This window comes from Pseudoliparis swirei, chromosome 17 (genome assembly GCF_029220125.1).
Source record: "Pseudoliparis swirei isolate HS2019 ecotype Mariana Trench chromosome 17, NWPU_hadal_v1, whole genome shotgun sequence".
NCBI lineage: Eukaryota > Metazoa > Chordata > Actinopteri > Perciformes > Liparidae > Pseudoliparis > Pseudoliparis swirei.
Window position 1 is genome coordinate 19862634 of NC_079404.1, and position 72089 is coordinate 19934722.

Here is a 72089-nt window from a genome sequence, read left to right on the forward strand (position 1 = left end):
GAGCTAATTCTATTAACATTCTCATGTTGTACAGTATGTCCACCCTCAGGCTCCCAGCAATGTCATCTTTCATTAGATTGCCACTGCTTCAAGTTTCAAAGGGATTTGTGCAATCAAGCATGTGCTCTACAGCTACGATGTGTTGATTAGAGAAAATCTAAGCAGTTCCTCTTCTCTCTAACCCGAAAGGATCTCTTTGCCTTCATCAGAGACACCGTGGGTATATATTAAAGCTCCCTTCAGGCCTGTTATGTTGGGGTTTCCACAATAGCATCGTTGGATTAATCATTCATAACGGGTTTGGTTCAAGGCCAAAGCTTGAAAGAGTAGCAATAATGCAGCACTGGATCGTATACGCACAAAAGAAAGTATAGCTCCATGAAATCAGAGCTCATCAGCTTCAAATCCCTGGAATGTGGCCTAAATGTCTTTACATTTTTATATTCTCGGTGGAAGACAACATATTCAACTGATACAATTTGAACCAGAATGCTGTGAGAATTAAATCTGCAATAAGTTTGTTTGTTAGTATTACACAGTATTTGCTGTAAATCCCACAAACTTATTTGTGGAAATTCAATATCTGCAGTACATTTTAAAGTAATACCGGCGCCTCCAACTATAATAAAATAAAGAAACATTCTATTCACAGAAATACCATAATTTTTCTATCAAGAACAGGAAGAGAGAAAACTTTTTAATTTGCCTTTTCTGTGTCGAAACCAAATAAATAACTCTACCAAAGTTTGCCATCACAGTAAATTGTAAAAAAAGAAGAAGCATTTTCTGCTTTTCATTTGTGGTTCAGTGGATTTTATTTTACTTTACTCGAATTGTAGCACACATGTTTCACTTTCATAGACAGTATGAAATAAAAAATGGGTGAAATTTGGCATTTTCATACGACACACCAGGCTTGATTTTATGAAAACTGTTCTTTATCAGAAGCAGTGGGTGGACAACAGTAACCTTTTGGCTGGAACTCACCAGTCGGAGGGCACCACTCTAACTGGTTTCCAGTCGAAGGTGTCATGTCTGTCCTGTTGTCTCATGAAAATAATGGTAAAGTATTGTTGGCTTTTCTTTGAGGTTTATCATCATTGTGACGTCTGCTACTTTTGATTAAAATGCCAAAAAGTCAAGTTCAGGTCTGTTGGTATCAAAATAAAGTAGCAGTGTTGGGTGTGTACGGAAAAAGTTCTCCTCCAGTAAATTTAAAAGCATTTCCTTCACGGAGGCCTGGAGGGTGAGCAGAGGCCGATTAAGCCAATTATTATATCACTTCTATACTCCATGAAAGGTTAATAGAAAAACTGTTTAGTTATATATAGATTTGATATTTGAATATGACAACTGAGGAGTGTCAAAATCAACGTTTTTGAATTTCCAAGTTCGTCCATTAAACCAGAGGACCGGATTCGTGACACAATGTGGGAGAGTATTACATGTTTATCTGATGAGACATCTGTGCCATAATTTTGATGAACACAAAATAACAGGATCTTTCCTGTAAGATGTCTCCAGTCATCTCGATGACACGTCTGTGTTGGTCTTCTGATGACATTTGAAGAGGAGGCAGCTGGATTTTGATGAACTTGGTTTCACAATACTTTGCCTGATTTCGCAAGTAAGCTGGGATAAAACAAGACGCTGCAGAGAAAACAGCATGAATGTGTGTCACCTAGAGGACCTGGATCGAGGCGATGTTGCCAGCACCTGCGAAAATGAAGCATCTACAACTTTAGTTCAACCGCAGTAAAAATTCTGTCTCGTAAATGAAAAATGTTATTGGATATCTTATGGATGTCAGTAAATTGCTGAAGTGTTGCCACATCTCATCTAAAAAAGTGCACATTTTTAATTGACCTTTTTGGCTAGAGCTATTACATTAGTTTGATTATTTAATCTTTACCATTACTTTACTATATATATCATTTGTTCTCTCTGTAGAAACTATGGACTAGCCCTAAGCACCAGCATGTGTTGGGTGAAGGGCAGGATTAAGGACAAAGGTAGGTGTGTCTGTAGTCGTGGTTACGCTTCAATGACGCTTCCTATGACGCTTCCTATGTCACTTTTGTCATCGTGGACACATTTGATTATCGCAACGGCACGCAGAACAAGACAACACGAGAAAACATCAAGGTCCAGCTGGAAAACAAGGAGGACTTGCATCTCATGGATCATCTCCAAAAAAAGAACGGAGATATGAAGGCGATTTGTAGCCTTAAAGCCCAGCTGCAGGAAAGCTAAAGGAGGCCAATCTCCATCCCAGTTTAATAAACTGCAGAGTGACCGAGAGCAGAAGACGTCCATCATCAATGAACAGCAATCTCTTAAGATTTAGTTCACCACATACCTTATTTCAGGCATCCATACATCTAATAACTAAAAACTTCGAAAACAAGAGAGTGCAAAAAATGCAAACTCATTCCTGGGTTTCAGGACTGATTCCTGCAGCACTCTATGCCCACACTTCACATTCGACCGTTGCATTTGTATGCAGTAATTCTATTTTCTCATTAACTGGTGCTCCAGTAATTGCTTTAACACAGCCCATTATACACGGTACACCTCCTCATCCTTGACGTGAGGTTGAGCAGCTGTTGTTAACACAGATAAGATGCGTGACACTGAGTGGCTGACAGGATTGTCTGTCATGCCAGCTCAAATCACAGGGCATATTTATGTATATATGTACACTACTGTTCAAAAGTTTGGGGACATCCAGACAATTTCGTGTCTTCCATGAAAACTCACTTTTATTTATCAAATGAATTGAAAATTGAATAGAAAATATGGTCAAGACATTGACAAGGTTAGAAATAATGATTAATATTTGAAGTATTAATTTTGTTCTTCAAACTTCAAGCTCAAAGGAAGGCCAGTTGTATAGCTTATATCACCAGCATAACTGTTTTCAGCTGTGCTAACATAATTGCACAAGGGTTTTCTAATCAGACATTAGTCTTCTAAGGCGATTAGCAAACACAATGTACCATTAGAACACTGGAGTGATAGTTGATGGAAATGGGCCTCTATACACCTATGGAGATATTTCATTAGAAACCAGACACTTCCACCTAGAATAGTCATTTACCACATTAACAATGTATAGTGTGTATTTTTGATTAATGTTATCTTTATTGAAAAAACAGTGCTTTTCTTTGAAAAATAAAGACATTTCTAAGTGACCCCAAACTTTTGAACGGTAGTGTATATGTAATCGTATCGTATAATCTTTATTTCTCAAGCAGATTGCCATCTAATCTGACATGAAACATGTATATTACACAATTATATCAAGTAGTGAAACAGACGGCGTCACCATTCACAGAACTTGAGTGAATGTTTCAGAACGCAGCCGTGTTTCGAGGGGCGGCTTCGACCTCAGGTGAAAGTTTATTTGCGGGTTCCATCGCGAGCGGCCATGACTGTTTCTCGCTAAGTTCCGGTGCTGCAGGAATGACGTTGTTCTTTTCACGTCGTGATTTCGGTCTCAGGTATAGCCGGCAGCAGGCGGGTTACACGGCACGTCAGCTGAGATCAGCTTTAGGAACACGCTGCTGCCCTTCTGACATCTCACTTAAAGCCACGTTACTTTGTTCACTTGTGACTGCAGTCTGGTTCCTGGTATCTATGGCGATGGCTTATATAATATGGACTTTTCTGCATTTTCTCTGTAACGACTTGTGAAACATCAGACAAATTAAAGCTTCACGATTTACGATTCACGATTCTAAACTCTAAACTCTAAAATCTAAATTCCAAATCCTAAAATCTAAAATCTGAATTCTGAATTCTATATTCTAAACTCCAAATTCCAAATTCTAAAATTTTAAATCTAAAATTCTAAGTTATAAATTCTAAATTCTAGATGTTTATTGTGAAAGGCATGGATGCTCTGTTAAAGGAAGACATATATACATATAGTCGAAAGACAAAGACTATTTGTTATATACAATAAATAAAATAACATCTAAGAGAATACAAAACAAAAACATACTGCCAGTCATTACCCGTACTGTCCCAATTCAAAGTCCACATTTTATATAAAATTGTATCTAAAAAAAATAGGCTCTAAAACATTAAACATTAACATTAACAACACAGTGAATACACTTTTATTTCCACTCCATTCCATGTGCTTTCAGTCAGATGGGCAGATTAATAAAAATGTCTTTCCAGCAACTTACTTGCATGTGAAATTTGTATGTTTTGGATTTCAAACCCATTGTGCAAATTCAAACTACACCCCCCACAAACCTGTGTGCTCCATGCAGCTCGGAGGCTACTCCACAGGTCGGGCTGGCTCGGTGCGGCCAGGTGTCTAGTCCATTCTTCTTCATCTTTAATCTTTTGATTTGACGGAGGTCAGTGTAGAAATCAGGAGAAAGAAAGAAAAAAAAGGGGTGTGGCCTGCAACAAAGAAATAGACCAGCGGTGTTTCCCGGGATGTCGGGGTTATCTTCACAGTGGGCCGTTTATAGAAACTGTCTTTCATCTCAAAAATGTGGAAGTGTACCAGGACATTAAGAGCATTACTGTTTCTCTTTTGGTCTGCATGCCTGGTGGAGCTTCATCGCAGCCTCAAATGAGCAGAGGGTCAAAGTTCATTCTTGTCCTTGACGGTAGCAGTTGAGAAACCGATCTCTCTCGCTCGATATCACGCCCCACTGCGTGATTCCGATGACATGTGCAATTTCACGACCGCTCGGAAAATACCCGTCGGCTGTCGGACGTCATGTGGAGCGCTGCTAAGTGGGCCTTGTGGTGCGCCGGTTCTCTCAAGTCGCTCGGTATTCGTATATTTAAAGCCCAAGAAGAAGAAATGCAGTGTCCTTGTTTGCTTCTCCGACAGTTGTGTCACGAGGATTCCTTGTATTCCTGGATTTACTGGAAAAATCCTCAGTGTCATCTTTTCTTTTCCATAGCCCGTTGTTATCTTCTTGTAGAATGTATCATATGCATCAAAAACATCAACTATAATAGTAATTGCTTGTGTCATACATCTCCCTAATATTCACTCAACCAAACGGGTACATGTGAAATATATGAAATGATTGATGTGCAATAATGCTTTGGTGAGTGATATTCTTATATTACGTTCAGGAGTCAGTGCCAAGCCACAGTTCTTCCAAAACTATCTGAATACTAGAAAGCTGTAAGAAGGCTGCACAAACTCTAACTTTGGTGTTATATAAATTGTGTAGAAATTGCAATACAAGTCTAGAAAATCGACAAATAGATTAGATTAGATTAGATTAAACTTTATTGTCATTACACATGTACAAGTACAGAGCAACTAAATGCAGTTTGGCATTTAACCGGAAGTGCAACAGAAAGTATCGTAATAAATATAGGATATACAGATTATATTAAATAAATAAAGCGCGATACAAGAGGGCGGCTTAAGGCCTGACCTGGTACTATTAGTAATAAATTTAATACAAAACAGTAGACAGATGAAATTAACATTTAAATAATGCAGAGATACAAACATAAACTATCTGGGGTAGCTAAACGAGTGCAAATATTCAGTGCATATTAAATTGAGAGTGCAACAAATAATAATCTAAAGAATACAAACATTTATAACTAGAATGGGCGCTCGGTAGAGCGCATACCTTCACATATCACAAGATTGGGCATTGAATTATGAACATTTTGGCATTAGTTGCATGCCAATTGGATAGAAATTGACCGTGCTATATGGTAAAAAGAAGATGTTGACCTTTTCATGACCTTGACCTTGACCTTTGACCCGATCGATCCCAAAATCTAATCAAATGGTCCCCGGATAATAACCAATCATCCCACTAAATTCCATGCGATTCGGTTTAATACTTTTTGTGTTATGCGAGTAACACGCATACAAACAAATAAATAAATACACGGCGATCAAAACATAACCTTCCGCATTTTCAATGCGAAGGTAATAATACGAGTGAGTTTTTTCACGCGTAAAACTCACTCGTATTCCGTTGAAATCTGTTGCAACGTTCCAGAGATACTCTGCTAACGAGGGAAATGACAAACAAACGGGGTGGCAAACATAACCTCAGTGGCAGAGGTAATTACACTGATGGCATGAGGGAGGCAGGAGAGCGCCCAATCAGTGTGTCAGCCTTAATAAGACCTTGCTCCCACTGAGAGGAAGTAATCTACTGGAAACCAATTTGACTGATGAACCTCCAAACACACCGCCGAGCCCGCGAATCCATCACAGCATACAAAACATTATCCTTGTGTTATGACGGTGATCACCGAGGTTAGAGCACAGAATCTGTCTGTCATACACTCTTTAGTCGGTGACGATTTAACAATGACAATATTTATGATACATGGCACCAGGGGGTGAAATTAAATATAGGCTACAATAAGCGCTGTAACAGTTCCTACTTTTTTTAGACCGAAATACAAAATATACACTTCATCTTATGTTAAAAGCTTGTTATTATATAATGTAGATCACTGCGATTACACAGCTCTTTAACATCCTTCCTGCGAAGGTCAGTCAAGTGACAATGATGATATCATTTTTCATCCAAATTTTAACGTCATTCCCAATTTCTGTCTGAATTACGTTCGCACAAGACAGACTGCAGATGATTGAGCCCCGGATTAAAGCGGAGGGACAGATGACATTGTGATCAGAGTAGCGCCAGAGTAACCGCCTTCTCATTCTCCCCTTAATTACCGTCGTCGTAAAATAACACTTTGTATATATCGTGGCTATGATGAGAATCAGATGATCGTGATTCGGCCTCGGGAGGTTTTCACAAATTGAAAGACGGCTCAATGTGCAGAATGGCATGATAAACATGGAGTAAAGGGACCGGCTACCCATATGGTTGGCAATTACATTACGGTTCCAGCTGTTAATGGTGATGGAGTGAGGGAACAACTGTGGGAGCTTCTATCTCCATGGGAGACACATCTGGCGCTATAGGCTAATTTGTGCAGTGTAAAACGCCATAGGCATTCAGAGCATCGGAGCTGCTGTGTGACACATCTTATTTGTGTCGATTACAGCACACTTGTGTATCGCGCTGCAAAAGGATCTATGTTTCATTTTTGTAATATAATGCTTTTTTAAATGTTGCTTTTTATATGACGGATCTGTCTGACTGAAAACACTTTCTAGACAAAAAGGTAGTTCATATCTATCTGACTGCTAGTATTCGTGGATGAAAAAGTAGTCATGTGCATGGAAAATTGAGGATGTGACGCACTGAAATCACAGACAATCGTTGACAAGCGAGTCATAATCGTATCATCGAGATGATAATCACCACTCACCCGCTTCCAATGGGTGGACATGTATTTTTGTGTCTTTATGCTTAATTTTTTGATTTCATTTAACTGCTAATCATCTTTTTTTGGAGGACGTAAACTGGAATTGTTTACAAAATATTCGATCACACGTGCACAGATTTTCCCTTTCTATTGGTGTCACAAGTCGTTAGTGATGATTAATGTACTTCTTCGGCAACCTTGCAAGCCGTATGTTGAAAAGACTCCCGTCTCTGGTCCAGTGCGTCTCGGGGAAGCTCCATGTCAACGTCGTCAGAACAGGCTTCCGGGGACCGGTGCTGATCCCAGACAGCAGGCTTCCATCATCCAACAGCTCTGGGCTGTTGTTTCCTCAAAATACAAACAGGATCAGCTCGCCTATTAAATCATCCCGCCAGGTGAGTAAGGTTGACAGAGATCATGCGTGGGCTGCAGCAATTATGGGTTAAAGAACAAAGAATAATTAAAAAAAAGAATACACAATTTTGTCCCCCGTCTTTAATCTCAATTATTCTATTCCCTTTTCTTGTATTTTGAATGAGGAACGCGACAAAAAAGGGGACAGTTCACCGAAAAACATAAGAGTGCGATCTGTCCATCCAAGTACTTTTCAATTGTTTTGTTTTTTACAATAATGCTTTTTTCAATAATGCGTGCGCTAAAAACAAAGGCGGCCATGTTTTATGGTGGGGCCCTTCTGGCCGTTCCAAAGTCGAGGCTTAAATCAAAGGGTGACCGTGCTTTAGCCGTTAGAGCCCCTCGACTTTGGAACGACCTACCGGAGGGGATAAGGCTTGCAGAATCAGTAACTTCTTTTAAATCACTTCTTAAAACCCATTTTTATAGAACAGCTTTTAAGTGATCTAGTCTTTTTATGCAGAACTTTGGTTCCCCTAATTTAATTTGTCTGTTTTTAATTTATTTTAAATTTAAAATTTAAATTTTATTTTAATTTTTATATATATTTTCGAGTATAATATTGGTTTCTTGCTATTCTATTTGTTTTGCTTTGACTCTCTGTAGAGCACTTCGTAAACATTGTTTTTAAAGGTGCTATATAAATAAAGTTATTATTATTATTATTATTATTATTATTATTATTATTATTATTATTATTATTATTATGTCAACAAAGAACAAAGAAACTAAGATTACGACACACACAGCGACTCCATTATCTGCTCAGGTAGACATTAAGCCACTATGTCTTTATATGGAAAATAGTTGCTGTATTAATGCTCTAAATATCAAATGTAGCTATTTAAGATGAGACGAAAGATGACCTTGAACTATTTAAGATGAGACGAAAGATGACCTTGAACTATTTAAGATGAGACGAAAGATGACCTTGAATGTGTTTTACGTGAGCATATTTTCTTTTGAGGTGTTTCCCTCTAATATCTCTTTGTATGGAAACGTTTGCTGTGCTTATCTGTTGACGCTGCACCAGATGTGGACATCTTTGAAAGTATTATTTTTCTCTTTGATTAAGGCATGCTAGTTGTTCCTGGTAGCATTTAAGTTTATTAAATCTCAAAATAATTTACTTGGATTTGTTTGAGTATGAAAAGCTATAAATATGAATGTTTGGGGAATTTAAAGGTGCAATGTGTAATCATCCACCTGCTCCAGAGTACAACAAGGTGGAGATCCTACTTGTGGCACGCCTGTGAGACAAGTGTCAGGGCATCCTTAGCAACCACGTTGTAGTTTTCAGTCTCATTCATTTGATTTATTAATAATTTCGCAAGTAGATACCCTCTTTACAAATAATTACATTTACAATCATTGACAACAATCGACTATAATAATTAAGAAAAGAAAAATATTACAATTAAACTGAAAGAAAATGTGTGTATTTAAAACATTTTTTTGTGGCATCTCAGCATCAGCAGAGATAGCAGTTATGCTGAAATGTTAAAATATTAAATCCCAAACTCCACAAGTCGGCAGGTGCCAGGAGTTGTCACAGAGACATTCGTAAACCGCTTATCCTCGCCGCCCTGGCACGGCTGACAGCTGACATCTGACGGGCAGCACAGTGGCACTCTTCTGACTCGTGGCGCTCCTTTGACATCATCCTAAAAACCGATTCACGGGCAGCTCATCTGTCGGAAAACAACAAACGGTCTTGACGCCTGACTGCCGCTTTCCGCAGGATTGCCACTGTCAGTCATCAGGGGCAGCATTTAAATCAGCCATCGGTTATTACTATTTAAAAAAAAAGCTAACAGCAGAAAACAAAGAATCAAAATGTAACCAGACTGATGAAACTCTGAAAGCCGGTCGTAGTAACACCGCTATGTTATAATCTTCACAAGTGACATCGGTGTCTATAATTTACGTAATAAATGTGTGTTTACTGGGCCACCAACCTCGGGCTGTGTGATCCGTGTAAGCTTTGAAAGCCTGTTTATTAGATTTTACGCGTTGCTCCCTTAACCCTCCTGTTACCTTCACATTTACTAACATATTTTACCCTCGGGGTCAATTTGACCCCAGCAATTAAAACCTCCAGAAAATGATTAGAATTAATATTGTTTCCCAAGTTTAAGTGTGAGGTACTTTATGTTTGTTTGTTGACTACCTAAATAGCCCTTTAAATATATAAAAAAGTTGATATTTCTTATATGTTTGACACAGTGAAAAACAGCCTGGGGTCAAATTGACCCCAAAGAACACCGACGTTAAACATTGAATGGGGTCAAATTGACCCTAAAGGTAACAGGAGGGTAAAGGATGCAAACGTGATGCACTAAAGAGGATGAATCTGTGGTGTCTTAATCATCTTTAGGTTGCTCCATTTCAATATACATAAGTCCATAGCTGCATAATGCATTCTATGATGTAGAAAAACACACAGGTATCGACTTACCCTACAGCTAACATTCACATAAATCACTTTAACATACAACATAAAACCTTACGAGTAGGGATGAGAATTGATAAGATTTTAACGATTCCGATGCCTTATCGATTCCTGCTTATCGATTTGATTCCTTATCGATTCTCTTATCGATTCTTATTGGGCAAGGGGTGAAAAAAAAGAGCACAAACGGGTTTATTTATATTAATTTTCTTTTAAATAATTTTCTATAATGCTGCACACACCATATACAGTTTAAATAACCAAAAACATTTATACATATTCCTCTTGAACTTAAAATAAAACTTACATAACTTAAATAAAATGTATTCTGTTTAATTTAAACATGTTCCTTGAAATTACAGTGCTCCTTCCTTTTTTTTAAAGGGTATATGAACTGAGCTGCCAAAAATGAAACTAGCAGTGGCAAATACCAAGTGTGCAACCATCAATTGTATGGATCATCAACAATTCTTGTGCAGAAAAATAAGCATGTCTGCTTTCTCCGGGAGGATACGCGATCTCTCAGGACTTATTGTGTCTCCAGCCGTGGAGAACACTCTCTCAGATGGGCTGGAGGATGAACACAAAGATATGAGGAGGTGGACAAGACGTGCTGTAGCCTGCGACCCAGACAGACGACCAGCCTCTGAACCCGTGTGACTCTGAACCTCATCAGCTACATTGGATCGCAATGGAGATGATTTATATAGTGAAAGCTGGTTTACACAATGAACGCCTCCACATTTGGACCGGCCCCCTGAACAATATCAGAGACGCGTTCCGATTTATTATTTTTTTCACCCTGCCCGCTGCCGTTGAGATTGCAGTGAGACGCGGAGAAAATGTGAAGTGGTGCTCTTCGCAATAAAACATCTTTGATGGGACGTGTCGAGTCTCGGCCAATCAGCGTTCAGATGTCCACAGCGTTTGGGAAGTTAGGTTAGCTTGAATGTTAGTCTGCTACATCTGCTGCTGTCACGCTGCACGGTGTAGCGATACTAACAAAGTACCCGTACGTTAAAAACGATGTGATTTAGCATAGTTTTAGTATCGATACTTCATTAAAAGAGCGATCCAAGCGCACGCAATGCCCCGTTAAATGCTGTCTGCACGCGCAGCGCTCAGCCGTGATGCGCGCACACAGGTGAGCACACTCACCTCACACTAGCACTTTTTGTCGTGTGAAATAGAGCCAAACTTTAGAACGCCTCTGCCTAGTTGCCATGTTTGCTGCAGTCTGAAGAAGAAACTAAAAAAGTTTGCGCATGCGCAACGCCACAGAGGACCGTTAGCAGAACCGTTAAAGAATTTGGCTGACGATCCCAAACAATCGGTTCACTGGGAACCGGTTCTAAAACAGAACCGGTTCTCGATGCCCATCCCTACTTACGAGCGTGAGTGTTCTGGGGTCTCGGCCTATCGCACACAGAAGATGACACATCTTACGTTTCAGAAACTTAGTGGTGACAATCAGGACAAGAATTCGTACATTTTGGTTAAAAACGAACCGTCGTTTTACAGCGAGGCACAAATATATTTATGCGACATGAGTATGGAAAAATAAATCCACGGCCACTGTTAATGACCCGATCAAGAGGAGCGTAGAAACAAACATACTTAACCTTGTTAGCAGCACTTGCCTCACTGCCCCCACACCGTGTAATGTAAAGCTTTGGAACCTTTTAGAAATGTGTGGTCCTCAAGATACGGGAGTGGAATATGAGCCTTCATTCCTCGTGCAGCGGTCACCCTTGTGTCTTTATGGAAGAGTCTACCATTTTAATGGATCATTTTATGGTGTGTATGGGATTACTTGCAGATCATATCACTGACCTTTTGACCTCAAATGAGCCTGAGATCCAAAGTGGGTCCTTGTGGGTTCTGAGGTTTATGCTAAAAACCAGAGAGCAGACTTTTTCAACCAAGACTCCATAGCCCTTGAATAATATAATACAACCCAGCTCTTTATCTTTAACAAAAATATATTTTTTAATTTTGAATTTACTTTTGTTTAAATTATGTAATACGATATGACATTATATAATATACCCAATTATATGCTGCATCTTTTAATACTTTTATTGCATTTCAACTTTCACATTTCAGTGTGTACACTTTTCTAAATGTGTGCCGCTTCCAAAATGTCATACATAATTTATATTTCGGAAGGTAAAGTTACAGATGTGCACCAATAACTTTCCGTATTCTGTCGATCTGGCTGTCTTAGCTGTACTTTGGCTCGAGTCTTATATTTTAAGTTTTACACTTAAGATATTAGAACACAACAGTAAAGTGTACAACAAGTGAAATACATAACAGCACGCACCAAAACACACAAACTTATACATACGCTTTTGAACATATTGATAAATGAGGCCCAACGAGAGATGCAGTAACCAAGACAACTGTGAACCTTGACCCCCCTTGAGTTTATCAGGGGCGCTCTAAGTGTGTCTCCAACCATCAATTATTAACTTAAAGCAAATGTCAGTCTTCATTTTTGATCAGTGTCATAATTCTGGACTGTTCCTTTTCAAATATTGAAACTGCACCACCTTTACTTTAACTGCTTGACCATGGCAAGTCATTTTAACGACCAGGAAAAAGAGGAAAACACCTTTAGAGAGAGCATCTCCGGATGGACAGAAGTGTGATGGATGTAATGTGGACGGAATGAACATCAAAACAGCAACACATTCAATGCATATGACAATTATGATTCATATACTGGGAGTAGTAGGCATGATGACACATCTACTGATGATAGCTGCAGCAGTGGACGTATAGAATGCTAATGACAATGGCCCCCTGAACAATACCAGAGACGCATTATGATTTTCTTTTCAGTCTGTCCACACAAATCATAGACGAGCCCCTGTCAAATAGAACGTAATTAGTTATTTGGTTATTATTTATTCAATAAATAGTGTTATTTATTTCCTGACTTTTTTCTGTGAAGAACCCAGAGAGGGGTATTTGGTTATTATTTATTTCATATAGTATTATTTATTTCCTGACTTTTTTTCCCCTGTGATGATCCCGGAAGGGGTTATTAATAGTTGGTTATGTGTGGCTTTCTGGAAAACAATAAATGTTTACATTTAGGCACCCCTGCGATCGTCACACTTTTTCTGTTACAAACGGCCCCCATCAGACAAGGGAAAAGTTATGTGGCCCTCACAGGAACAAGTTTGGGGACCCCTGCTCTAGAGTTTTGACTCATGACCGATGCCTAGCCCTCTCCGTTCGGAGGGCTGCAGCCAGGGGACGTGATAGTGTAGCGGGTGTTTTCGCGGAGGTTGTGTGTATGCATAGGCTCGATTGATTGATTGAGTATACGATTGTGTGCGTGTACATTCCTTGTGTGTGGAAATCTAGAAACAGAAATGACAAAGACAGATGACTCCATAAGCTCTTTATCCCTGAACGTTTAGTCTTTGTTTTCTTTATCTGTTCACACGTCACGTGTGTCAGAGGATGGATTCTGTGCTTCCTATGTGACATCCTCAGTAGACATACTATAGCTACAGGGGATTGCAACAAGGGAGACTGAGATATTGTTCGACAGACTCACAAGCTGAGATAGAAAGATGCTTCATGCATAATAAGAGGGCTGTCAATCGATTCAAATATCGAACGGCGTTTAATCGCATTAAATAAATAAATACAATTCATTTTCAAATCGACATGTACCTTAAAGGAGGGATGCAGTATGGATGGTAATTATTTACCATTTAACTATGCTATTAGTTAAACAGTGCCGGATCTCTTGCTAACACCAGGGATAATCCATTTCACTTTAATTATCAGCTGACTGACACGCTTGGGTTTCCTTTCAAGTTTAAAGGAGTTGTAGCATTAAAAAAAAAAACGGAACACACACTGCTAGATTCACATCTCTCACGTTCACTTGCTCACACACACACTTCACACTCTCGCACAGACACTCGCTAACGTTCCGCCGGGCCTCCGCTACACTGGCAGAAAACACTCGGTGAGAATGCCTCACAGCTGACAACCTCACAGCTACACAAACTGATGTAGTGGAGACTTCCAGGGTGTTTGTTTTGACACACACTGGAGCTGGTGTGAAATGATTGATTAAATGTGAGCGTTATGTTGCCGTATTGTTGCCCCATGGCGGCTTGTCAGGCTCAACCGACGAGAGATCAGAGTCGTGTAAACGGAGAAGTTTTGTGAGTACGAGTACATGAGCACAGTATCAGACCCAATACTGGTAATAGTGTCAGTGCATGCAAAGTTATGATTCTAACTATAGTACCTCCAAAACAGGCTTAGCAATAGTACAAAATAGGGATGGGGTTTGTGACCAATAAATTGTAATTGTGCTATATACAGCATATACAGGACTGTCTCAGAAAATTAGAATATTGTGATAAAGTTCTTTATTTTCTGTAATGCAATTAAAAAAACAAAAATGTCATGCATTCTGGATTCATTACAAATCAACTGAAATATTGCAAGCCTTTTATTCTTTTAATATTGCTGATTATGGCTTACAGCTTAAGAAAACTCTAAAATCCTATCTCATAAAATTAGAATATTTCCTCAGACCAAGTAAAAAAAAAGATTTATAACAGCTGAGTGTTTGTCAAGGCTCAGGAAACCCTTGCAGGTGTTTCGAGTTAATTAGACAATTCAAGTGATTTGTTTAATACCCTACTAGTATACTTTTTCATGATATTCTAATATTTAGAGATAGGATATTTGAGTTTTCTTAAGCTGTAAGCCATAATCAGCAATAAATCAGAATAAAAGGCTTGCAATATTTCAGTTGATTTGTAATGAATCCAGAATGCATGACATTTTTGTTTTTTTAATTGCATTACAGAAAATAAAGAACTTAATCACAATATTCTAATTTTCTGAGACAGTCCTGTATACATATATACACACACATATATAATATAAATATATATATATATAAATACATAAATATATGTATATATATGTATATATATTTATATATATATATTTTAAGTAGTTGATTTGGTTCAGAAATCCCCAAGTAAGTTACAAGTTGAAATGGTAATTATCAGACAATTTAAAGTAAGGGAATTTATATATATCTACATATATAAATATATGTATGTATATATTTGTACATATACATACATATATGTATGCATATATATATATATTTTAAGTTGTTGGTTTGGTTCAGAAATTTGAAATAGTAACAGTCTGTTGAGTTATTTTAAGACACTGAAAACAAACGCACCAGAACTGAAAGAATGAATAGAATAAGTAGACATCAGGATGTAGGGTGTTTCCTTGAGACTGATTTTGGGATTACAATAAAATGGAATATCGTGACTATGTGCTCCTGTGGTAGTACTCTCGATATATGTAAGTAATTGTTTTCACAGGCCCTGTGACCTGACACAATAATATGTATGAGCCTTTGACAAACACAAATAATAATACACAAAATAAAAAATCTCTCTCTTACAAAGTCAAGATTAATAATGTTTATTACACTTCAATAAAGTTTAAAAAAAAATCCTTACAACAATGTATGAACAAAATCCAGATTTGACCCAGTTTAGGCCCAATTAAATGTTCCTCTGAATGCTGTGAAGGCTGAGCTCTAAACCTCAGGGTTTAATTGTTCTCTCAAACTTTCTCAAAATACAAAGATCTTGAAAACGTAGGCAATTTTTACTGCACCTTTAAAGTTTCATGAGTAAAAAAAAAAAAAACGTGTGTACGTCCAAAATGATCTGCCAGGTTCTTGTTAATGAATCCCAGAGCAATAAGTATGGTACAACACCTTCTTGGGCACTACCCACTTCTACATAACATGGTTAAAGGAGCAGTCTGTAGGAGTGAGTTGGTGTGAAATCTACTTTGTTATTAGTCCAACTGTGGGTAAATAAAAATTAAACAACACTTTAAAAAGTTCCCCCGAGGAGATGGCTGTCAGACTTAAACAGGCTTATGTTTGACACTTGGATGGCGCCTTATTTGACACATTTCATAGAGAACATTTAGACAAGCCCTTAACCTTGGTTTCATTGCTCAGCTTGCCAGAAGGAAGGATGAGTGTTGGGATTTATTATCAAAGAATTAAGGCAATTTGCAAAACTCACAAGAATGCCAAAGCCATCTTGTTTTAATTAAACTATGGTTGATATTTAAATACATTTCAATCAGGAGAGACTTGTATTTAGAGTTTAACAATAACTTATTACAATTGTATATCTTGGAATAGTGCAAAGTCTTTTTGGCGATTGGACTCTAGCCTGAATTAGCCAGGGGGTGGAGATGCTGATATCTGCAAAGGCAGAATCCCCCCTGGAGTCCAGACACTGGTGGTGGTGGTGGAGAAGAAGAGTTGCTGTAACGCTGATTGGACGAGCCTGGGGTGGAGGAGGGTCGCATCGGTTTGAGCTGAAATGACGACTGACAGCAGCAGAGAGGAGAACGTATTTTAAAAGATTGATTGGCTTACAGAACTGCGCTGCCTCCGATTGGTTCATTCATCGTGCACGCCCCCAATCAGCTGATGGAGTAGTTTGATAGACTAAGAGACTGCTTATGAATTAACCAGAGTGTAAAGAGTGACTTCCTTCCTGAACTTTTGCTTGAGCTACATTTAAATACATTTAATGAGTAATCGTAAAATTAACACCATTTTAAAGAGGAACAAAAATGTGGATTTATCTTGTTGAAGAGAGGTTTAGATCTTCAGCTTTTGCATTAATTTTCCATTTAAATAAATGCAAAAGTGTTCTTCATGAGCAACTAAACAAACTGCAGAAATCATACAGATGGAGGAAAAAGTTCTGAATAGATTAATCTTAGAATCACGATTCTGAATCCACACAAAATTACAAAACGATATATTTTTAAAGGTCTTATTCCTTCTTCAGGCATGTTGACTGGTGGTGCCCACACCGGCTTCAATATTACGCAGAAACTGGAGCTGGTTGCAGCAATCCGTATCGCTACTGGCTATTCAGCCGCTACTAATGTTAGCTCTAAATCTAGAATGGACAATTTAGCAGCAAGATTCAGCTGGTCCCATTTTTGTTGAAGGCAAATATTTGGGCACACTTAGGGCACCCTTCTACAATATCCCAGTGAAGAGGGAGCGTGACTCATTCAATATGCAAGCTTTGCAAATTGAAAGTACTTCAGGAACACTACAAATACCCGCGCTCACCATATGCCATCGTCTGGAAGAAAGAAATGGAGGACGTTCATCATCAGATTGACTGCCTGTTTAATTCCAACAGCGTAGATGAACGGGAATACTTAAATATACATGCCTCATGATGTTGTCATTTTCATTTTTGGAAAAACTATTTGTGCAAGTTAAGCATGACTTCATCTTTACTTATGTCTGAGTTTTGCCCTTTTGTTAAACATTATTGAAATCGGTTTGTTAAACCTTGATATAAAAATATCAAATCTTCATAATCGTGTTCACACTTTCCTGTTTTCATGCCATACGTTTTCATGCCACACGTTTTCATGCCATACGTTTTCCCACCGCCTTTCGTAGTGCACAACTCACTGGAGGAGACCCTAAAATATACAGCCCCATGTACTAAATCGATTCTGAATTGAATTTTGAAATGCCGAACAATTACCAACCCCAATATATAGCATGAGAAGATGGCTTATGCTGGATGCAGTAGCTGGTGAGGATGATTGAGACCATCAATCGAATGCATTATGAGCTCTCTTCTCAAAATGTAAACAATACTTTCCAAAAAACTGTTAATCTCATTCTTATATATACTGGAACAAAACTAACATTCAGAGAGCAAACATTGAAAGCATATTTTCATACTTCATCAGTAGATGTGCCAGTTGGACTCCATTATGTGGGAGAGCACCATGGATGTGGGAGAACAAATGAAAGTAGCTTCGGGAGAGTAGCAGACACACAGTAAAAAAAGAAAAATAATGAGACGGAAGGATTATGTATTTGTGAGTACACATTTACTAAATGAACCGTAACACTGCTGCTGCCCCATTCCAACCTTGAAGAATAACACTGCACAGATGCTGTCCTGATTCTTAAAAAGTCTCTCTTAACAGTTGATTCACTTCTCCCCTCTGTGCCCCCTGTCTCTGATGACTCGGTAAGTGGTCTTGAAATTAATTTGATCACCACAGCTTTCATCGCCCTCCTGCTCCTCTCTCCCGCATGTCGTGCCTCTTTGGAGGGTTACATTGTGTGAGGGACTGCTGGTCGTGCCAGTAAAGCACGCTCACATTGGGGGGGCAGAAACCGAGGGCATGCATGAAAGGTGGAGAGAGGCGATTGATTGCTCCGTGTTTCTGTGAAGTAGCCGTTTGAAAAAGCAGCTCAGATTTGGTTCTCAACCACCGACCTGATCAAAGCCAAGAGAAATAAACCGTAGCACACTATTTCGCACAATTACATTTTGTCATCTCATTGAGCCACTTTTTAAATCATGTCAAAAGGTTCAAAATTCACACAAGGGGTATGTCATGTACATTGTATGACAACATGTTAAAATCTTTTAATCTTGTGTTAACTACAGGTATCTTACCAAAAAGGCCTTCCAAAAACCCACGACCTTTGAGACAATGGAACTTCAACTCACTTCAACCAATTACTGAAGCACTTTATTTAGAGCTCTGAGAAAATTAAGAGTGGACCCAAAACTAAAAAGCTAATAGGCTGAATGACAACATCAAATAATTACATTTGAAGATCTTTGAGCTTTTCCTTTTAGCGCATCTACTGCCACGTTGACCTGCAATTCCCTGATGCTGTTGTGGTTCTGTTATGGTGCTGCCAATTTAGACATGACTCACGACTTGTTCTTCTGACACATGGGGGGAAGAATCACTCACACATTGTTCATATTTTACTGCCAGGGCAGTACTTTTAACTAGTTCTTGTTCAGTAGGAGATAGTAGAACACAATCAACTGCATAAAACAGAGATTTCGCCCCTCTGACTAGGAGGGAGGACCAGGAGCAGCACATTGATCCAACTGAACAGCAAGTTCATATATATATTTAATAAAGTTGTTCTTAAATTGCAACCCTGTCTGGGTGAATAATTTAGTTTGTTCATATCCAATTTCTCCAACAGCACAAATATCTTCCAAATACATTGATTGAACCAGATCTGTTTTGTGACTTTTTTGCCGCGTCATCGCCATTCAACTGATGTGTTTATGATTAGAACTGTATAGCCTATTAGAGCAACATGTAAACATACTTTGTTACACGTCCTGCATTTAAAAAGTTAGTCAAGTAAAAGAACCAAAATATCGGTGTCAAAATATACTGAAGGGAAGAGAAAAAAAAGGAAAAGTATACTCATTATGCAGAGGAACCAGTTTCAAATAATACTTATTGGTGCAATAATGTATTCATCGCTTTAATGTTTTAATTTTTATTTGAACCATTTTATATATTTATAATTTAGACTATATAGTGTTTACTTATTCATCATATTTTATTAGATTCATATTTATTATTCAGCATCCTAATCTGCAAAGTAGCCTAACGAATATTGTCAAAATTCCGTACAGTACTTTAAATTAAAAATGAAATGACATATGCATGGGTAGAAGGTATGGTGGGGTTAAAGGTGAATAATTCAAACATTTTATCCACAGATCCTCTTTTTTCTGATTTTCCAGAACACATTTGGGAGTAAAATGATTTTTAGCTATTAGGATTCAACGTAAGCAGTGTTTCTTCAATAATTCATCAACACGCTATATTGAGTTTGGCAGTTGAATATATTATCAAAGCATTAGGGGGAAAGGAAGGCCACGCCCGGGCAGACACACACAAACAGACACACACACACACACACACACACACACACACACAGGACAAACAGGGGACCATGACACTGCTATTTGGCAGCAGCTGTTGCTCACAGTTTCTTCCATAAACTTCCATACATTCTAAATGAAAATACCCTTTACGTTGCACACTTTACGAAAAAGGGGATGTAACAAAAAAGGATTGTAAAATCAGACTCGGCGCAAGTTTTCAGTCACAGAGTGATTACCATCTCAAACTACTGCAGCGCAGCTCCGGGCATATGGAGGCTAACAGCAGAGAAACACTGCAGGCAGACTTTGATGCATTTTATATTTCTGAGAAGCTTGGATTTGTCCTTGAAGAGCCACTGGTACGTGTCATAGTCCTTTTTAAAAATCTTTTCTCATACAAAAGGCCTTTTCTGTCAGTTTTGTATTCTTCGGTCGAAAAAAAGAAAAGATCTGAAATTATATTTAGAAGTAATTTGGTCAGCGGCACACAGCGCATCTGGGCTGGAACTGATAATAATACTTGTTTTTGTGTAGAATTTTGTCAAATTAGTATTCCAGTGAAAGCCTGTCTCTTTATGTTCGTAATGAATGGGTCTGCTCACTGTCAAACATTTCCTTAAGGTGCGTTCACACCAAAAGCTAAACTATTTTTTCGCACGACCGAATTCCATGAAAAGTCAACGTACAGACGCGTGTGGCTGCGATAGACGCGATATTTTCCCGGGCGGCGCGTTTGGGGCGACGCGATGTGGGCGACGCGTTTACAGCGGCACGTTTTCAGCGGCGCAATTTTCGCCCTGAGTTGAAATATTTCAACTTTGAGGCGGTAATCTCGCAACTCGGGCCAATCGGCTCTTGAGTTCCGCTCTCGTAGCGCTGGAAGCGGAAGTCTTTCAGACGTAACAGTAACTTCATCGGCGAAAGTGACCGAGCTGAGTGAGCCTACGGGTGATGTCATGAACCCAAACACGAGGGCGTTAGTGTGTGGGACGTCCACGACAAATATAAAGCAGAACTAGTGGTTAGTTATTCCGGAAATGATAACGGTCTTTACGGAGACAAGACACGGAGATAAGCCCCGCCCCTCGCACAGCGTCTCGACGCTTATGGCCTGAACACGGTGAATGGTCGAGCGAGTAAACTCACGCGATTTTGGCGACGCAGTTGAGGATTCCTCCTGTAAGTTTGAAATGCCACATTGTTACACAAACTCTTTTATGTCTATGGGGACACAGGGCTCTCAAGTCTCACGCTGAAAAAACCTCTCGGCTAATTAATGCTTGAATGCAGGGGTGCTCAATACAAATGTTCCTCGAGGCACCGGTCGAGGAGGTGGAGTAGCAGCCATCTTTGACTGGAGCCTATTAATTAATCCTAAACCTAAATTACACTACACCTCATTTGAAAGCCTTGTTCTTAGTCTTTCACATCCAACCTGGAAAACACTACAGCCAATTCTATTTGTGATTCTGTACTGGCCACCAGGTCCATATTCAGAGTTTATATCTGAATTCTCAGAATTTATATCAAGTTTGGTTCTTAAAACTGATAAAGTTGTTATTGTAGGAGATTTTAATATCCATGTGGATGTTGACAATGATTGCCTAGGTGCTGCATTCATCTCATTGTTGGACTCGATTGGCTTCTGCCAGAGAGTACAGAAACCCACTCACAGCTTTGGCCACACGCTTGATCTTGTTCTTACTTATGGCGTTGACATTGAGCATTTGAACGTCTTCCCACAGAATCCTCTTCTGTCAGACCACAACCTCATAACTTTTGAATTTATACTACCGGAGTGTACTCCGTTAGTCAAAAGTTTCTACACCAGATGTCTAACTGAGAGTGCTGTAGCTAAATTTAAAGAAGCGATTCCTTCTGCATTTGATTCAATACCACGTCTCAATATAGCAGAGGACTCCTGGTCTAACTTTAGTCCGTCCCAGATTGATCATCTTGTTGATAGTGCCACAGGCTCTCTGAGAATGACACTGGACTCGATAGCCCCTCTGAAGAAGAAGACAGTGAGGAAGAGGAGGTTTGCTCCCTGGTATAACCCTCAGACCCGCAAACTAAAGCAAACGTCACGAAAGCTTGAAAGCATATGGCGTTCAACTAATCTGGAAGAATCCCGCTTAGTTTGGCGAGATAGTCTTAAAACTTATAAGAAGGCCCTCCGTAATGCCAGAGCAGCCTATTACTCATCAGTAATAGAGAAAAATAAGAACAACCCCAGGTTTCTCTTCAGCACTGTAGCCAGGCTGACAGAGTCACAGCTCTGTGGAGCCGAGCATTCCTATAAACCTTAGTGGTAATGACTTTATGAACTTCTTTAATGAAAAGATTTTAACTATTAGGGACAAGATTAATAATCTCTTGCCCTTAACCAGTGCCAATCTGTCCTCAAGTGGAATGGCCTTGGAAACCGCTGTATGCCCTGGTGTATATTTGGAGGGCTTTTCTCCCATCAACCGTGACCAATTATCTTCAACGGTTTCTACTTCTAACACGTTTACCTGTCTCTTGGACCCCATCCCGACGAGGCTGCTTAAAGACGTTTTGCCTTTAATTGGCGGCTCTCTATTAGATATTATCAATGTGTCTCTGCTAACAGGCCACGTACCACATTCCTTCAAAGTGGCTGTTATTAAACCTCTCCTGAAGAAGCCCACTCTGGATCCAGAGGTGTTGGCTAACTACAGACCGATCTCTAACCTCCCCTTCCTCTCCAAGATCCTTGAGAAAGTGGTTGCAAATCAGTTGTGCGACTTTCTACATCATAATAGTTTATTTGAGAAATTTCAATCAGGATTTAGAAAACACCACAGCACCGAGACTGCACTGGTGAAAATTACAAATGACCTCTTAATGGCAGCAGATAAAGGACTCCTCTCTGTCCTGGTCTTGTTAGACCTTAGTGCTGCATTCGACACCATTGACCATGACATCCTGTTACAGAGACTGGAGCAGTCGATTGGCATTTCAGGCACGGCACTAATTTGGGTTAAATCCTATTTATCAGATCGATCTCAGTTTGTATTTGTAAACGATGACGCCTCGATAACCACCAACGGTAATCACGGAGTTCCACAAGGTTCTGTGCTTGGACCAATTTTATTTACCTTATACATGCTTCCTTTGGGCAATATTATCAGGAAACACTCCATAAACTTTCATTGTTATGCAGATGACACTCAACTATATTTATCGATAAAACCAGAGGAGAGCAACCAACTCGGTAAAATTCAAGCATGTCTTAAAGACATAAAAACATGGATGACCTGCAACTTCTTGATGTTAAACTCAGACAAAACCGAGTAATTTTAATCGGCCCTGAGCACCTCAGAGATCAATTATCTGGTGATGTGGTTTCTGTAGACGGCATTGCCCTGGCATCCAACACCACTGTAAAGAATCTTGGCGTTATCTTTGATCGGGACTTGTCCTTTAACTCCCACGTAAAGCAAATCTCAAGGACTGCATTCTTTCATCTACGTAATATTTCAAAAATCAGGCACATCTTGTCTCAAAAAGATGCAGAAAAATTGGTTCACGCGTTCGTTACTTCGAGACTGGATTACTGCAACTCCTTATTATCAGGCTGCTCTAATAAGTCTCTTAGGTCCCTCCAGTTGATCCAGAATGCTGCAGCTCGTGTTCTCACTAAAACTAAGAAAAGAGATCACATCACTCCTGCACTAGCTGCTCTGCACTGGCTACCCATGAAATCAAGAATCACTTTTAAAATTCTTCTCTTAACCTACAAAGCCTTGATTGGTGATACTCCATCATATCTTAAGGAGCTTGTAGTACCATATTGCCCCACTAGAGAGCTACGCTCACTAAATGCGGGACTACTTGTAGTTCCTAGAGTCTTCAAAAGTAGAATAGGAGCCAGAGCCTTTAGTTATCAAGCTCCTCTTTTATGGAACCAGCTTCCAATTTCAGTCCGGGAGGCAGACACAGTCACCTCATTTAAGAGTAGACTTAAGACTTTCCTCTTTGACAGAGCTTATAGTTAGGGCTGAATCAGGTTCACCTGGTCCAGCCCCTTGATATGCTGCTATAGGCTTATAGCTGCTGGGGGACGTTTAGGATGCACTGAGTACCTATCTCCTCTTTTTTCTCTCCTTAGGGATGAATTTTCATCTCTCCATCACACGTTACTAACTCTGCTTTCTCCCCGGAGTCCTTGACTTCCGTCTCATGGGGTCATCGGACCCTATGAGACGGCATAGATCCTATCTGCCTGATGGATCATCGAGGTCTGGGTCGTGGAGTTCCTGCTCCTGACTACGCCACTGTCCTGTTGAGACTCCGCCCACTGTTGAGACTCTGCCCTCCTCCTCCCCACCGCCATCTGCCTGATGGATCGTGGAGGTCTCCATCGTGGAATATGCCTACTATGAACTATTCATACACTGTCATATTCATTGAATGTATTTTAACTCTAAATCTGTCCTTCTGTACACATTACATCTATTGCATCTGTCCATCCTGGAGAGGGATCCTCCTCTGTTGCTCTCCTGAAGGTTTCTTCCCTTTTTTTCCCCCTGAAGGGTTATTTGGGAGTTTGTCCTGGTCCGATGTGAGGTTTTGGGGCAGGGATGTCGATGTGTACAGATTGTAAAGCACTCCGAGACAAATTTGTAATTTGTGAAATTGGGCTATACAAATAAACTGAATTGAATTGAACTACTGCTAACTGATGCCTCAACGTTACAATGTTTTACTTATGTTTATTACAGATAAATAGTTACTTCTTCGCAGCCAGCTCGTTTGTCTCCCCGTTTTGTTGTAGTCTCTGACACAATGCACACAATGACACCAATAATGGCAAAAAGAAGTAAAGCATGTTTCTTTTTTAAATTCATAAACCTATTTGGCTTTTGTAAATATAATCTGAAAACTGGAACTTCTATGTGTTTAGAGTAAAAGGCAGAGGGGCAGAGAAAGGAGACCAATGTAGAGGAAACCGTGAGCTGTGAAAATAGGAAACAGGAATAGAGGAAGTAAATGCTGTCGGAACCAAATGTTGGAGGGCACATGCAATAAAAGCAAAGAGAATCTGCTGAGGAGAAAGAAAGAGACAGACATGGTGGGAGAAGGATGGATTTGGGATCAGGTGACTTAGTTTGAAGGACCGGAACCCCCATAAGTCTGAGCCTCCCAAGTCTTGAAGTGTCTCTTCTTGGTATTGAGCGGTAATCACATTAGAAGAGAGAAGAAGGAGCTCAACCACACTGCCGCTGCTGAGCCCTGGTCATGGTCTATCCCTGCTTCAAAAAGCACAAAAGATTTACAATGAGGACTGTCTGACACCGGGGGAATGCAGCTCCGCCTGCAACTACACGTCGTGATGTAGCGGGGACGGGAGGCTTTAAATGATAGTCTCAGTGTTACTTGACATAAACACAGATCTCTTCTGCATATGTAACGATGTTAAAGCTACTGGTTTAAATCATTCTAAATTCTTTTCTGAGAAAGGTTATGGGTCTAAATACTATAATAACCCCCGAGCATCAGCCACCGATCGAGAATACACCTAAGTAAGAATTCAACATGCTGTCATTGAAATTTTAAACAAACCGTCGCGTTAAGTTTCTGAACTCCACCAAAACTGACCCCAAAATTAAAAGTACACTGATTTCTCAATGTAACTGGCACATTGCAAAATATGTGCACGCAAATTAAATTTTAGGTTGAGATGAATGGTGGTTTCTAACCGAAATGCAGCTTCGGAGTCTTCTACCACACATTTTTGATGTACACAAGCTTGTACCTCTCATTTATCTAAGAACAATATATTTTATCACACGCCTGTTAATCTTCTGTAGGCCTACTCATGAGTCAACTTTGGAAGATTCATGCCAATCAAAGCTGTAAGAGGTGCTCCAACTGTGAGTCACGTAACAATGACTTGAATGAATAGAACTTATCTATTTTTTACAAACTAAAACAGCTCCTCTCACTTTGCAACTCTATTGTCTCTATCTTTCAACAGACACAGGAGCACACCATATCACCTTGAGTTTACATGTGTTTATTGTGATGTAGAAACAGTAGAAAAATGCATAATATTGCACATAATTACTAAATTCTCAAGTTACAGAGCTTTGCATGGAAATTGGTGACCTGAATAATGTTATCGACTGCCTAGTCTAACGATGGGACTCCAGTATGTGTATTCATCACATTAATCAGACAAGTAACAGAACCATAACCTACATTAGAGCTGCTGTTATAAAATCACTTGAATTAAATACCTTCTTTGTTACAGCGTACAAGTTCAGTATCATTGCTACATCAGTGATTTTTTTGTACTTAACCAAAGCTGGTGGCTACAATTCTCTCCCAAGCTCTGCTGTAAGATTGCTACCGTCCTCCGTTAGCACTGTGTATAGCCCTTTCTATTAACTTTGCCAATTCACAGTTGTTGGGTGGGTAACCAGATGTTCGGTGTTTTGTAGGGCTGCAAAAATAAAAGCCTTTAGTTTTTACAAGATGTAATGCACAGTTGAATGGCAAGATGAATCACTGTTAAAAAAAAATACACTTAAAAAGATAACCTAGCATCGAATAAATCACTTAGAAGTAGATGAGGTTGCACATTGCGTGACAGAGAGAACTCAAAGAGAAATGTCAAAATAGCCTTTACTTTTTGTTGGAAATTCAAAACTAAATGAAAATCTTTTTTAAGTCATCAGCCTTGGAAGTAGTCAACACATATACTTTATGTTGTTAAAAATAATTTGACCTCACCCAGAAGACTTCTGCAGTTTTATCAATTGTACCTACTTTCTTTAAGGTAAGGGGCCCAAACATATAAATGTATATATATATATATATATTTATTTATGTCTATAGGTCTATATATAGACAGTATATATATTTATGTCTATAGGTCTATATATATATATATATGTCTATATATATATATATATTTATTTTCATAGTACTTTGTTAAAATATAAATTCAGAATAGTACGTGACAGTGTAGCCAACAGAAAGGACCGCATGACTGAGGCAAGGTTGGATGCCTAGTTGGTTGGTTGAGCTAAATGGAGAGAAAGACAAACCGAGAGAGAGAGAGAGAGAGAGAGAGAGAGAGAAGACAGGAGTTATAACCAAAGGCAGGCAGACGTTCAGTCGGCCAGACAAACAGAGCAGAATGTTAACAGATAATAATGAGGAAGAAGAGAGAATAAACGGGCCATAAGAACAGTCTGACACACTGCCATGTGCTCTACGGTGTCTCAGTCTTTCACGCATAGTCAAATGTTTGTGCTTTGCCGGAGGTGGGGCTGATGTCCATTCAAAGATAATAGCTTCACTCATGAAAGGCCCTCCACATGGCGCCTCCTCTTGTTGCCAAGCAGTATGCTCTAATGGGAAGAAGACCAAAAGTACATTGCATTGGAGAAGGCAATAAAAAGTCACACACAAACTATGAGTTGCAAACAACCTGTAGATAAAAAAAAAGAAACATCCATCTTTACTCAGCTAAGAAACGTGTCTGCATCCCAAAGCTCACCTAGATTTTGAAGGTGTGTGTCCATCCTCTTCAGCGAACAACAGAAAAAGAATTGACGGGATCTAAAATGTTTTTTGTCTCTGCTCTCCCCCGGCTGACTTAATGTGCAGTCCCAACTCAGTACCCCCAATGAACTGGTTTCTGTCGTTATACATCCTCATGTGTTGATCACCCTCTCTGAATATTCCCTCATCCGTTCCGAAGGTAACAGGGGTATTGATTTGCCCAGCGAAAAGGCGATTTCCAAAGCCTTCGTGTTTCAGTCAGAGGAACCAGAGTTTCCAACGAGCATGCTTTTTGGACTCTGTCTTGGATTTGCGTTTGGGGGTGGATGTGAATACTTCATTGGAGTAAGGGAGAGCGGGACATTGTTGGCTGTCCAGAGGGCAAAGTCTCTTTATCAGGGCCTGTAGCTTGTCCTCCTGCAGTTTGAAGTCCAGCTCGACACTGTAACACAAGCACAAGAGGGAACGTTTTAGATCATTTACACTAGTATTCAGTTCAGTACTTTACTTTAAAAACAGGGATTTGACAGAAGATTTCCTGATTTAAAATCAAGTGGATTCATCTGTAGGTTTTTTAAGTTAGCAATTTCTCTTTTTAGAGGTTGTAACATTTCTAACTTTTCTTTTTTATTTTAGTAATCCACTGATGTCCAGATGGAGGCTGGGAGGGAAGCAAACCGTTCACTTGCACTGTCAGACACCCTGGCAGCACATATCTCACAGACTCCCCTGATAATAGAGTTCCTTTGCATCATGTCCGTATTTTTTATGGATGTCGTCAAAGGGATTTTCCTGCATAGATTATATTTGTATAAGAGCCAGAATATGGGTTGCTCCTGACACCAGACCTCCATATCCACCAGTGTAATCCCAGGCTGGTCAGCGTCTGATTTTGTCTCTTTGTAGGGCTTAATCCCATCCAAATGAAACCACGGAAAGGCCAAGCATTTCCTGATTAACTGCCTGTATTCAAGCAAGGGATAAATGCGTTATTATACACCATCTCCTTTCACTTTATTGCTATTGATTTTTAGTGCTCTGTTAATGTACATATTTCTGGGGGTACATGCAATAAATGTTGGAAGCATCCGAGTGTAAATAATAGAAAATGAATCATCTGCTATGTGGCTGCCAAAGTGACAGTGCCCAACAAACTGTACTTGATAATAACATGTTTTTTTGCTTTTTGTATTTGGCCGTTTTTGAATCGTTATTCTTTATCATTGCCTCGGATTACTTCACACACGGCATTTTAGAACCACAGTGAACCAAAGCTTTTTTTCCCTGTCAATCAAACTCTGGAGGATTAAAGGTGGAGGGGAGTGAAGCTGCTGAAAAAGATGACATCTGACACGTCAAGGTCAAACATTTACCCCTCTAGACGTTGAGGCACAAAGCTCGGGCTTATAGGCTCACGGCTTTGATGGGCAGTGTAATTAGTTCGCTGAAGGATATGCAATACTCAAAGTGACAATGAAGCCTCGGAACTGTTTTCACCCTTAAGAAAAGTGTCGGTTAAGAACAGAGCTCTCTTAAAGCCTTCAGAGGAGAAGCCGCATCGACGGCTGGATAGGAGTTTGACTGGTCTGGACTCACAATGGATAAATGCGCTTGATTATATGAAAAGCAAGTCAGAAATGTGCAAGAGCCTTTGGCTGCATGAAACTCCTCCTTATTGATATAAAAGGTGTGTCATGATCCAGAGTATTTGTTTCTTATTTTGAAGTCCCTGTCTCTCGTGTTCTCTGTTTCCCTGCATTTCCTGTCCCTGTGATTGTCTGCCCTGTTCCTTATTGTTTCCACCTGTGTGATTGCAGACCCCGCCCTCATTGTTTGCACCTGTGCCTCGTTACCTTCGCATTGAAAATGCGGAAGGTTATGTTTTGATTGCCGTGTATTTATTTATTTATTTGTTTGCGTGTTATTCGCATAACAAAAACAGTTTTAAACCGAATTGCATGAAATTTGGTGGGATGATTGGTTATTATCCGGGGACCATTTGGTTAGATTTTGGGATTGATCGGGTCAAAGGTCAAGGTCATGAAAAGGTCAACATCCTCTTGAATCGCATTAAATTTGGTGGGATGATTTGTTATTATCCGGGGACCATTTGATTAGATTTTGGGATCGATCGGGTCAAAGGTCAATGTAAAGGTCATGAAAAGGTCAAAATCTTCTTTTTACCATAGCACGGTCAATTTTATCCAATTGGCATGCAACTAATGCCAAAATGTTCATAATTCAATGCCCAATCTTGTGATATGCGAAGGTATGCGCTCTACCGAGTGCCCATTCTAGTTAGTCTGTGTGTTTAAACTGTGTCAACACCTTGTTCTGTGTCAGTTCGTCTCTAATGTTTCGCAAAGTTAAGACATTTGGTCTCCTGAATCTGACTACCTCTTTTTTGCAATCTGCTTTTGAGTCCTACTCCCCGTGGCTCCCGGCCATTCCCTAACAAGGTGTTTTCAAGCATGTTTTGCTGTAGCAAAACAAAAGCTGTTTTAACCCAGTGCTTTGCTCGTTTTTAATTTTCCTACATCCTTTTGATTTATTTCCACTCACACTTACAGGTAAACACTGACAGTGAGAAACTCAGTTTTTAGATTAGACCGACGCCTTTATCTTGACATAACTGCTGTTTCTTGCAGTATGTATCTCTTATTCAAATCTTCAAAGCGTTTATCTCTATTTGCATTGTTTTTGTTGAATTTAAAACCCCAAAAAACTGCAAGGATCTTTTACAACTGCTGTTCAAAGAGTGTTGACTTGACAGAAAGCAGAGTCGAATCACAGCAGCACAGTGCAACACAGACTAGCCTCAGCAATTATTAAGCAATTAATCACTTGCCAGATCACTGCACTTACTGTACGCTGTGGACAAAGGCCTCAGGGGAACCCCAGGGTGGCACTGGGGAGCAGGTGCTCCCGCGAACAACTACCCTACATCTAAGATCATCTCTGCGCAAAAACAGATTGAAGCAGCTGGAGACATGGAGGCTTTTCTAGGGCATTCGGCAAAGCAGATTAATCATCTCTTTAGCTATGCAGTGTGAGTCGCGGTTGCTGTGATCAGTGGCGAGCCGTTTGTTTGTCTGTGGTCGTGGTGTGCTGAGCACCATTCAATGATTGTTGCTCCTGGGGGGGGGGGGGGGGGAATTCATGCTGCCGTGAGATGTCTTTTTAACACGGCATACTCTGTTCATTTAGCAGCGTGTATACCTGCTTGCTGCTTCTCTCTGTTCTTTCTTCTGCCAGCACCAACGTAATTTCTCCTCTGGTGATTTCCCCTCTGGCCATTCAAAGTTTAAACTTTCCCCTTGACAAGATGAGTGGTTCAAGCGCAATATAGTGTAACAGCTTCAGAACTATGACAGGTCATATGGTAGAATGGATCTCGAGAGGCTGACAGTTATTTCTCTCCCTGACAGGCGACAGTCGCAGCAGAAACTTCCCGCAGGTTATCTTGATCAGATGCTAAATTATTCCCCTGTCATGTATACCAGATATACAAGCTAGTGTTGTTGTCTATTACACAGCCTTCTGCTTTACAGACAAAAAAAAAAAAAACTAAACCATTAATGAGAATGAAATGGAATAAGCAATCTTGACAATTGTTTACTCAAAAGAAAAACACAGCTCCACCATCTCAGCATGGGCTACCAGTGCTAATCAGCTCATTGCATCTCATCATATTGCTTTCCCTGAACTTAACAGTTTTTCAGGGGTTGTTAGTTCCAAATTAGAAACCACTACGTTGCATACTTTGATTCAAATGCTGGTTTTATTCAACACAGCATGATAGGAATACAGTCCTGTAAAGCTTTCATCTAAGTATGTTTGTTAAACTGGGCTTCCTGCTTCCATACTAGTTGCTTTGGATGCTCCTGTAAATCTTGTTTGAACTACTTGTTCAAAAATTTGGATAAGAAGGGAATATGAGGACCAGAAGATGGAGACAATCCGATCATAACATGTCTGTCTTTGAGTTGAATGTTTCAGTTCCTTTAATACTACGACTACCACTAATAATAATATTACACATTGTGATATCCAACCAGACATATTTTTTGGGGTTAAAAAATTCTGAGGGTTCATTTTCCTGGTTGGTACGATTTCAAATGCTAAACTGCGAATATATAATAGCTAATATCTGCTGATCAAGTGATTTCATTGGTCTGTGTTAAAGCCATACATAGGTCAATTGTGATTTAATTCAGCAACGATTGCACCGTGTTATATTTACCTTCGCATTGAAAATGCCGGAAGGTTATGTTTTGATCGCCGTGTATTTATTTATTTATTTATTTATTTGTATGCGTGTTATTCGCAAATCTCAAAAAGTATTGAACCGAATCGCATGAAATTTGGTGGGATGATTGTTTATTATCCGGGGACCAGTTGATTAGATTTTGGGATCGATCGGGTCAAAGGTCAAAGGTCATGAACAGGTCAAAATCTTTCGCAGAACTCAAAAAGTATTTAACCGAATCGCATGAAATTTGGTGGGATGATTGTTTATTATCCGGGGACCAGTTGATTAGATTTTGGGATCGATTGGGTCAAAGGTCAAGGTCAAAGGTCATGAACAGTTCAAAATCTTTCGCAGAACTCAAAAAGTATTGAACCGAATCGCATGAAATTTGGTGGGATGATTGTTTATTATCCAGGGACCAGTTGACTAGATTTTGGGATCGATCGGGTCAAAGGTCAAGGTCAAAGGTCATGAACAGGTCAAATCTTCTTGAATCACATGGAATTTGGTGAGATGATTGGTTATTATCCGGGGACCATTTGATTAGATTTTGGGATCAATCGGGTCAAAGGTCAAGGTCATGGAAAGGTCAAAATCTTTTTTTTTTACCATAGCACGATACATTTTTGTCCAATTGGCATGCAACTAATGCCAAAATGTTCATAATTCAATGCCCAATCTTGTGATATGTGAAGGTATGCGCTCTACCGAGTGCCCATTCTAGTTCCCCTAATGTTTTGTCCGTCCATTCAGCCTATCTATCTCTTTCTCTCTCATTTACTTGCCATTTGTTACAGTGATGTATGAGATGCTGCAGTAAACCGGAGGGTCGGCAGAGACTTTCAGAACAGAGCTGAAGTCTAGATAAGACCTATAGATTGACTACCGGAGCTCAGCAACTATACTCAAGTCCTGAATTTATCGGATCTAGCGAAAACGCTGGCCTGCTCAAAAATTAAGTGCGACATCTTTAGGGGATGCTAATCTCGGTTACATTTGAAAGTTTTGAGGTGTAGCTTTTTATCTCAACTTGCTTTTTGAGGCTTTAAATTGCCTCTTATTCAAGGTGTCACACTGAGTGGTTTGACCATCATGGTAATTACCGCTGCCCTATAAGTAGTTTAACTCTCTGTATTCATAGACTATTATAATAACCGGGATACTGGTAATGAGGTGAGGTCATTGTGTGTCACAGTAAAAAGAACATTCAAAATCAGGAGCAGAGATCAACATTAAAGTAGTGCATTTATTTTTTTCCTCTCTAAAAACCAAATTCAGTCTTGGATTGTTTATGCAGCTGAAGAATACTAAACAGCACTATTTGCAGAATTTAAGATATTTATTACAATTGCTTTGGCAGATGTAGATAGGACCGTGACAGTATATACCTCCCTGCTTGCCAAGAGTCTCTATTCACCGACTTAAAAAACAAACTGGGTGATCCGAAATAAGCAACATTTAATGAAACGGCGCACAGATACAATAATAATAGTACTCCGCAGAGTGTGTCTTCTATGTGATGTTATTGCCATCCCACATACGCGATGGTTTACTGGCAACAGACCGGTGTCGGTTCTTTTGCCGTCCGGAATTGTTCATCGTTCGATAATTAAGCCAAGCTGCTGCGCCGACGTACAGAGTGGCAGTAGATAAGATCAGCGAGGTGAAAGAAGAGAAACTCAGCTATGGGCTAGAGGAATTCTCTTTGCTCCTCTAACGCAGTGGTTTGGTTTATTGCTCCAGTCGTACAAATGATGTCGCCGTTACATCTATAATGTTTGTTCTCCGTTAGATGAAACCCGAATGCCCCCTGTTTGCCATCTGCAGTAAGACGTTATTAAACAAGAGGTTCAGTCAAACCACATGACATAATAAATTCCCTCAAACCATAGAATTTGTTAATGCTCTGGTAGCCTTACAAATACTCTTACATACACACTCTACTTAAACCCTCTTGAAAGGAACACTTACTTAGAGTCATGGATCAACACATGGACATAAATCAAAGAAAAGGCCTGCGTGATCAATCAGGACACAAAGAGACGGACACACAGCGGCAGTCGGGCCGTAACAAAGGAAACCACCAATAGTACGTTAAAAAAACGAAAATATTGAAGAGAATGAACTAATTAACCAATTAAATATATGAAGTGAAAAACGTCTTTGTTACAGGACACATTTTGATTCAGCATCACCCCAACATGATCCTTTCTGAAACTTAACCAAGTGGTTTGTTGCCGACTCCAATCTTCATCCATTTCACAACGGTAACCATGTGATTAACACTGCAATCATTACATTTAGTCATGAACATGTATTGATCACTTGCCGATGTTAGCGACACTAATTCAGGAATATTAGAGGTTAGGAACAAACCACCGATGTCGTCGTGTGGTTTGGAGGACTTGTTGCATCTGGAACGTAGAAAGCCTTTACATTCTTCCTCCTGACACGTCAATGAAGACTTTTCTTTCTCATAAATTCATGTTCGATAATATGTTGCCGAGATCTGGTGTGTTTCTTTGGTCTTTCAGCCAAAGAAAGATTGGTTTCCAGCTCTTGCTGAATGGTGGTCTCCCTTTTTGCCTGCGGTTGGTGAATCTTACTCTCGGGATCATTCAGTCGAGGCTTAAACATGTTTTCTAGTTTTATTGATTACGCAGCTGCTCTCTGTCTTGCAGTGGTGAGAGCGGCTGTCGCTCTGCAGCCCTCGGTCTCCGTTATCCCGCTGTGCTTTTGAAAAGATATTGATGATGGAAAGCCTTTTGTTTCTATTTTTGCTTCACCTTAATAATAATAATACATTTTATTTGTATAGCGCTTTAAATGGGTCCTCAAGGCCCTTTACATAGTAAAGACAAATGCAGATTAAAATAAATGGGTTATTACCTTAGCATTGAAAATGCGGAAGGTTATGTTTTGATCGCCGTGTATTTATTTGTATGCGTGTTATTCGCATAAGTCCAAAAGTATTAAACCGAATCGCATGATATTTGGTGGGATGATTGGTTATTATCCGGGGACCATTTGATTAGATTTTGGGATCGATCGGGTCAAAGGTCAAGGTCATGAAAAGGTCAAAATCTTCTTTTTACCACAGCACGGTCAATTTCTATCCAATTGGCATGCAACTAATGCCAAAATGTTCATAATTCAATGCCCGATCTTGTGATAGCGAAGGTATGCGCTCTACCGAGTGCCCGTTCTAGTTAAGTGCTATTTTGAAAGTGTGGAGTGATGGAGAATGTCTGAGGTGATGGGGGAGACAGTTCCAGAGGGAGGGGGCAGCAATGGAGAAGGCCCTGTCCCCCCAGGTCCGATACTTGGACAAAGTATAGGGGAGGTTGGCGTCTGTAGATCTGAGGTGCTTGACGGTGCAGGAGGTCAGAAAAGTATGGAGTACCGAGGTTGTGAAGGGCTTCATAGGTGATGAGGAGAATCTAGAACTGGATTCTTTGCTGTACGAGCCAATATCAGACCAATGCTCTTGTCTTGATGCGCCAAGAGCAGATTTTTTTGTCTCGTCATGCTCCTTAGGCAAGCCAGCGGCTCATGTCTGAGTCGGTTGTGGTGTTCATATCCAGTAGATCTTGATGAACGTGCAGCCTAGATCAGGGAATGTATTGTATCTCGTCCAAGTCTCCAATGTGAGAGGTATTGTGACGTCAATGGGCTCATTAAAGAACATTTTCTCTCTCTACACTCTCTAACCTTTTCCCCCTGAGACTGACTAGAATGAGTGCTAAGATTTAACGTGATACACCACCACCTGTTCATGAGTAGTAGCATAATCAAGAAGCTTTAAGTCAAAGGTTAAACTAAATAAATAAGAATTAGTCAGTATTATGGGACCCAGACATTTGAACATTTTACTTCAACTGTCGTCTGAGCAGAGACAGAAATAAAGAATGGTTTGACATGAATTAAGTGTGATGGAAGGCAATCAAGGGGATGTGAAAGTCAAGGAAAATGAGCAATGAGAGAATAAATTAGATCATATGTATGTGGATGTTATCGTGCCGGGGGAAACAGAAGAGGTTCCCCAGGACGGTTCGTTTAGTTTGATCTTATTTCAGCAACATGTTTCAACTTAAAATGCATTCAGAATTATCATAATAATTCCTCGAATTAAGTAATTATAATTTCAAATAAAAGTTAGTTCCTTCTGTGGAGGAATACAGACTATCTCTACGTGACTCGTACGCCACGACTTGATATGCAACACTTGATTAGGACCACATCTGTGAGGCCCAATGCTTTTTCATCTTTTTCAATGCACAATGAGTGCCCTGCTTTTAAGGTCCAGTGTTGTTTTCACATCACAATCTGGGTCAGCCTGACACAATGCATTCGTCAGGGGGGGAAGAAATAGATCTTATAGAAAAGATCTTGTGGAAAATACGAAATGAAGCAAAAATCCTGAAAAACCTGTCAGTTTCCTTGCAAAACTTGTCGACGGTAAAGTATCATCATGACTTTATAATATTCCATTATCCATCCATACCGCTTATCCTCATTAGGCTCACGGGGCGATGGAGCCAATCCCAGCTGATATTGGGCGAAGGCAGGGTACAGTCCATCTCAGCGCACATATAGAGACAGACAACCTTTCATGCTCACATTCACACTTATTGTAAGGTTCTGTTCTGTGTGTACTCTGTGTCTCCTCGGTGTCTACTGTGTCTCCTCTGTTTCCTTGATCATTTCATCCCCTTCACCTGCCCTCAGCCTCTCCTGTCTCCTTGATTGTGTCATTCCCTGCACCTGCCCTCAGCCACTCTCGTCTCGTTAATGTCTCATGTCGTACACCTGTTTCCATGTCGTACACCTGTTTCCCCCCCTATATATTGTGCCACTCTTTCCCTTGTCTTTTGCTGGATTGTTTTCATTTTCCCGTCGTCCTGTCTTTCGTACCTGATCCTGCCTGCCTGCCCTGACCGCTGATCCTCTGCCTGCCCCGTTTGGACCTTATGTTTTTTGTTACCCTTTTGGCTACAGTAAAATGTTTTTTGTTCATCTAGATTGAGTCCTCTCGATTCCTCTGCGTTTGAGCTCCTGTACCTCGCAACCTGTGACGTTAGCCCTGACAGAACAATCCAGCCAAAACACAAGGGAAAGAGTGGCACAATATATAGGGGGGAAAACAGGTGTAAGACATCAGACAGTAACGAGACTAGAGTGGCTGAGGGCAGGTGCAGGGAATGACACAGTCAAGGAGACAGAGGAGACACAGAGAAGACACAGTAGACACCGAGGACACACAGAATAGAACCTTATACTTATGGGCAATTTAGAGATCAATTAACCTGAGCTGCATGTCTTTGGACTGTGGGAGGAAGCGGGAGAACCAGGAGGGAACCCACGCTGCCACGGGGAGAACATGCAGACTCCACACAGAAGGACCGCCCCGACCGGGAATTGAACCCACGGCCCACTTGCTGTGAGGCGACAGTGATAGCCACGACACCACCGTGCAGGTGTGTAGTATATTATAATATTGAAGGTGTTTAAAACATCTGAAATTCATTCAAAATATTTTAAACCAGAGTAAAGCTGGACGGCTCTTTATGTATTGCTGTTTAAAGCAACTTTTATTGCCATGTGGCATATTGCTAAATGTTCATATTCAGTCGGTATCCAAAGCTACTTTCACTTTCACCCATCTAAAAACAACCGAAAGGTCCCACTGTACAAAAGGTATTTCCAAACAGCTGTCTGTTTCCTGTTCTAAAGAACAAGATAACAAGCGGGTTCAGCGGTCCAGGCTTTTGTGACAAATGACACAAGGTCAACGCTTTAGTGGATTTCCCACCTGCTTCTGAACCAGTGTTCATCTCAGAACACACGAGAGCACTAACGTCACACAGAACCACGGCGTATTTCGACAGAAATCCAGAAGGTTAATCCAACCGTTGTTTCCAAACATTTTATTTTTTATCGGACGTGATGAATTTCTAGATCTCATACTTCGTGACGGCTTCAACTGTGTTTCCTTTCCTATCTACTTCGCTTCTTCTGTGTGATTACTTATTTATTACAGCGACACATTCCGCAGAGTCATTATTTTTTCATCATCCATTGTACTGTAGAAAAACACACCATGCTGCCAGCAGCACTGTTGAGAGTATATTATGTGCTGCACTTGCATAATATACTCAGTTCAGGCCGGCAGCTGCACATTTACTTTGGACTCTTCTTCCCAAATACCCGATGATTATTTTATGATTAATCATCTCACAATTTTTGCATTTTTTTAAAGCTGTCAAGCCTTCGTGAGATCAATGTCTCTCCAGACATTTCCTGTATAGAAAAGCATCACAATAAACACCTCATGTCAGCATCCATCTTTCACACTGAACCAAATTATCATAAAGAAAAAAACAACATTTAATGCAGCATTAACGACACAGATATTAATGATTGTGAAAAGGGCCCACCTGTAAATGATGCATGCGCTGTTTCGACAAGTGTCACAATTTGCTGTGTCTTGTCCTGTTCGGTAGGTGAGCCTGTGAACAGAGAGATGAAAAGATACGTGTGATCTCCACTGACAGGCTTGAGCTTCCATTTTTCAACATCTGTGGGCATCAGCTATCAGACAAAATCTATTCAGCTTGTTGTTTATTCCTACCAAGTTGAAAATGCAGCAGGGGCTCTCATCCTGCAGTTCTCTCAGATTTAGTTTATCAAGTGTGCAGACTTGCTGATTTGACACAACAGGATTACCTCGCTTTGCCTCGACGTCGTTATTTAACTGTGTTCTGTGTCTCTATTCTATAGGCAATGGGAAGTACTTGTAGCATATAAATGCTGTATGAATCACGTGTAGTGAAAAATCAATACCTTTACATTCTGCGCTCTACCGTACATCTTTTTTTTATTCATCATCTAACTCAATTTGCTTTCGACATAATTAACATCAAGGATTCCAAAAAAAACAATCGGCAAGACAAATTGTATCCGCTTTGTTTATGGCGTGGGGAACACCGCCCCGCGGGCCTGTTGTCTTTACTGTGTGAGAGTTGCAATTTGTTATGTTGAAAGACCTCCACAAAGCACCAACATAAGCCATCGCTGGGGCTCGACGGAGATTTATGGGTGCACATTTTAAAGATGACATAGTGACTATACGATAGCGTCGTTGGAACATTCTATGCATATTTCCGAATTTGAGTTTACACAAGCATGCAGGGCCGCAGAGGGTTATTTGCGCTAGTCACTGCACGCAATAAGTCGTGGCTGCAATGTCTGGGGATGAAGGGAGGCGCTGCGTTCGTGCCGCACATGTGATTATTCGCCGTCACTGCAGCCATCACTCGGTCGGATTGCCGTGCCCAGGGCTCGCATCTCAACTGCTCACCGTGACACGAGAGGTGACCTTATCGAGGGAGACAGAAAAGCACGTGGATCGAAAATGCTGATGGGAGCTCAAGGTCAACAAGGTCTCATCCATTCTGCTCCGGCCCCCAAATGAAGTCTCTTTGAGCAGCCGTGAGCAAGACCAGTAACTCACTGCACAGACGAGGTCCACACGCGTGCTGTGCGGCAGCCGGGCTTTTCTTGTGCATGTTTGTAATTTAGAGAGCTCCGCTCTATTCATCAAAGGGTATTAACCTAAATTCATAATCACCGGATGTATTTAGCGATAAAAAAAGAAGAAGAAAACACTTCATTTTCCCGTACAGGGTAAAATGCTCATGAATCACTAAAGCGACACAATATTAAAAAGCACAGCCTGTCACAGAGTATAATTTCATAGATGCTTCATGGAGAAAAACAAACTGCACCGTGGATATTCGGTCGCTAAGCCGACTGTCTGTTGGCACAGATTCTGTGTTTCTAGCCGTGTTGCCCAGGTCAGCTGTCCCGGGATATGTCCCGCCCTCCTCATGTCACTTTTACTGTCAACACCCGCTTACGTGGTTGCTGCTCTGCTTGAGCACTGCATATCATTTATTTTTTACTGATAACCTGTGATCAAAAACTACATTCAGATGGGGCATGCTTTAAATACGGGGTGCGTTTGTCATATTATGTACATGCACATGTTTGGTATGTTCAGTTTAATTCAATTCAGTTTATTTGGTATAGCTCAATATCACAAATTACGAATTTGTCTCAGAGGGCTTTACAATCTGTACACATACGACATCGCTGTCCCAGGACCTCACATCGGATCAGGAATAACTCTTTTCTTCCCTTTTCAAAGGGAAGATACCTTCAGGAGAGCAACAGAGGAGGACCCCTCTCCACGATGGACAGAAGCAATAGATGTCATGTGACCAGAATGACCAGAGTTACATAAACACATTCAATGAATATGACAGAAGTATGTCTTATGCAGACACAGCAGACAATATGATGCAGCAGTTACACTAGCATGGGTAGCGACCCTCATATCTCACTTTATTCATATAACAGTTGTACTATGGCTCTTTTATCAATACAGTTTAACCGAGAGTTACACACGTGTAAAGAAATAATTAATGGTCCGTGTGCAATTTTTTCAATCTTAGAACCACTTTGAGATAAAAACCATGAACACTATGAATATGTAATGCATCTAAGCTGCCCAAAATTGAAGAATTGGGATATGGAAATATTGAATGCCGTCATATGAACAATGGGCCTCACAAAGGAACATACTCCTATTCTTACATTAACTTTCTCTACTTTTTTTTATACAATTTGCCAGAACGAATTCAGCAAACTTCAGAAAAGTGTGTAAATTACCATCGTAAACATGATGAATGCCACGGGCGTGTGTTCATGAGGATTGAAAACCAGCATGTTTACCGCCCCCGGTAGTACCATATAAGTCTTTTCCCATTTGTACAATAGTGTTCATTCATGGAAATGGCACCAAAGAATGAGATACATAAAGCAAAAATCCATAGATCTTTCAACACGGTCAGCAGCAAAAAATAGCAAACGGCTAATGCTGTGTTACCTGAGGGTTATAACGCCACTAAAATAGAGTGGAAAGAGCTCAATATAACGTCTTGTCACTGCAAGGCGATCGATGATTGCAACAGACGGGGGGGGGGGGGGGGTGAGGGTAAGTCTCTATCATGGAGATGGACAAAAGAATACGTGCCATCATAGGTGATGTTGCATAGTCAGTCCTTGCAACGGAGGATGTTCCCCAGGAATGCGACTTGAATAAACCTCCACGTGGAAGGGTATTTTTCTCTCCCAAAGGCCTGACACGCGAAAGACATCCAAAATAAAATAAAGTTAACACTTGGTGACCCGTCTCATTGACCTTATAATATACAGAGAGACTAACTGCAAATGACTCCTACGACAGGTCTGGACCACTCGTGAATTGGGTTTGTGCCTAAGAGAAATAATAAAATCAAAGATAAATGGGTGAATTCTGCAACTTCTCCGAAGTCACTTGAACGAGTCCTTCTTGCACGAGGCCCAATGTGCCCATTGCTTTACCATTGGTTAACTTTAACCTTTTGTGACTGCATGTATGCTAATTGAAGTGGCTTAAAATACACTTGACATCATGCATTCGTTCACGGTAAGAACCTGGAGACTTTTAATTGGATTCATTTCAAAGTTTAGTCTTAAGTAAGCGTACTTATGATTATTAAAGTCGGCTATCTGGCTGTCCAGCCATGCAAAAATGGGAAGGGGAACGTACTGTGCAGGGCATGCTTTGTGTCCTGTAACTGCACCTCTCTAATAATGCAGAAGGAGCACAACACAGTGAGAGCACTATAGCAGGCAATGTTTTGTGGAGATGAAAGGCAAAGTGTTATGAGGCTGCACTAATTGGGCCTTTACAACCATGTCCCATAGCGCCATTGTTCTCCACTGGATATGGAAGACTTAAATACATTTTGCTTTGTGGGGCTACGGGTTTTAGCGAAGGGATACATTGTTTCTTTCAAGAGCACTGCAGTAGGAGTCAGGATGTGGACATCGATTGAGTATCTTATGAAAATTGTTAAGCATTATCGTCCCAAAAAACCTGATTGGCACATCCCTACTTTACAGGTAATTTACATGGCAAAAAGAGGATGAGTTGGCGATATTTGATCCTCTGAATGTCCATCTCCTGCCATCATGAGATCAATATTTCTTGTTGTCAATTTATTCAGTTTATAGGCAAATACCAGCAAAAATGATGCCATTCCCAGTAACCTCAGCTGTACTATTGTTTTCTTTTTCTGGTGCTAATTAGCATATGTTATGCTATAATAATATGCTAAACTAAGATGGTAAACAATAAATACCTATTGAACATCGTAGCGTTGTCATTGAGAGTGTGTTAGCACTCTGATGTGAGTATTTAGCTCAAAGAACCAAACTCCCTCGCAGAGTCACTAGCCTGAATGTAGACACGTTGTCTTGTTAAAGGATCACGTTTCTTCTTTAAAACTATAAGATTTAAAACCTCATTCTTATTGCTCATAATACAATTGCACTTTAGTTATTGCACTTTTGTTAATTGCTCAAATCTGGGAACACAGATCAGAAACTATAACATCTGAAAAGGAGAAAACCCAAGCAGTCAGACAAGTTAAACAATCCTCCTTATGCCTGAACTTATCGAGAAGAGAAATCCCAGGAAACTGTAAAAAAAAAACGTCCCATTGTGAAGACCCATCGCAGGATCGATTTTTAAATTTGAAATGTAAAGGTTTACCTTCAAATAAAGAAGTTGAAATAATCTGGTTTAACTGTTTATGAATAATACACAAAATAGTTTTTTGCATCTTTAAACTGATGTTGCTATCTCCCCAGATAACTCACCAATGACTGGTGAGTAATTGGTTATTATAGCCCATAGAAACAATGACCAAAAGCTACCACAAGACTCAGACTCAGGTTGTTGTGTGTACACACTATCGTGTATGTTTGGTTGCATGTATAGACGTCTGCACTGTAAAGCGGACTCCACTCACCCCTCTCTCTGCGCTTCACCTTTCTCCAGCTCCTGAATAACTCCCAGTAGGACTTTGATGGTCTCCTGGCTCGAGCTGATGAGGTTTTCCATGGCCTGCAGCTGTTCTTTGATATCCTTGTCTCCTGATAAGGGCATTATCTGCTGGCTGCTCCTCATGCCTGGGGCACCTGTGTCTTTTGGAGGAAAGCCCTCATCCCCACCGACTGTTTGCTGGAGTTTAGAAGAGGCGGACACATGCCTGGTCCGACACTGACCTTGTGACTGCACAGAGCATTTGGCGCTGTGGGGAAGTGTCTGTGACTGCTGTTCGTTTAGCTCCGGACCCTTTTTCCGTTTGCAGCTCATCGACGGGCTTCCTAAAGACTCCACGTGTGTCAAAGAGGTCCATGCAACAGGGCCCATCCCCTTTGACTTGTTCTGTGAAAACTCTGTGTTCGCCAGCTGGCGCTTTGAAGAAGTGCCAGCGTCCATGTCTTCTTTGGGTAATCCTTTGTTTTTGGTCCTTGTCCCACCAACCTGATACTCTGTCTCTTTTTTGAAAGCAGGGCTGCCCGGACGGCCCTCTTCTGAGAAATGTGACGGATCTGGACAAGTGGGTCCATCCACACAGTTAGCACGGGAAAGCAAATCCTCTGTTTCACTACTGTCATCCGCGTGGTGAAGCAATGCTTTCGTCTGGCCCACAATCTTACCCGTGTACTCGGAGGACTCCCCGATAGGTTGTCCGTCCTCTCCTCCCGTCTTTATATCACTCAAAAAAACGTTGTTTTGTCCTTTATAATCTTCCACCAAAGCAGTGTGTTTAAATGTGTGTCCTTTTTTCCTCTCAAAAGGGAAAGTCTTGTATCGCTTCGTGAGGTCAGGCGACGTCTGGACGCCAGTGCTCTTGGTCACGTTTGGAATGGAGCGTCTGGCCGGCATGGTCATGAACTTTTTGTGTCTCACTTTGCAGGAAATGGATCGGGAGTGTTTTCCTCGATGCTCCTTCTGAGCGTCACAAATATCCTTAAAACGCACTTGTAAGGCCTTGTTTCTCTTCTTTACCTGCTGCTTGCCGGATTCTGGTCCAGACTGCGCATCAAGGCCGTGTGATGGACCTGTCTCTGAATCGGATTCATCGGAATTTGAGGGAACAGATGTAGTGTCTTCTTTGCTCACCATATTTTCTGAAAAAGATAAAAGAACATGTTTGTTACTCTTTAAATGAGTTTAGAGGGAATGTGATCTTTAATCACAGCAGAAATATACGATAACAAATTACACTGTGACAATAGCAATAACCGGGTAACAGAAACCTTTATCAAAGAAACAATCTGCAAATGTACGGCACAGTAGATAAATACACACATATATATATATATATATATTTATAGATATATATCAAAGGTAAATCTTGGAAACCAAACAAAGATACAACTAATTTAACTTTATCTACAAGGAATTTACACAAATTTACACAAGTGTGTATGCATCTATACTTGTATCTAGTCACGTAGATTATTAATATTATCAATTATCCCCATTCTGTTTTCCCATTTAAAATGAAATCCTCAGTGTTTTGTATCAAAGAAACATAGGACTTTCTTAATTGAACTAGAATATACATTTATATTAATAACCAATTTTAATTCATTATTGCAACTATGCAACACATACCAGAATTTAAAGCTGCAATTGTATTTTTCATACATTCTCTCTAACCAGCAGGGGGCGACACCTCTGGTTGTCAGATTGTATAGAAGTCTCTGAGAAGATGACCCTACTTCTCACTTCATTTATTACCTCAGTGAACTATACGTTGCTATATGGTCTCATTGGCTAGTTTCAGGACACATTTTTTCAAGGGTGGTTCCATTTTGAGTCAAATAAATGATAAAGCAGGAATGTTAGTTCATGTGATTCAGGAGATGTCTGTGCATGGCAATACAAACTATTGACCTGCTAAAGCTGCTCGCTGCTATATGTTCTGTTGGCTTACAAATGCATTATGACTCATTTATGTCAGGATTTATGTTGTTGTGAAATAGCAATGCTCATGTTTCAGGATTAAGTGTTTTGGGCTCAATTGGTTTTGTGGCTTATTTCCCCCTCGCCTCATGTTACTTTAGGGGTTTCCTATTGGATCACTGTCGACTCCAATCTTTCTTGGAGGGCAACAGTGTACAAGAGCTTAAGTGACTTAAATATAATGTGGCCTTGCGCAAAGCGCAATCTCTTGGCTTAATGGGAAACTATTCTGTTGAATATCGGAGAGTACATTTACATTTTATCAACACAGATCCTATTCATCTATACGTTGGGGAAGCATTACAGCTCAAACAAATGGATTTATGTTCCAGCTGGTTCGCCTGTTCTTCATATCATAATTACATCTAAACTGGGCCTGTTTGCACTGTGCTGCTTATCTATTTGACAAATTTCCCCTTGGGGATTAATAAAGTATATCTATCTATCTATCTATCTACTGGAACACTGAGCTGCACTCATTGCCAGCCTCAAGTTTCCTGTGTATCCAAACACTTATGTCCATCTCCTTATCAATGCAACATACAGTTTCAGAAGATACAGGCTCTATTTATTTGCATTCTTTGGTGTTCGATAGTACGATCGCCACGATAATAGGAGGTGTTTTGTTTAGAAATAACTGTGGGGCGGTGGGCCCGCTCGTAGGAGGTGTTTGTTATATCATATTTTCCCCTTGTGGTCTGATGTCCCTGGCAGAGGAAACAACCACGCAGCTTATGTGGCTCACTAATAGCAGACTGTACTTAATATCTGGTGATGGACTCCTCCTCCCGCATCCAGCTGTCGGCTCTGAGTCTGAACTCCCTTGGGAGGAAATTTACTATCTTTACTCTCCAATCTCTGCTGGGCGAAGAGGTCAGAGCCTGGACACCAATTACAGATCCTGTGCATACTCTGTGATCACATGATCTGTTCCGCATGAGTTGGCTGACTGAGCTGACCATAGACTTTAAATGTGTACAGCTTATTGATAGTTCCAACTTTTGAATAAGAGCATCTTGAGGAACAAAGTGACGTAACTTTGTCAACGAGAAACAGTTTTCACTTAAGAGTCAGAGAGTCTCCAAAAAGTGGTAAATCACAACCTGCTTTGAGGCACTAAAAAATTACATTCATAATACAACGGCTTGCAACGGGCTGTCACTCCTCCATGCAAATGAAGCTCCATATGATCAAATGAAGAAATATGGTGTTTTCTGTCTCATCTGCGATGAAACGCAGTTCATAACTTGAGCATACAGGACTGTCTCAGAAAATTAGAATATTGTGATAAAGTTCTTTATTTTCTGTAATGCAATTAAAAAAACAAAAATGTCATGCATTCTGGATTCATTACAAATCAACTGAAATATTGCAAGCCTTTTATTCTTTTAATATTGCTGATTATGGCTTACAGCTTAAGAAAACTCTAAAATCCTATCTCATAACATTTTAATATTTCCTCAGACCAAGTAAAAAAAAAGATTTATAACAGCTGAGTGTTTGTCAAGGCTCAGGAAACCCTTGCAGGTGTTTCGAGTTAATTAGACAATTCAAGTGATTTGTTTAATACCCTACTAGTATACTTTTTCATGATATTCTAATATTTAGAGATAGGATATTTGAGTTTTCTTAAGCTGTAAGCCATAATCAGCAATAAATCAGAATAAAAGGCTTGCAATATTTCAGTTGATTTGTAATGAATCCAGAATGCATGACATTTTTGTTTTTTTAATTGCATTACAGAAAATAAAGAACTTCATCACAATATTCTAATTTTCTGAGACAGTCCTGTATATCAAACGGCACGAGGAAATGAATCGACGTCTGATATGGTTGAGAGGAAACATCAGAAAGAGCTGGTTAATCCTTTTCATATGACAAGACAGCATGCGATAAATAAACTCCAATGAATCATTTATTAGCACAGAAAAGCAAGTTATTCATGGTGTCGCTGCTTCTCTGAAAGTAATCATGTTTTATCATTCGGAGACGTTGTAAATCCATCAATTGCGATTGTTCTGGTAAAAGGATTGAATTGGAAAAAGGAAAAACATGTGTAAATAAGATTAGATAAAATGTTAATTTCTGATCTGTATTTGATCTGCATCCACAGTGCACGTCGAGCTCCAGTGATGTAACGACTAATCATGTCAAATTTCTTACGAAAGAATGAGTAACTTGTGTGATAAGAGAAGAATACACACTTTTTAATGATGAGAAAACTGTGTTTGTTCCTTCTTTCATAGTGTGTGTACATAAAAAGCAAATGGGCTCTTGTATGTGTGTGTATTAGTGTGTGTGTGTTGTTGTTGTTGCCTTTTTCAAAGTGAGGCATTTGCCAGCATCCTATGGAGCGTGTGCGCAAACACACTCACACACAGACACACACAAACACACACACACATACACACAGAGCTAATAAAAAGCATAAAGTTGTATTTCTTGAGAGTCCTGCCATGTGTTCGACTCTCCACTGTAACCAAACCCGCGGCTCAAACTGTTGATGAAATGGAATATATTTACAGTTAACTGGGTTTCATCTTGGTTCCTATGCATGCTGGAGATAAACGGCGTGCCAACAGCTTCTCGTGTCACTTCATTCACTGCAATGCATCCAGTGCCAGATGAGAAAAAAAGCAAACAAGCAAACCAGCTCAATCTCATTACGCACACACAATATGGTCTGCGGTGTCATTTATTTCTCTGCAGTTGTTTGGAGAATTTGGAGCAGCTGGATTTGATTGGGGGTGGCATTTGTTCTTAAACATAGCTTATTATGCACTTTGTTTGAAGTCAGATGCGGCTTTATGCATCAAAATAATTTTGTCAAAGGCTGATTCACACGAGATCCTTTTATTCCACACTCGTCAATAACAAATCTCACACCACTGAAAAGGTTGTCACATCTGCAGGAAGTCTCCTCCGAGCGAGTGCGATCTCTTCTGCCGTCATGTAAAGCAGCGACATGGTTATTCACACAAAGGGATTCAAGAAAAGGTCTTCAAAGACTTTTTGTTGGAAGTCAGATACACACATACGGAGAGAGAGACACACCGACATGACGTGAATATATTCCGATGGTTGAGAGAGAATCTCCTTCGCCTCAACGTCTTCTACCTCCTCCTCCTCCTCCTCTTCTCAAAGCAAGCTATATCTCTGCTAATTACCGTAGGTCCTTCCCTGATTTGGCCTCAGCTATCCAAAGGATTATGAATCATGCATTGACTCTAAAATCGCAAAAGTAATCCTCTGAAATCTCCTTATGTACCGTGGCAGACAACGTTTTTCTGTTCCAACTGCCCATCGGTTCATCACGCAAAAATGCCCCACGAGGGGGGAAAAACACCTCTCACTACAGTACCATGATTAGTTTTGATACGACCACCGTGTTGTAGGAACGTGGTTGGTTGTAAAGAATGTTAAATAGGGAGGTTGGATCCCTTTTCCAAGCAAAATCAGCCCTACAACACTGCTGACTCATGATTTATGACCCAGCGCAAACCAGAGAGAAAGAGGCGGCTTTGCTTTGATCGCCTTACATTCTTGACAGCCTGCATCAACGCAATAATTACTGAAGTGCATCTGTAGGATATGTACATATGATAACGCCGTCTAGCCACTTTCATTATTGGGTAGGTAATTGGCCACTGACATTGTAACCGCCACTGCACCATCAATACAAACTGAGAACATCAAGCTTGAGGGCTGTTCGTCAATGCTACAGCTCATCATTTTAGTAGTATGTGCTATGTATGTGTATGTGTGTGTATTTATGTATGTGTGTGTGTATATGTTATATATGTGTATGTGAATATGTATGTATGTATATGTATATGTATGTACATGTGTATATGTATATATGTAGGTATATGTATATAAATAAGTTTTTTCGTGAAATCATAGGTTAGGGCACTTATAAGCTTGATAGCTTCAGCCTCGACCCTTTCGGTCAGCCACCTTCTTCTTTTGTTGAATTTTGATTTTTGTATATTTTGCTGATCGAAATTAAACTAAACTAAACTCAAAACAAGTGTTTATCGCAGGGTAAATGCTTTGAGACCGGGCTCCTCGTCCCACACGTGTTCCACTGTCTTTAATGTTCCCGTGCGATGTATTCATTTGGAATGACTTTTTTTTTCTTCTTCTGGTTATTTGCATACATTTGAGAATGTGACATTGCACCAACTGAGCACAATGCAAAGGACGAGATTGCTGCCCCCGTCCAATCCATAAGGTTTTGTGCATACGTGGTCATATAGGCATTTGTACCCTATATGCTCCTACACCTTCTGGGTTGCAGTAATCTTTTACACAACACACCATCAGGCTCTTCTTCTAGCGACAATGTAAGCCTCTTTTGGTCCCACATTTTAAAATGGTGTTTTCTTCTTTTTTTTTTAAACAATCCCAGCCCGCTTTAAGATCACCACATTCTCACACACACACACACAGATACACACACACAGACACACATATCCCCCCCCCCCCCTCCACACACACAATCTTATTCCTTATCTTATGCAGTCTTCCAGATCTACTTGTATCCATCCGGGCCGCCGGCCACATCTATGAAAGTTTGCTTCATGACATTGGCTTAAAAGATTTATCAGTGCTTTTTGTTCTGGGGAACAGCGGGAGGTTTGAAAAGGTTCCCACGTCGCAAAACCCTGGATGAGAGCACTGGCTGGGAAATGGATCCTTGGGAAGAGTAAGTTTGGAGAGGCTGATATGAAGAAGGGCATTGTGGTTCTCTGTGTGGTCATGTGCTTTCCTACGGGCGTGGGTTGCAGGAATAAGATGTATTTTTGTCGAAGAAAATGGTGAAAACGGTCTCTAACCCTTTTAAGCTTCCATCTGTCGTGCATCACCCTGATGAGTTTGTCGATGAGTCAAAGGTTGAGCTTCAGGCATACTTGTGTACTCGGGTCGTTCTGATGATCGACTGTCATGTAGAGGGGGATTTTTAAGTGAAAAAGATGCCGAGGTAGACAAACCACACTGTTTTTCAGCACCTTAATGCTGTACCCTGTCGGTGTTTCCTGTAAATTCAGTAGTCGAGGAATGACATGTGGAAAAGAGAGGGACAGAGAGAGAGAGAGAGAGGAAGGGGGGGGGGGGGAGCGAATGTAAGTGCAGCTCTGTCTGATGCAGTACCCTAGAGCTTCCCAGATCACACGTCATTAGTCATGTTAAGTCTGAATACACCTTTTAGGAAATGCAGCCTTGAGGAGCACATCCCTCATTAAATATGAATTTGTCATACAGTCCAGGCCACTTAACATGATTTCTGTTTGCCAATCAATTATCATCATTCCAGCAGTCTATCGCAGCCACAATATGAAATAGTCTGAGTGAGCGCTCATCAATATTCTTCATTATCAAGCCCCAGGAAATTCAGTACAGCGATCTCGATAATCAGCCTCTGCATCATCAGATAAATACTGCATGCCTGGCAAAGGCTGCAAAGACTCACTTCCTAATGAGTGTGGAAATAAAAGTCAAATTACATCACCATTGATCTTTACTTTCAATTGTAAAGGAACACCTTGATGTGTCTTCCAGATTTTTCATTTAACCTTTCAATGCTTAGATGCAGAAATGCCCCCCCCCCCCCCCCCCAAATCCCAATGTATCCATACTTAATGCATACAAGCGTCACTAACCAAACGACTTAAACAATATGTTGTATCCCAATTCAAGCATGCTTCTGATAGCCAACACGATTAATTTAAGAATGTCACAGACCAGATGCGTCTGCCACTCTTCCTGCAGTAGCTTTTGAATATGTGTGCAACTCAACAAAAAAAAGAAGCAAAACTGTTACCTTGAGAAACAGATCAGAGGTGCAAAGGACAAGAAAGCGCAGATCCCCCCGTAGAGCCAGTGTTCGTCCATGTAGTCAGTGGCTGCCAGGGTACGGTCCAGCCTCTGGAGCAGCTCTCACAGGCTGCGGGAGGACCGGGAGAGAGGCAGCCGGTGCGGTGACAGCTGGAGGAGTTGTGGCACATCCGGCAAAATGATTCAGGTTATCGAGATGGGAGAGGGGGGGAAAAGCAGAAAGACATTTCCTCAAAACCTCATTGGGTCCTCACTGATATCCCCCTTCTGCCTTTTCCTCTGCTCTCTTCTCCCTTATGCACCTCATTCAAGCATCGCTGACACGTATTCGCTCCTATGCCTGTACTCGCCGGGAATCGGCACTCACACGCGCAGCGGAGATCTCCATCTCGCTGTGCTGCCGCCGTTGCTGCAATCCCTGTGCATTGGTGATTGAGTGTGTGTGCGTGTATGTGTGTGTTAGGAAAACGGGGAGAGGGTGGGCTGGTGGGTGGATATGTGGGTGGCTGGATATGTTAAAGAGAGGAAGAAGAAGGAGGAGGAGGAAGAGGAGGAGAAGGCGGAGTGAGGGGTAGTTTGCGAGCTGCTGGGGAAAGTCCAGAGTCGCTGAGCTGCATCATCGGCGAAGACCCCCCCTCATCCTCCACGGGCTGGCTGCGGTGACGCCGAGCTGTTATATAATCTGAAGGGCTTCGGGAGACGAAAGAGAGAGGGGGAGCTGTGAAATAGTAACGCATTGTGCGTTTGATTGGATGTCTCCTGCCTCCCCGTTACTTTTCATACAGCTGACACATTGTGCACGAGAGGTGTTGAAAGGGGCTGGATCGAGCAAAAGTGGCTCTGGGGATGCACAAAAGGAGACGGGGGAGGGGGTGGGGGGGGGGCAGGCAAGGTGACGAGCCAACGGGGCAGCAGTGTTAATGAGAAACTGAGAAAATGAAATGATGAGAGGGAGAGAGAGTGGTGGAGACAGTGAGGCAGAGAGAGAGATCCAGAGAGACTTCATTGGAAAACAGGGAATATTGATGAAGCAGATGTCTTAAATTGGCTTTCTTAGAAGTTCATGTGTTAGCCAAATTACGTATAAAGTCCTGTACACTTCTCACGTAATTTAATAAATCCATTTTGTTTGTCAAGTAAACAACATGCAAACCGGACATACAAGAGATCATAGTGCAAATAGGTTGTTATCATCATTATCATGAGTATAAGATAATAATGCTATTTTTGGAAAGCTATCACTGCTGATAGAGTCAACATTGTTTAGTTAGTTCGCCCCTCATTGGTGCTTTTTTTTGAGGTATTTATCTATTTTGGTTAGATTTCAGTTCTGTAGCTCACCTCGTGTAAAGCTCCTGTGTCTAGATGTGTACGGTTCTTTCTTTGTGCCTCCTATTGGCAGCATTCAAAAAGACACAGCAACACTCAGCATGCATGAGCTTAAAGCTGCACAAAGACTGAACAAACATGTGTTGGAATTGTTAAATGTTTATACAACCTATGCCATCAGAGTAATTTGACAGATGATAAAAAAACATAGAGGTTCTAAACAAAGTGACTAAAAGTTTGGTCTATTTTATTGGAAACATTTACAGACACACATTAAAGGCTCCAAAAGGTCAAAATAACATAGCAGCTGATGATCAGGATGAATAAAATCCCCAAATACCTATAATCCTTTTATCTGGTGAAGAAGAGGAGTCAAACATTTAGCTAAATTAAACAGACTCAATATTTTTCTCAGGAGTTGGTGGACGAAATAAAGAACCTCAACTTGAAGCAAAGTTGTGAACCCAATAGCTCACAAGCCTTACATATGTGTATGTTCTTTTAAATGCATAATCTATTTATGTATGTATGTACGTACACTACCATTCAAAAGTTTGGGGTCACTTAGAAATGTCTTTATTTTTCAAAGAAAAGCACTGTTTTTCAATAAAGATAACATAAATCAAAAATACACACTATACATTGTTAATGTGGTAAATGACTATTCTAGGTGGAAACGTCTGATTTCTAATGAAATATCTCCATAGGTGTATAGAGGCCCATTTCCATCAACGATCACTCCAGTGTTCTAATGGTACATTGTGTTTGCTAATCGCCTTAGAAGACTAATATCTGATTAGAAAACCCTTGTGCAATTATGTTAGCACAGCTGAATACAGTTATGCTGGTGATATAAGCTATACAACTGGCCTTCCTTTGAGCTTGAAGTTTGTAGAACAAAATTAATACTTCAAATATTAATCATTATTTCTAACCTTGTCAATGTCTTGACTATATTTTCTATTCAATTTTCAATTCATTTTATAAATAAAAGTGAGTTTTCATGGAAGACACGAAATTGTCTAGATGACCCCAAACTTTTGAACAGTAGTGTATGTATGTATGAGAACGATTTAAACGGCCGACGACATCGGTTTTTAACCCTTGTGTTGCCTTAGGGTCATTTTGACCCGAATCAATATTACACCCTCCCCCCGCCTTTGGGTCATTTTGACCCGATTCAATGTTTCACCCTCCTGTTACCTTTATATTTACTAACATATTTTACCCTTTGGGTTCAATTTGACGCCAGCAATTAAAACCTCCAGAAAATTATTAGAATTAATATTGTTTTCCAAGTTTAAGTGTGAGGCACTTTATGTTTGTTTGTTGACTACCGAAAGAACACCGACATTAAACATTGAATGGGGTCAAATTAATCCTAAGGCGGGGGGAGGGTGTAATATTGATTTGGGTCAAAATGACCCTAAGGCAACACAAGGGTTAAAGAATATAAAACAATCGGCTTGAATAACTCAGTAATGGTGTCATCACATAGCTTCTCCAACAGAGTGCACTACTACATAAAAAAAGTGGTTTTTTCACATTGAAGGGAATATTGCACCAAAAAAACAATATATATATATATATATATATACATATATGTGTGTATTTCAATTTATATCTAAATGTAATACCTTGACAAATATAGAAATGGTATTGAATACAATAGTTTTACAATTGGTTTAGGATGGCACGAACGCAGACCAGCACAAGAACACACAAACAAAGTGAAAGTGGGTACGGCCCGGATTGGAATTGGGCAAGAAATGTCATAAAATGACTCCACCAAAGGACCAAAGTTCTCCCATTATTTGCTTATGTATGCATCCTGAAGCTAAAGAGGAGAAAAGCTGGTAGCGGTCGCCGGTGCAGCGATCTGCTGACTGCGGTCTTATTGATTTAATTGTCTGTGTTCCTCCCAGCCCTGCCTGCTCATTGGCCCGTGACGTGCTTCTGACTGCGCCCACTGCATGCATGCCGATCCAACCTGCCACCAACAGCAGAGCCCCACAGTCCAACTCCAGCGTAATCTCGCTGTGCTTAATGAGTGGAACAACACAGAGTTGACAATTAGGGAAAATCCCACCCTCCACCACTTTCCTTAATCTCTTCTCTTCTCCGCCGTTTATTGACCCGCCAAAGGCTGTGAGGGGAGTGCCCAGATTTATGCAAAAACAGCCCTCACAGTTTGCCAATGACTGTCAGCTTAAGCATTCATTATGGTTGGATCCTTCAGGACAGACTGTACATGCAGAGACTGCAAAGTGGTCAGACACCAATGAAACTGGGGAAATGTGTGTTTGAATGAACGCTTTGGAATGTGTGTGAACGGGAAAACAGCAGATGTTGCGTAAAAGATTGAAGGAGAATGTTTCGGCACAAACACGATTCTATTTCTTCTGGTTGATTCCCCAATCGCTCCTGAGCTCTCCAAAGTCTCAGAGGTGAAGGACGTGTGCACTAGGACACGCTTTCCTCAGATCCACAGAGCATTCATACACTGACGCTGAGAGAGAAATGATCACATTAGCTTTTGCAACAGCCACGGGAGTAAACATGCACTCGTATTTTTGATTTAAATTATTCACGAGTATCTTCCTATTGAATGCAGTAAATACACGAGGATCGGAACAAGTGAGATCACTGCATGAAAGCACAAACAAGGATGAACAAGGAATCAGAGGTTGCCTCACAGATCCTGTTTACCTTTGCATTGAAAATGCGGAAGGTTATGTTTTGATCGCCGTGTATTTATTTATTTGTATGCGTGTTATTCACAAAACTCAAAAAGTATTGAACCGAATCGCATGAAATTTGGTGGGATGATTGGTTATTATCCGGGGACCAGTTGATGAGATTTTGGGATTGATCGGGTCAAAGTTCAAGGTCAAAGGTCATGAACAGGTCAACATTTTCTTGAATCGCATGACATTTGGTGGGATGATTGGTTATTATCCGGGGACCATTTGATTAGATTTTGGGATCAATTGGGTCAAAGGTCAAGGTCATGGAAAGGTCAACATCTTTTTTTTTACCATAGCACGATACATTTTTGTCCAATTGGCATGCAACTAATGCCAAAATGTTCATAATTCAATGCCCAATCTTGTGATATGCAAAGGTATGCGCTCTACCGAGTGCCCGTTCTAGTTGCACCTGCTTCTAAAAACCTAAGTGATATCTGGAGCCATTGGGACTCAAATACACTTTTGCTTCGAAAAGTATTGAACTCATTAACCGCAGCCGATGACATCACATCAGATGACGTTGCAGTTCTTCGTCGTCTAAGCGACGATGGCCGGTTGGTAAGACCGTCCGCCACTGGTGCCGACTGAAAAAAATCTCAGCAACTATTGGATGAACTGCCCCGATGTAAAGCAGCCGGTTGGCTCCCCGGGCACTTCACAGCAGCCCACTGATCCTAAATTGCTAAGGATGGGTTAAATGCTGAGGTCACATGTCTTGCATATAAAATATGTAACATGACAAATGTAATAAAGTTTAATTTTCACTACGTGCCTAAGTACGCCTCACAGAGCTGCTAGCACGGCTGTGGACTTCCAGATGATCCATCTCTACTCGACAGTGTAATCGTATTATTTTAGGATTTACAACAAATGCAGTCACGGACAGACGGACATTATCCACCTCCCACTCCGACGCCACGTCTACGCCTGGTTGAACACAGATGGTCATTCTCCAAAATGCCATGTTAAATTCAATTCAATTCAATTCAATTCAGTTTATTTGTATAGCCCAATTTCACAAATTACAAATTTGTCTCGGAGTGCTTTACAATCTGTACACATAGACATCCCTGCCCCAAAACCTCACATCGGACCAGGAAAAACTCCCAAATAACCCTTCAGGGGAAAAAAAGGGAAGAAACCTGGAGGAGAGCAACAGAGGAGGATCCCTCTCCTAGGATGGACAGATGCAATAGATGTAATGTGTACAGAAGGACAGATTTAGAGTTAAAATACATTCAATGAATATGACAGAGTGTATGAATAGTTCATAGTAGGCATATTCCACGATGGAGACCTCCACGATCCATCAGGCAGATGGCGGTGGGGAGGAGGAGTGGGCAGAGTCTCAACAGGACAGTGGCGTAGTCATGAGCAGGAATTCCATGACCCAGACGATCCATCAGGCAGATAGATCTATGCCGTCTCATAGGGTCCGATGACCCCATGAGACGTAAAGTCAAAAGGACTTCGGGGAGAAAGCAGAGTTAGTAACGTGTGATTGAGAGATGAAAATTCATCCTTAAGGAGAGAAAAAAGAGGAGATAGGTACTCAGTGCATCCTAAAACGTCCCCCGGCAGCTATAAGCCTATAGCAGCATATCAAGGGGCTGGACCAGGGCAAACCTGATTCAGCCCTAACTATAAGCTCTGTCAAAGAGGAAGGTCTTAAGTCTACTCTTAAACGAGGTGACTGTGTCTGCCTCCCGGACTGAAATTGGAAGCTGGTTCCATAAAAGAGGAGCTTGATAACTAAAGGCTCTGGCTCCCATTCTACTTTTTGATATACTCCTTGTTAAATGGACAATATTCCTTAATGCATTGAGTCCTGGTCCTTTCACAAAAGGCCATTCCAGTTGTATCCCAACAAATAGCATTAAAAACACGGCACCATTAATCACTATTACTGTCTCTGGGAAATTGGCTTAACTGTCTTTAAAAAAAAAACACACAGAGAAGCCGAGGCTAATGCTGCTTAGCTCATTTCCATTATACAACACAGGCACGTAAACTGAAAGTAAATAATCAATGTTATATGGACTTGTTACACAGCCTATTATTTCCCTGTTGGCTGCAGATGATTACTGGGTAACTGGAGCATATAAACATAATGACAAATCAGTCATAATATACTGGTGTTTTAAAGTGTAGTAGCAATGTCCCTCTCATTCATACCAGTCACACAACACAATCAGAATATAATCTTATTTGAAATACACTCCAACATATTAGTCATAACTCGGACCCTCAGTCTTTGCTCTATTTGCCTCCTCCATCCAGAAATTACAGCTCTCTCTTTTTATGGCATATTTTAGTTTGAGGAGATTTCAGTGTAATTGTGGGTAAATATATTTGCATTTGTACTGTGTGCCCATCTCTCTTGAGACCACACTCAAACACAGATAATCTGTTAGATCAACAAACGATGGACAAGAATCGAGCAATGGATTACATCATCATTTTTCTGTGCGGCAATTGTCAGGTCAATGTGTAAGCTCGTAAATGACTGCACCCGGAGAGAGTTTAAATATTTGCCCACTAGAACAAATTTATTTAAAAATTAGATTCGATTGTGGTTTTTAGGATTTTTCCTGAAATCCAGTGGGAACATGTGGTTAAGAAACAGTTGAATGAACAGAGAATCAGTGGGCTTGGCATCAGCCAAGTACACATTACAATGGTTGTCATTTGGGTCAGTAGTAGTATACATAAACAAGGATAAGCGTCTACAGCCATGTTAAGGACTCTGTGAAGCTGAACAGAAGCACAACGATAATTTGAGCTAAATGCTAATAGTAGAATGCTATCATGCTTGGTAATGCTGGTAGAAAGTTTACGTTTCATTTGAGCTTATTCGCATATTTCCTTATTTGCACTAAAAAGAAAGAAAATAATGGATCCGCATTTTGAGTTGATGCAGGATGCAACATTTTATTCCCCTTGTGCAAATGGTTTGAGCCTCTGTGAGCAGTATACCTTATGTGACAACAACAATAACAAAATGGACATGCTGTCCTCAAAGCATAATGAGTAACAGTTACTGTCTCTTGGGGTTGCTGTACCTCCTCTTCCATCATTAAATACATAATGGCCCAGATTGTGTTTGCTTCCAGCCTGTGTCAACACCGACTGCAGGCTCGGTTAGACGACCCACTTCAAAGTGAGAAATGATCTCTGAGCACCAGTGATGCTGGATGTGCTTAGTTTCCATTTCTCTTCACACACACTACTTCAAACTGGAAGATGTTTGTTTCAGTGACAGCCCATATTGTTGTGACGAATCAGATATGTTCAGATGTGCAGTCGTTTTACAGCAGTTTTATCTTATTGGGGAAAAAAGGAAAACAAGGCCTTTCAGACTGGCACAGAGAGCAGAACATATTATGTATAATACCTAAAAGGATATGCGCTATGTGCTGCTCTGTAAAAGAAATGAGCTTCGAACAATATTCAATAGGGTAGATGAAAACATTGTACCCGCATGTGTAATTACTTTGATAAATCTTGGCTAATATGAATTTCAGAACGCCACTTTCGGTGGGCCGTCATTTGTGATTCACCAAATATGGCTTTGAAGTTTCCTCATGCGTGAAGATGTTATCGCTGCTCATCCAAATTAAATCATTGCAACTCATCAGTTTTTCCATTTGGGCTCATGCGCTCTCTCAGTGCTAGTTACCCCCACTGGCCATCTAGTGAATCAGATTTACATCGCGGGATGAACCCATCTGACACAGCATCTTTGAGGCATGATTTATGATACTTCATTAACAATGAATGAAAAATTCCCCCTTCGCTATTAGTGTCTTTAACTTTGGGGACCACATCAGCATGGGTGCATATTTAAATTAGATTAACCATGTCCATACAGACAAGTAGGCATTTTTATTTTAGTGCTCTGAGCACTCTACTGTGTTGAATATAACACATTATTTATCATTATTGTTCAATAAATTGTCACATGTTCACTGTAATCTATAACGCTTTGGACATCGATTCGTAATTAGTTTTTATGTTTCATTTTATTTATCATGGACTTGTGTGCAACTGAACCTTACTGCATCATCTCCAGCTGCCTGGCCATACCATGTGAATGGAAGGGAGCATTTTCAAAGTTTTGTTTGATAAGGCCCTCAAGCTGTTGTTAAGAATCGCCATTCCTGTTCTGCGACTCATGGCAATTATTTTTCAGGGCAAATTACTCCGTTAAGAAAGTTTTCCTCTCTCTTGTGAAATGGGAAACCACTAAAGTCAATGGAGTGTGTGTGTGTGTGTGTGTGTGTGTGTGTGTGTGTTTGGGCACCACTTCCTTTTAAGCAGCTGGTGCTCAAAAATATTAGTGCAAGAATGAATTTATATTGAATTTGTGTGGAAAAAGCAACAAAATATGTCAACACAGTAACAATAATAATATTCAGCTCACCATATGGTCTGTCTAACTAGATGCTTAATATGATGTATTATGACCTGTAGCCAGCCAACCATAAACATGGTGAGCATTAGGCACACACACACACAAACACACACACACACACACACCTACCTAAATGTTTTTTGTGAGCATGTGGACCTTCAACATGTTTTACAAGTTTGGGGATATGATCTGGTTGACCTCCCAAATACATATTCTGTGTTCTATCGAGCATCTCAGCTCTTTTAACAATAACAGTGAAATGCTGCAATCAAGGAATGCTTAAATATAATCTATATATATCCATCTCTCTGTGTCAATTCAATGTAATACATTACATTCAATGCAATTCAGTTCATTTCAATGTGATTCTAAAGTTTCCAAAACAGATGTAGCCACCGGACTAAAACACAGAAATAGACACACTATGGTTTTAATGAAAATTAATATAACAATAACACACCATTACAACTATCGTATAATATTTAATCATTGAGAGATTGTGAACCTCCTTTAAATCTGGGATTACATCAAATGTAGCTGAATGCTTGTATCCAAAGTGATTTACAATGTCATACACCGTAGACACAGCTACGGGGAGCAAGTACGGGTTAAGTGTCTTGCTCAAGGACACATCGACGAGGCCGGGCCGTGACCGTGGATCGGAGCGCCGATCCTCTGATTGAAAGACGGACCTGGTAACCAATGACCCACAGTTATTTTTGTATTACCATTTACATAATAATTTTTTGGAACCATCAAAGAGCCACACTGTTACCCTGAATGACATGTGACTTCATTACAATACACACAGGCTCTGTAACAGCAGGCATTCCATATGTCAGGTTCTAATAGCACTTAATCTTCAGGATACTTCTATTTTCTGTATTTAAGCATTCATCAAAAAATGACATGTTTTAGAATAAAATCGAATACTAATTTCGATAAAAATAATTATTAATTTATTTAAATTTTAAAAAATCAATACGGTCTTGTTTTTCTTTTGCAAAAATTATATTTTGGAAAATACTTTTAAAAAAAAGGAGTACAAGTAAGAGGAGAAAGAAACGGCAATGCATACTTCCAGAACAACTGACCTCATAAGGACTGCAGTACATTTTAGGGCCACATTCATATATGGTCCCACAAATGTTTGTCTTGAAAATGCCTTTCATGGAGATTTCCTAGAAAACTACATGGGGCGTGTCTAAACGCTGTTTTGAAGTAAGTGGAAAGGGTCATCCAGTAGCAAACTCAGTTTTGGTCCCCACAGTGACACGAGTCCCCATGGGTCTGTGTGCACTCAGGTTAAAGTCCCCACCGGGATAGAAGTACAAGAACACACACTCAGCAATAATAAAAAGAAAATTCAGCTTTGAAGAAGAGTTTACAGATCAAACACATCCACATTCAAATCACAATATCATATTCTAAGCAGTCAGTGCATACACAGACCTGCAAACCTAAATTACCTCGAACAGAAGTCTTTGTTGTTAGGACTGCAGTTGCGGAATATAAATTTGAATCACGTTGGTGCATGAATATATCGGCTGCTCCAGAGTTGAAGCCACTTCCCCCACCACCCACATTAGTTGGAATAGTTTTCAGACTTTGTCTCGCTGAACCGCAGTTCAAGGCGGCCCCGGTCGTAGAGCAGCAGATTGTATTAAGGACTTCATAATGGGAGTTCTGAATCACTACGCAAATAATACCTCTCAATTCCTACACCCTTGAGATGAGGCCGCAGCGCGCCGTTACCGGAGAGAAGCTGTCAGATCTGTCGACAGCATAGTGCTTACTCATCACTGGTTTCACACTCATGAACACCCATCGCTGATCTCTTTATAGACCGGACTTATACCGCTGATTGAATGTTTCAGGGCACTGCCGATGTCCATTGGTTTTCTTTTGCCGAAACACAATACAATGTATGGTGCTTTTGAGGTATGTTTGTCACGTCAGCAGAGGAGAGGGGGCCTGATCTAAATCTGAATCTCACCAAATAGACAAATAAATCTGTCAATCCTTGTTTCGTTTCCCATCTCTTGCAATCTAGACACACGTAGACACACATATTCACATTTTTCCTCCAGCTGTTGTGACTCAGCAGAATACCAACCAATTAAATGTGTGGGGTGCAGGGGGAAACCATGATTTTGGTTAAAGGAACAATCCTGTTATAAAAAGATCTGAATTAAAAAAGGAATATTCCTGGCAAAGTATATTCAAGGCACCGGCTGGAGGCTGAGCTTAAGATCTGACTCTAATTGGATGGAGGTAATTATCTGTGTGACACAGGTCGCAGCAAATTGGTTATTCTGGCATGAGGACCAGCAGGTTTCCAATTATGTAACCATAAAAACACTGTTTTTCCCCAGCCTTTGCCTCGTTCTTCTGCCCCACAAAGAGGGAATGGTGTGTATACAATTAGATAACTATAGACACGGTGTGAGTGTGTGTGTTTGGGGTGGAAGGAAGATCCAGTAAACACTGTTTGGAGGTTTAAGGTTTTTCTGAATGGTGATAAATCTATTTTAAAAAGCAAAAATATCACAGATCAGATACTTGCGAAATAATGTGGTCTAACAGAGATATACACCAGGGAGCTTCATTCTTCCTCGGCTACGAGAGCGTTAGGCAGAGGCAGTGTAAGTTGTTGAGACTTGTGCCTTTGCAATGATGGATTTTTGGCACAAAGTTTTAGACCCAAACAGTAAGATTGAGAGTTGTGAAAATTATAGCATCTTCTCCGTCAGACTGATTTTAATTGTCATTTTTTAGCCTCAAGGAGGTGAGAGCTTGTAATATGTGGCTACAGGAAAAGGCAAACATGCAGTTTAATGCAAAACTTTTCAAAACAAGGTGAGGCAGACACAGTCACCTCATTTAAGAGCAGACTTAAGACTTTCCTCTTTGACAGAGCTTATAGTTAGGGCCTTGATATGCTGCTATAGGCTTATAGCTGCCGGGGGACGTTTTAGGATGCACTGAGTACCTATCTCCTCTATTTTCTCTCCTTAGGGATGAATTTTCATCTCTCAATCACAGGTTACTAACTCTGCTTTCTCCCCGGAGTCCTTTTGACTTCACGTCTCATGGGGTCATCGGACCCTATGAGACGGCATAGATCCTATCTGCCTGATGGATCATCGAGGTCTGGGTCGTGGAATTCCTGCTACCGACTACGCCACTGTCCTGTTGAGACTCCGCCCACTGTTGAGACTCCGCCCACTCCTCCTCTCTACCGCCATCTGCCTGATGGATCGTGGAGGTCTCCATCGTGGAATATGCCTACTATGAACTATTCATACACTGTCATATTCATTGAATGTATTTTAACTCTAAATCTGTCCTTCTGGTCACATGACATCTATTGCACCTGTCCATCATGGAGAGGGATCCTCCTCTGTTGCTCTCCTCCAGGTTTCTTCCCTTTTTTTCCCCCTGAAGCGTTATTTGGGAGTTTTTCCTGATCCGATGTGAGGTTTTGGGGCAGGGATATCTATGTGTACAGATTGTAAAGCACTCCGAGACAAATTTGTAATTTGTGAAGTTGGGCTATACAAATAAACTGAATTGAATTGAATTGAATAACATTGATTTTTCTGGATGAGTTCATTGTGTGCTGCAGTTGACACAAAGGTGATGTTCATTCCGGTGATTAACAATACAAGAAGTTTAATGATGGTAATATGAGTTTAAATCTCATTAATTAACAATGGATGTTCCTCTGTGTATTATTCATATGAAAGAAAAGTGAACCGTCCATATTTAATTCATAAAGTATTTTCTTTTAAAAACACAATTCGAAAGAACTTTTTTTATTGTATACATGACACCCGAGGGCGTACTTAAAAAAAAAAAACTGTGGTTGCTGTCAAAAATATCTCTCTAATCTGTGAAGATGATCATTGCGCATGCACATCCAGATTGTCAGATGTTCATCCAATTGGTCTCGCTCTCTTTTTGCCAAATACTGCTTTGGTCTTCGGGAGCCCTGGTTGCTTAGAAACAATGACAATGGTGCAAAACTAAAAACAAAAGCAGCTAATAAATGATAAATACCATGCACACACTCGACCGACAACTTGGTCGTGTTATATCCAGGACTCAGGTGACCTTTCATCCAGATACAGAAGGCATCCGAGGACTGAATGCTGTGATGTCCTGTCGGCAGTGGTGTATAGTAACGAAGTAGTACCGTACTTTTATAAGTAGTTTTTGGGTATCTACTTTTACTCGATACATTTTCCCAAAAAGTATCACATCACTTACTAAAAAAAAAGTATCATGACTGTTGTGGAACACACCGCAGCGCACCTGAACGCAGCAAGAGCACCAGGTTGGGACTCAGTGGGTCCCGCCGCTTCTTTTCTCTTCTGCCCAGATGGTTAGCGAGCGAAGCGCTGGCTCAGCTGACTTATGACATATGGAGCAGCAAAAGCTTTTACCAACAACCCAGGGGGGACCAGATCCGCGTCTGTGGGCCCATATTTTTTTCTTTTTTTTCTTTGGTCGGTTCTTTTCTTCTACGGATGAAGTGCCTCTTATGCCGACCCGGCTACAGATCCCATGAGCAACGTTAATGTTTAGTCATCATAAACCTGTTAAGATATCTAGCAGTGTTGTCCTCAGGATTGAAGTAAATTATATCTTTGGCAGGAGAGGTGGGGGGGGGGGGGGGGCAACAGTGATTGTCCTACGCATGTTGTATGTTAGGCTAACGTTCGCTAGCTATCGTCAATTAAATGAGAAAATTAGCGTGAGTGCAGCAGACAGATCGCTTGCGAGTTAATGAGCTGAAGAAGTGTTTTGACAGTTGTAATATAATGCTAATCATTACAGCATTATTATCATTATTTGTATTAATATTATAAGAGTGACGGTCCAGTAATGGCGCGATATTGATTTGGGACTGTTGTATTCACAAATCAACTCTGGATGCACGGACAGTGCATGAAACTAAATGTATAAACCTCAAATTAAAACAAACTATTTTGGACAAAACTTTAGGTTGGGGTCATGACATGTTAGGTTATTAAGGCCTGTGAAGCTAGACACACTCTACCTGCACCATCAGGGCCTGTGGTGAAGCTAGACACACTTACCTGCACCAGGGCCTGGAAGCTAGACACTACCTGCCCTGCACCATCAGGGCCTGTGAAGCTAGACACACTCTACCATCAGGGCCTGTGAAGAAGCTGACACACTCTACCTGCATCAGGCCTGTGTGAGCTCTCAGCATCGCAGGACCCGTCTTCAGCCCCCCAAGAGCGCACACTGAAATCTCTCCATTTTTGAAATCTACTTTTTGTCTGCTTTTTTCTGTTAATCGTGTTTTTTATTTTAGTAAATTTCATATATATATATTATTAAGTCTATTCAAAGCTCATACTCCTTGTTCATGGCGTACACAGCGAAAACAAATAAACTTCATAATTTATACACCACTGCCTGTCGGTGTGTAGAAAGAATGGACCGTCATATTGCATTGATGAGAAATAATGCAGATTACTGTCCATCCCTTGTCATCATCGCAGAGCTTGTTCTTAGAAGTTCTTCTAGGTCTGCAATGGGATATAATTGGATAAATGCATCATATATAAATATATATATAATTATATTTATATTAGGGCTGTGAAACGATTAAAAATTTTAATCGGGTTAATCACAGGTTTTTGTGGATTAATCATAATTAATCACATATTACCGATATTCTCGGTATATTTTGTGAGAACATAGAGATTTATGACAAAAGACGGATATATACATTTATACATTCTTCTATACAATGGTGCTGCAACTCAGCAGTTATTTAGCAGTTTTCTTCCATATGGAACATTAATACATCTTCATCCTAAACAGAATGTTTAACCCTCCTGTTACTTTTCGGGTCAATTTGACCCCATTCAATGTTTAATGTCGGTGTTCTTTGGGGTCAATTTGACCCCAGGCTGTTTTTCACTGTGTCAAACTTATAAGAAATATCAACTTTTTTATATATTTAATGGGCTATTTAGGTAGTCAACAAACAAACATAAAGTACCTCACACTTAAACTTGGGAAACAATATTAATTATAATAATTTTCTGAGGTTTTAATTGCTGTGGTCAAAGTGACCCTGAGGGTAAAATATGTTAGTAAATGTAAAGGTAACAGGAGGGTTAACCTCTTCCACTCCACTGAGGATGCCGACGTCCTTAAGACCCCCCCCCTTCCCTTTAAACGGCTTGCTCACGCAGACCACGTCAATAAACATGGGCATGTTTGGTATCCCAGCATTCAACATATCCTCATCTTTGCAAAGAACATATACATTTTCTTTTATTTCGTAATAATTTTTCACAAGAGGAACCCTAACACACAATGTCTAAAGTCGCTATCAATGCAGCAAGTCGGGTCTTGCAACATTTCGACGGAGAAAACGTACAGAATACACTTTCTAAGTAGATGTATTAGCGGAGGTATTAGCGGAAGTACTAGCGGAAGTTAGCAAAGAGCTAGCGGAATCAGAAAAGGTAAAACGTTTTACAAAAACTTTTTGTTTTGGTGCGCTGTGTCTTCCCTGACAGTAACGTGTTGAAGCCAGGAGACCGCGCTGTCTTTGCCCGGGCCATGAACACGGTGATTTGCTCCGTTTTTGTTTGACTACATTTTATGAGTAACAGTTAGGGGGGTGCTAGTGACTTTTCATGCGCGAAGACCGGCATCTGAACTCTGCGGCAACCGCGATCGACATATTGAGCACCTCTGCATTAAAACATTGGTGCAAGTGACTTTTTTTCGTCCCGATGTGCGCACACACGCCGGCATCCGAGCTCTGCGGCACGCGAGACGGGGATCGGAGTCATGTTAACGTGACAGGTAGAGACAGAATGACACGCTGCTGGAGAGACGACCAACAACAGACGGATTGGAAGCTCATTCTGCGCATGCGTTAAATGCGTTAAAAAAAATAACGAAGTTAAACCTGTAATTTAATTAACGCGTTATTTTTCACAGCACTAATGTATATATAATTATATATATATAATTAATTATATATAATTATATATATATAATTTATATTTCATATATACATTTCATATCAGAGGCTGTAATTTTTGGTATAAACGATGCAAGTAAATAAATTGCCTTCCGGTATTTGGATTATAACGATAAAGATTATTATATATATATATAAATAATTAAAATGGCTCTCTTGAAAGTTACTCTTACTGTCTCCTTTAAATACGTGCATGTGATAGGAAGCTGTTCTAAGAGGTACAATTTGAGACAAATTAATAGAAACAAATGTGAACGTGTGCGCAGACTCCTCTTCTTACCCCGGTGTAAACACAGGTTGCCACAGTGATCGGTCAGCTCTCTCCGACCGTTCACCGCACAGACACACGTAGACACACACACACACACACACACATGCATCATTCACCCGCCACTCTGATCAGCTGTCAACGGACATTGTGCTTTCCTGGAGAGATCTCTTCATTTATTCAGCGGATGTGGGGACGGGAGCTGCTGGAAGTCCGTATAGTTGCTGCATTCACACGTGACCAATTAGGCCAGCCTTGAAATACTGCAGCTGCTCTAATTGGCTCTGGCGGCGCTTTCCTGTTGGCAGACTTTCATCTACCTGCACTCACTCAAACAGAAGTAAATACTGCAAGAGTAAGTTGATTGTAAAGGATGACAATGAATGCCGATTATCTCTAACTAATAAGCATTGCTGTATAACCATGGCATGAATACCTAGTGCCTTATTTCAGTTTTCGTTTTTTTACTTTAAATCCAGCATATTCATATAATATTCTTTTGTATATTCATTCAAAAAGATGATACCAGCCATTAATTAGAGACTGTGTGCGTTATGGAAAATGACAGTCCTGTGCAGTATACTCTAATGTTATATATCATCCCACCAGTTGAAGAGCGTGGCAATTACACACATTCAGGAAAATAATGAGCCACGAACAAGACACAGCCTTTTCCATGTGTAGCGTGTTGTATTCAGCGTCCTTAATCAGTATAGAACACAAGGACAAAATGCATGTCCGTGCCAAAAATGTCAGATTGTGCTCAACATAAATGCAGGGGGTATTTTAGCTGTTAATAGGCTCCTTAGTTGGTAAGAAAAAGTATCTTTTTTTTCCAGGCATACATCGACTTCCTCCCCACATGGCTGCATTGATGCAAATGAAAGGCAGGCTTCTTCATGTTGTCCGTGTTGAGTAACAGCCCACTGAGTGTGCCCTCCTAATTGTTCCTGTCAGGCTTGTAAATCATGGAAGTCTCCCCTCCTCTCCATCACACGCAGCTTCGTTCTCGCATCATCCTCATTGGCGCAACATTACCAAATTGAAGAGAGCAAAACTGCTCACGGGGACTTTGTCATTCATGTACTTTTTACATACTCCTCAGTGGGATCGATGGCCACGCATTTGATGATTTTCAGGCAAACGAATGGCGGCATGGCCTCCCCCCGGGAAATGAGCAGGGAGTACAATTGATAAGAACAAAAACATTGATCTGAGATGGACTGGCAGCCCGTCCAGGGTGTCCCCTGCCTTCGCCCTATGTCAGCTGGGATCGGCTCCAGCGACCCCGCGACCCTAATGAGGATGAAGCGGTATTGATAATTGATGGATGGAAAAACATTGATGTTTTGCAAGCATGATGTCAGTTGATTTGTTCTGCTGCTCTATCTTTGAGTCAAATGATCACAGTTTGGCCTCATTGATTCAGACAACAGATATTTTAGAAGACTTCACAAAGTAGAACATCTCCTCGTGGCCTGTGTCATGAGGAGATTGTTCAACGGGAGATAATCATGAAGAAACATCTTCTTCACAGTGTGCTGTTGCATCTGTAAAAGTCAAAATAAGTACGAAAGTATCGCAGGATGCCATCTTTTATCTCCGACATGACCACTTCCTCTGCCTCTCTGTTTGAAAAGTGAAATAAAAAAGTAAACTATGGCCAGCCTCTATTTGAGAGGCTTTCTGCGGACTCACTAAATCAGGAGTATCACAGATCATTGATTCCATATCTCAAAACAATAATTGGCTGGCATGAGAAGATCTAAATAGTTGAACTATACAGGTTTGCACTTATTGATGGGGTCTCCTAATGTCATGACCCACCACTGGCTCCATATGTTTGCGATTCTCTTGACCTACAGCAATTTAAACTGATCCAATCCCATCCTGATCAGGAGCCAGGAAATGAAGTTAGGCTGTGGGCTGCCCCAGACAGTTTGTGGCAGGTCACTTTTTCCTCCTGTTAAGAGCTCCAAACACTTAAAGCTATTAACCTTTTTTTGTTTGGACAACCAGGATGGATTATGCCATCTGCCCGTCTTCTTATTACAGCTTTCCCCCTTCAATGTGTTTAAAAAAAAAAATCTGGCCACAAGATTAAGCCTACTTTTTATCGTTATATGCCGAATGGGAGACTTAAAAATCCCCTCCAGCCATCTTCTGCAGACAGGCATGAGCTTGGACAGCCAAAGAGAGCCAAATGACTCAATTTCCAGTTTATTTGAACCAATTGTGGAGAAAGCTATCGGATGCCTGTGCTGATGTTGCAGCAGGGTTGGTGTTTTAGCTGCCGGCCTGAAATGCTTCACTAACTCCAGTGTTACAAGAAAACAACCAGAGACTAACGCCCCACGACAAAATGTTACAGCTTGGGTCGGCAACATTGGGGAAACCAGCAAGAACTCTATACTGCAACACTCTCTTGAAAAATTCTGAAATTTAGCGAGAATGTCGCCAAGTCTGCAAAACTCGTCAGGGTGTGTACAGGCAAACATTTGCTCAAAAATAGTATTCTTTGCAATTTGCTGTCAGAACATTTGATTTGTTGTTGCTGTAGGATGTCAAAAATATTTCAATAACCACAACATAAGATTTCTAAAATAAATTACTTTTAATAGTTGATTTAAATACTGATAATTTGTATAATTGTCTGTTAGGTTTACTCTGGATACTCGGATACATCTGAAATACGTAAATAGTACTTAATTCCTACAGTTAAAGAATAAGAAAAGTAGTGGCATTAACACTGGAATGGATTAACATTAATAGTATTTTACAGTCACAAAGGCCACGAGTAAAAAGGCACTTAATAACAATTAAAACATGAACGTTGCTACTTAGTTAGCAATTAAGGCTAATTTCTTCAATATGTTCTAAAACAGTCAATGCAGTCTATACTGTGATGGCAGCAACGCGATGTGCATGAATCCAGAGCTGACAGATATGACAGCATGTTGAGTCCTGCAGCACATACTGAATGAGCTGCAAGAACCCAGATGAATGATTTCTGTGTTTGCAAAAACACAAAACCAACGTATACACTTATTACATTCAGTACCACTTTGTGTTACTTATTATTACTTGATAACATTTTTCTATTTCTGGAAAACTGTATGCACCATTCCAGGTGACACCACGTGTTAATATTTAACAACATGAACGTCCAATTCATCACAAAAACAGTGATGATGAACTCCTTCATATATATATATATATATATATATAATGCCTATATATATATTATATATTATATATATATATATATATATATTATATATATATACACTACCGTTCAAAAGTTTGGGGTCACTTAGAAATGTCTTTATTGTTCAAAGAAAAGCACTGTTTTTTCAATAAAGATAACATTAATCAAAAAGACACACTATACATTGTTAATGTGGTAAATGACTATTCTAGGTGGAAACGTCTGGTTTCTAATGAAATATCTCCATAGGTGTATAGAGGCCCATTTCCATCAACTATCACTCCAGTGTTCTAATGGTACATTGTGTTTGCTAATCGCCTTAGAAGACTAATGGATGATTAGAAAACCCTTGTGCAATTATGTTAGCACAGCTGAAAACAGTTATGCTGGTAATATAAGCTATACAACTGGCCTTCCTTTGAGCTTGAAGTTTGAAGAACAAAATTAATACTTCAAATATTAATCATTATTTCTAACCTTGTCAATGTCTTGACTATATTTTCTATTCAATTTTCAATTCATTTGATAAATAAAAGTGAGTTTTCATGGAAGACACGAAATTGTCTGGATGACCCCAAACTTTTGAACGGTAGTGTATATATATATATATATATTATGCCTGCCACACAAACAAAGGTAAGGCTGTATAGCCAACTGTGTTAAACAGTTTTTTCCATAAATCTAAAAGTACTTTACTCTGACATTAATCAAACATCTTTGTCTGATATTGCAGAGTGACAAACACATTCTTTTATGCCATTTACTATTCCATTATCACACTCATTAAATTAATCTTGTATGTATCCTGAATTATATTACTCTACAAGACCTTCTAATAACCTCTCAAGGTTTCCCTCAGATGAATAATGAGCTGAGTTTTCACAAGCAGTTTTTTTTGGGAGTCTTGGATGTTTGACACAATTATGATCATTCTTTAATAACCGCAGCTCTGTTCACTTTGCTTTCATCAACTCCCAGTTGATTTAGGGGCCACGTGTTCTGGTTGATGCCGTCATACTGGCCAGTGAGTCCTATGAGTCTGTTGATGGATTCATTATCTAACTGTGGTTTGATGCGTCTTCTATGTGAGGCACCAGATGGTGTGTGCTGATATGAATACAGCTACTCATATATGTATCTTGGCATCAAAATGCTAATGCAGAAATGATGATTTCACTATTGTTTTTGGTCGGACCCAAGAATATTTACAAGTACAACGAATCTATAAAGACTTTAGCAGAATGCATGCATGTGTGTGTTTGTGTGTGTGTCAGTGAAACAGGACTCCTTTATTATTAATGTATAACAGCTATGTGAAAACATGATCCAATTCTTGTGATACATTGAAGATCAATATCGAGTCGAAAGCAATTTATTCACCAGTGCTTTTGAATATGGCAGCTCATTGTCACTAATGCAATACTAACCACATCCTGCTATATAATCCTAAAACAATAAAAAACTAGAACGGGCACTCGGTAGAGCGCATACCTTCACATATCACAAGATTGGGCATTGAATTATGAACATTTTGGCATTAGTTGCATGCCAATTGGATAAAAATTGACCGTGCTATGGTAAAAAGAAGATTTTGACCTTTTCATGACCTTGACCTTGATCTTTGACCCGATCGATCCCAAAATCTAATCAAATGGTCCACGGATAATAACCAATCATCCCACCAAATTTCATGCGATTCGGTTTACAACTTTTTTTGTTACGCGAATAACATGCATACAAATAAATAAATAAATGAATACACGGCGATCAAAACATAACCTTCCGCATTTTCAATGCCTCTAAATAGTGACTCGGAGTCTTCGACTATAGCAATTAATTGTGTTTGAAAAAAACCCCTCTCTTTGTCTGATTCTCAATTATTATATTAAATGAACTGAACTGTCTGGATAGCACAGGGTTAATTGTGTTTATGCCGAGCAAAGTGTTCAGCCCATTGTTGAAACCACCAATGAAATTCAAGTCTGTTATCCTTTGCTGCATTCTAGTTGTTTTCTTCGCCGACCCAATGTATGTGTGTGTCATGCTAGTGGAGGCTAATGTGTTCTCAAGAGATGCAGAGGCCCTACTTTGATATCACTTGAGGAAGACTTGATATAAAAAGGCTTTTTACTCTTCTCTCCGAAGCCTCTCTGTTAGACAGTGGCGGGATTTGACTCGGATGTGTTCATGGGAGAATGCCGAGAATGGCGACGGTTGCACATTTTTCGTTTGAATTCTTATTTATCATCTGGTTATGTTCAGATACTTTTCTTTTTTTTCAGCGTATCGCGGTCCATATTATCACCCGAGCAGAGGTCTAATCAACCGTAATCCCTAGAAACACCTGTGTGGGTGTGCAGGGGCTGTAGAGCCTGAAAAAACAGCTGCAATCTGTATTTGTTCACAGGTTTAGACCGCACAGCAAGGATGATAACGCTTTTTCTTTTGCAACTTGCTGTTGTATAAAAACGGCAGAGAGCAACTAAACTATACAACACAAGTGATGAAGTTAAATAGTATGACTAAAGACAGTTGGACATGTGTTACGAG

At 40.3% G+C, this 72089-nt stretch overlaps 1 protein-coding gene across 1 annotated transcript; it reads right to left on the minus strand.

The window, feature by feature from the left end:
* Positions 1-27669: 27669 nt before the first annotated feature.
* insyn2ab (inhibitory synaptic factor 2Ab) lies at positions 27670-50562 on the minus strand. The gene is made up of 4 exons (XM_056435400.1): positions 50515-50562; positions 42682-43849; positions 38197-38268; positions 27670-27949 (listed from the first exon to the last, which is right to left on the minus strand). Exons 2-4 carry the CDS (start codon positions 43842-43844, stop codon positions 27766-27768), a joined length of 1419 nt encoding a protein of 472 aa, XP_056291375.1. The 5' UTR covers positions 43845-43849; positions 50515-50562; the 3' UTR covers positions 27670-27765.
* Between the last annotated feature and the right edge of the window lie 21527 nt (positions 50563-72089).

Bases quoted from the DNA above. Each gene is read 5' to 3' on its own strand.
- insyn2ab (XM_056435400.1), bottom strand. From the start codon at position 43,844: ATGGTGAGCAAAGAAGACACTACATCTGTTCCCTCAAATTCCGATGAA. The intron at 38,269-42,681 runs GTGAGTGGAGTC...CTCTGTTCACAG, and splicing joins GGTGAAGCGCAGAGAGAGGG to GCTCACCTACCGAACAGGAC. The intron at 27,950-38,196 runs GTGGGCCCTTTT...CTTGTGTTACAG, and splicing joins AGCGCATGCATCATTTACAG to TGTCGAGCTGGACTTCAAAC.